Source organism: Dipodomys merriami, unplaced genomic scaffold (assembly GCF_024711535.1).
Source record: "Dipodomys merriami isolate MVZ:Mamm:240054 unplaced genomic scaffold, mDipMer1.0.p SCAF_17, whole genome shotgun sequence".
Classification (NCBI taxonomy): domain Eukaryota; kingdom Metazoa; phylum Chordata; class Mammalia; order Rodentia; family Heteromyidae; genus Dipodomys; species Dipodomys merriami.
The window spans coordinates 18,470,610-18,538,238 of record NW_027203048.1 but is presented as its reverse complement, the minus strand read 5'-3'; the positions used below and the strand labels follow the sequence as shown (position 1 = coordinate 18,538,238).

The 67,629-nt window shown below is 43.7% G+C and overlaps 1 long non-coding RNA gene across 1 annotated transcript; it reads right to left on the bottom strand.

Moving 5' to 3' along the window:
• Positions 1-28,466: 28,466 nt before the first annotated feature.
• Positions 28,467-40,407, bottom strand: LOC138829023 (uncharacterized). The gene is made up of 3 exons (XR_011372469.1): positions 40,267-40,407; positions 39,263-39,370; positions 28,467-31,753 (listed from the first exon to the last, which is right to left on the bottom strand). It is a non-coding gene; the product is annotated as an uncharacterized lncRNA (long non-coding RNA).
• Positions 40,408-67,629: the final 27,222 nt, after the last annotated feature.

The window sequence follows — 67,629 nt, the reverse complement described above, 5'->3', positions numbered from 1 at the left end:
GATAGGATCAGGCCTTCTGCTATTCCCTGTAGTACTAGAGGGCTTCAACTTGCTAGGAAAGTGCTCTATCACATAAGCTACACCCTAGCCCCTATTTGCTTTTTTTTTTTTTTTTTTTTTTTAAGGTAGGGTCTTGCCAGGAGCCTAGTTTCTTTTTTTTTTCCTTTTCTTTTTCTTTCTTTTTTTTTCTTTTTCTTTTTGTTGGTTGTGGGGTCTGAATTCTGGGCTTGGGTGCTGTCCCTGAGCTCTTCAGCTCAAGGCTAGTGCTCTACCATTTGAGCCACAGCACCACTTCCAGCTTTTTCTGCTTATGTGGTACTGAGGAATCGAACCCAGGGCCTCATGAATGCAAGGCAAGCACTCTACCACTGAGTCACCTTCCCAGCCATAGGAACCTAGTTTCTGATAACTAGGTTCTCAGACAAGACTAGGTGCCACAGGACCCCCAGCCTATTAGCTGAGATGCCCAGACTAGTCTCCAACCACTATCTTCTTGATCTCTGCTTCTTAAGTAGTTGGGATTACAAGTATAAGCCATTGTGCTTGGCCTGATTGGCAACTTTCCATTCTGAAATATGTATGAAACCAGATGAAGAGATAGGTGCCTGGTAAGCAGTAGTGGTTCTAACCTAGGAGATTTAAGGAATTGGTCACATTCTATTCAGGTAGGAGTGAAATGGATGGGGCTGGTTGTGGATTGCAACTGTGTTGACATACACATGTCATTGGATTTGGATATCTTTCTTATATGCCTTGTTCTTTAAGCATTGAGGTTGCCATATCCTAATTTAGGCTTGGAAAGAAGAATCACAGTAGTTAGATCCCTTGATTTCTCCTTCAAGTCATGTGGCTTTGAGAAAAATCTAAAGTGAGGACTTACAGTCAAAGAAAATCTCACAGACATCAGCCTTTTAATGGTGAGATGGAATGATCATAGGTACAATCCAACTATGATCATGTGTGCATCCTACAACTCTCAGAGATTGTGGGAAGAAATATTTCTATGCTGTCAGGTGACTGGATATACTTCAAGAGAGTATATTTTAATTAAAGTAGTTTATACATATCCCAAGGGAAGTAAAAAGAACTTATTTAGATTAAATAGCTCATCTTTCATCAAAACCCTAAGATTTCATCTGTCATTTTTAATTGTCCATTTCCTGGGGCTTTTCAGATTTTAACACGTGGCAAGCAGAACATATGTCAGGCCCCACTCCACTTATAGATAAGCATAGTTAGTTCTTTTCTCTAATGGTTACCATATACTTAGAAGAAAAAGTGCTGAGGGAAAGTAAGAACTGGAGTCAGAAGTCCTGGATTCATGTCCCCATCTTGCTCTATATTAGTAATATAAGTTTGAACATGTCAACGTGGTCTGAGCACTCATTTATTAAGCTACAAAATAGGGATATGAATGTCTCCCTTACCTGTATAGTTTATCCCAGTTTTTACATTTTTATTTGTTATTGTTATAAAGGTGATGTACAGAAGGGTTACAGTTTCCTAATAGTTTATCCTATTTAAACCCAAATTGAGTAAGGCATAAAGTAGACTTTGGGTATCATTTTACTTTTCTTTTTTGTTTTGCCAGTCCTGGGTCTTGAACTTTGGGCTTGGGTGCTGTCCCTAAGTTCCTTTTGCTCAAGGCTAGCACTGTACCACTTGAGCTATGCCACCACCTCTGTCTTTTTCTGTGATTAATTGGAGATAAGACTCTCATGGACTTCCTTGCCTGGACTGACTTTGAACCATTATCCGTAGATCTCAGCCTCCCGAGTAGCTTGGATTACAGGTGTGAGCCACTTGTGCATGGCACCAATTTCTTTAAACAATTTAATTTGTGAAAATGACTATAAACTTTCATCAGATCAAGAAATTTCATATTTTTTTCTCTTTTCTCATAGCACCTTATCTATATGTCAGACTTTTCTAAATAAAGTTATTTTCACAATGGAAGACTGTGTACATAGATACCACAGCCACAATTTGAGTGTCCTTAACTTTGCTTATAAGCAAACATGATTATCAAGAGGAAGATACTACAAATCTAAAGGAAGTCATAATACTGAAGACCACAGAATTAAGATTAAAAACTATCTTGATATACTTCAGTCATGGCTCGGAAATAGTAAGATGAAACCTAAGATAAAAGGTTCCTCATATAATTAAAAAATGTTATTGTTATTGTAAAGGTGATGTACACATTTAATTTAATCCTAGCTTTGTCTTGTTTCCGTATCTTCTGTGAATATTGACATATATGACAAAGATCTATTGGTTTATGTTTATATTAGTCATCTTTGTCATCATAAAACAATTGACTCTAAAGAGAAAATATTATATTTGGATCATATTTTGAGAAATTGATTTTTGATCTGTTGGCCTATTTAAAAAATTTTTTTTTGTTTTTGCGGCCTGTGGCGAGTTGGCATGCCATTGTGGGGAGGTTTTGCAGAGCAAAGAAGCTCTCCTCATAGTGGAAAGTGAGGAGATGAAGGAGAAGGACTTGGGGTCCTCATAATTTCCTTCAGTAATGTCTTGACATCAGAGACATTTTAATAGTCTAAACAAATCACTAAAAAAACTTCATGCTTCCAAATGAAATAATAGCAATATTTATCAACTGCCAATTGTGAGCCAGGTAGATTCTAAGCGTTTTACTTAATCTTAAAGGCAACCTTTTAAAGTAGATACTGTAATTACATTTTCTTTTTCTTTCTTTTTTTTTTTTTTTTTTTTTTGGTCTGTCGTGGGGCTTGAACTCTAGGCCTGGGCGCTGTCCCTGCACTCTTCAGCTCAAGGCCAGTGCTCTACCTTGAACCACAGCACTACATCTGGTTTTCTAGTGGTTTATTGTCAATCAGAGTCTCCTGGACTTTTCTGCCTGGGCTGGCTTTGAACCGTGTTCCTCAGGTCTCAACCTCCTGAGTAGCTAGGATTACAGGCGTGAGCCATCGGCGCCTGGCTACATTTTCTTTTAGAGATGAGGAAACAGGATCAAGGACAACAGGTCTTGCTGGAGGTTGAACTAAGGGTGGGGGTTTCTGGGACTTACATCCAGGCAATTTGGTTCCCAAGGTCATACTCTCAAGTTCATACTCAAAGTCATATTCTAAGTTGCTTCTAAATGAATAAAATGAAAATGACTTCCTTTTTGGGGGGTGGGAGCTCAGAGGGGGCAGAGTGTTGCTTGCTCTGGAACTCACCATCATTTTGCCTCAACCTCAAGAATGTTGGAGAGTTGTAGGCAAAGATGACCACATCCAGCTTGATTCCTTGATTTCTCTGAGATGTGTACTACAAATGATACAGTCAAGATAAACATTATAAATAAAAGGAAAATGATCTTTTGTCCATTATCCTTTTTCATAACTGTTTAGTCTTGAGGTACTAGGGATAAAACCCAGAGCCTTAACATATGCCAGGCCAGTCCTTCTACCATTGAGCTGCATTCCCACCCCTCCTTTGACATTGCTATGGAGCATCCCATTGTGAGATGGAATGGTAACGTAATCCATCCTGGTGTGGTTTGCTTATTGCTTCTCACATACACATACATAGTATGTGTTCATGGGACTCTGAACTGGAATTTCTCAGTCACAAAATATTCACATGTCACAAAATATTTCAAATGTCCACAGAATTGCCAGATAAATTTTATTTCTCATCCAACATATGTTAGAAGGTAAGATTTGGCAGGACACTGTTAGCTCACACCTGTAATCCTTAGCTATTCAGGAGGCTGAGATCTGAGGATCATGAATCAAAACCAACTCAGGCCGGAAAGTCCATGAGATTCCTATCTCCAATTACTCACCCAAATAGCTGGAAGTAGAGCAGTAGGCTCAAGTGGTAGAGTGCTAGCCTTGAGTCAGAGTGCTCAGGGACAGCACCCAACCCCTGAGTTCAAGCCCCAGGATGGGCACCAAAAGAATAAAAGAAAAAAAAAAAGGTAAGATCAGTTTGGCAGCATGATTATTACTACCCTAACAAGGGAAGACAATTTTCTGCTCTTCCCTTTGCTGGTGGAAACTAATGTGTCTACAGCGGCTGGATGCTCCCTCCATTCCAAGATAGAAAAACAAAACAAAAACGTCCAGAGTGAACAATGGTAACTCTATCCTTATTTATACTTCTTTTAGGGACTGATTTTATCTTTGTTCCATTTTTTTGTACTTCCAGTTTTTTTTTGAACATTATCTTACCTTATTTATTTTAAAAGTCAAGATGAACCATTTAATACAAAATATCTGAATAGGAGCTATCCAGAAAACCTGGGGGCTTCTGGTTGCTGTATACCTCTTAGCAACCTCTGAACACCTCTACCCATGTATAGGAGAGGGATCAAAAATGGTACTACATTAAGTTTATTCAGCTTTACTCCATTTGTCCAGAGCAATTTTACTCTAAAGCAAAAGGAAATTACCCTTCATGAACCCCATCTTATAAGAGGCCTATATCTTCCTGAAATAAGCGACAATCAGTGTATATGTATTCTTTTACATAAATAGCAAAAATAGGTCATGAAAACCTTAGAGGTCTTAGGATGTACAAATCTGGGTCTACTTCTGAAAGGGCTTCCTGTCTGGCTACTATTTTTTTTTTTAACTTTTGGTGCCAGAACTAGGGGTTTGAACTCACGGCCTTGTGTTCTAACTTGGCTTTTCCTGCTCAAGGTTGGTGGTCTACCACTGGAGCCATATACCTCTACTTCTGGCTTTTTGCTAGTTAACTGAACATAAGAGCTTTGTAGACTTGTCTATTTGGTCTAGCTTCAAACTGTAATCCTTAGATCTCAGCCTCTTGAATAGTAGGGTTACAGATGAGAACCACCAGTGCCACTTATATATAACCAGATAGTCAGCATCCTCTACTCCAAGCCAGGCCCAAACTTGTGTGGGATTCAAGGAAATCCTTTGACAACTCAGTGGGAGGATGCAAAGAAAACTGAAAATGGGAGCATGAGAAATCCTCTGGGTAAATCAATGAATAGATTTGGGCTCTGGTGAGTTCTTTCTTCAGATTGGTGAGTGGCAAAAGCACCTATCAGCTACTCATTGGTCCAGGCTCCTCTGGTAAGTAGCCATGTGACTTTGGACAAGTTATTAATTCCTCTGAAACTCACTTTATTCACTTTAAGATTAAGCAGCCTTGCTCTGAAATTTAAATAATTATATACTACAGAAATAGAATGTTAATTATTTCTGTAGTGATTCCAGGGTATTGCTGTGGGAAAATATGATGTTCCTGTTGGGAGGGAAATTGACATATGGACTAAAAATTGGACCATATGGGATTAGGAAATTAAAAAAAATATCCTTCTGCTCAGTAAATGTGCCAAATATGATCCTCTCATCCTAAGAACTCTCTTCCTCTTAGCAAATGAAAAAACATTATGAGCATTTCCAAAATTAAAATGAAATGTATGACATGAGTAGGCAGTGATGTTAGGCTGTAGAAAGGAAATTCCTGTTTAAGACATGGCCTTTGTTATATAAGGGATTGTGACTAAAACAGAGGTAGTCCAGGTGAATCAATCAGCAAAACAGCAGATAAGATATAGCCGTAACTCATGATTAATTAGTGATCAGTTGGTTTAATAAAGCACATCTATGGAATACTTTTCAGCCATCAAATAGAACAGCCATATGAATAGGTATTCATTTGGATAGGTATAGACAATATATTATTAAATGAAAATAGGCAATAATGTGGAGTATGGTAATTTTTTGTGGTATATTCATTCTTGTTCAACATAGTTTCATAGAAACTGTGATACCCCAGAGTTGACAAAGCAGACAAGACTATGACTTGACAAGAGCCATGATCACAGAGGACCACAATCTCAACCAAGGAAGTAAACTACAAAAATGACTTCCCAAAGCTCCCCATTATGGATAAAAGGAGAGCCTACTGCTTCTTTTCCAGTGATAGCTAGTGGCTTGCTTTCTTGTGCCTTCTAGATGAAAATTAAGGTGCCAGCCAGGTGTGTGGTGGTGGGAGGTGGAGATAGAAGCATATAGTAACATGGAGGTTTGAGACCAGCCTGGGAAAAGCACAACACCCTATTTCAAAAGAAATTAAAGAAGCAAAAGGATTGGGGTATGGCTCAAGTGGTAGAGTATATGCCCTGAGCTCAATCCCCAGTACCACCAAAAAATAATTTAAAAACTTTGAAGGTACTTATCAGGACCATCCTACCTTCCTGACAACATCCAATCCAGTGCAAAGCCTCTTCTAACACAAGTTCCATGGTTATATCTTTCTCAACACCTCGTTGCAAGAGGTTAGTTGGTAAACTCCGCTTCATTGCCTTTCTGGAGTGTTTCTTGTGGGGTTGAGATGGAGTGCACTGACAAGAAGCAGGCACTGAGGGCAGGTGGATGGAGTGTGGTTGTTGTGAGAAATTCACTTACATATTTGTACCTTTTGAAATTGATGGTAAATAAGGATTTCTTCATGGGATGAATGAGCATGATATGCAGAGACTTTTCTAAGAATGATCAGACTGTGGCAGGGTATTTTTTTTTTGTTGAAAGTTTTGGAGAGTGAGGGCATGTTGGGGCGATGGGGACAAATGAGGAAGAAATAGTTGGATTCCAGAATGCTGTACAAATCTGTTTTCTTCCCTATACACAATTGGTGTGAGGGGAAATGTGAGCTTTGGAATCAGCCCTCATTCTTCTGCTCACCAGAAGCAAGTTTTGTAACCTCCGTGGACTGTAGAGGCTGCAGCTGAAAAGTAAAGATAGCATTACTTCACAGGCTTTACTAGAGTACATAAAACCAACAAGCCACCACCTGGCTCCTAGGGGAATTGATACCAAACAATTGTGTGGTCTTTTTCTTTCCTGGTAAGCAGTGAATAACCACAACAGATTCCCGAGAGAAGCAATCCATGGAGAGTGGGCATTTAGGGAGGACAGACTTGCTGGTGGTGTGCAGGAGGTCTTAAGGGGGAGGATGGGTGGACCTTGGAGGTGCATGGACCAACATTGTTGTATATCCTCACATGCAATCCAGTTGTTCTGGATGGATGTGGACAAAGAATTGATGTTGGAAGTATACCACTGCAGAGCATCCTTTGTGGCAAGCCTTAATGGACAGTGTAGAAAGAAGAAATATTAGAGTTTCCTTCTGGAAAGGCAACCAAATTCTGGGCTAGGTTACAGACACCTTCATAGTGTAACACTCAGCAAGAAGATATTTCTTTGGTTTTGGGGTTTTTTTTGAGGGTGTGGGGTGGGGATTTTTCTTTTTCATGGTATGGGGTTTGAACTCGGTCTTATGCTTTAACGCTTGAGCTATGCCTTCAGCCTGTTTTGCTCATTAGGTGTTTGCCCATTTCTAACAAATCCATGTGCCATAACATTCTCCACCTGTGGACTGTTGCCAGGGCTTCACAGCCACCCAGAAGAGGAAGGGTGATACTGAATCCTTCTACCTATCACTTGAGGAAAGTGAGAAGGGTGGGCATTCTACTCCAGTCAGAGGGCAAATGACTCCAAGGTGGAGAAAACGGGTGAAAATGTTGTCAAGGACTACGTTTTACAAGTGCTACTTTTTATTTTAATTTATTTTTGAATTAGCATACATGTGTAATATAAGAGGTTTTATTGTGAATAACTAGACTGATAACCAGAATACAGAAAGAGCTCAAAGAACTGATGGTCCAATTAATAAATAGACAAATGAAATGATTAGCCAGTATAGAAGAAATACCAAATGGCTAATAAATGCATGAAGAAATGCTCAAAACTCATATTCAGCCATCAAGGAAACACAAATTAAAAATGGAATGAATTTCACCCGAGTCAGAATGGTCATGATCAAGGAAACAATAATACTTGCTGGTAAGGATACGAGTAAAACAAACCCCCACACACAGATGATGGGACTATAAACTAGGGCAACCACTATGGAAATCAATATGGAGATTCCTCACAAAACTAAAAATAAACCTCCCCTATGATCCTACCTTACCACGCTTGGGCAACCGTGCTTGACAGCAGCTCTTCCTACAGCAGTTCCTGAACTCTACATTTAATAGGTACCCCAATGAGTCTTCGTACAGCCTCACTGAGAAAAGATCTTTTGGGTCTAGGATGTTCATATGAAAAATAAGGCAAAGAAGACAACAGATGATTTGTGAGAAATGTAAAAAACAAAAACAAACCCCAATCTAAAACCCAAAACCAAAAACATGTAACTTGACTGAAGACGTAGGAGAGAATAAGGTTATGATAATAAAAAGTTACCTCAGTTGTTTCAATTGTCAAATTAATCAACAAATATTGTGCACCTACCCTCTCTGAGGCTTAGCCTGAGGAATCACAATCTGCATCGGCCAACCTCTGTCTTCAGGAGATCATTATTTAACAGAAGGTTTCTGAGTATATTGAAAACGAGGGTTACAAAGGTCTTGGAAATGTGCCCAAATTGTAGAAATGTGCTGAAATTGTGGGAATGTGGAGGAAGAGGAGAGATGATTACAATGCCCTGGAGGGATCAAAAAAGAAAAAGATTTCCAGTTCTGATGTTTCAGATCATTGCCCAGCACTTGCAGACACAATGGTCACTTCTTTGCTCTTGTCTTGGAAGTGCGCAAGGTCCTGGCCCCTTTATGACCCACTTTCTGAACCTCTGTGTCTTTTAGCCTTTGATCCCATTTGAAGAACTTCAGAGTCAGCTGCTGCTCAGCTATGGGACTCTCATTTCCAAGATGTGGAAGCCGCAGGAAAGAGATCTGCCACAAGAATCCTAACCCAGATATTGGAGAATCATCATCACATGAAGGGGACACTAGCATCAGAAGCAGTATTGTGCAAGATTACTCATTAAGCTGCTAAAAGAAAATGGAGAAAATGAGAAACTGTGTAATAGGCCTAGACTCTGCTTGCAATCACATGATCACATTTTTTCCTGTTTGGAGACTAAGAGGACAACAGATGCCTACGTTATAACAGAACAGCACTAATCGTCACACAATGATGAGAGGCTCCGCCTCGTCTAATGAACTTTAAATGAAAGTGAAATGGTTTTTTTGTGTATGTATATTTCTCTTGAAGCTTAGTTTTTATGTCCTTCATAACAAGTGCCAACAGAGTTGTGAGGATTAAATACTACGCATATTTTTTGGAGAGTGAGTTATTAGAAGCAATATACTGTTAATAGTATACTAAAGAATACCTTACTTTCTACCATATTGCCACTGTCCATCAATCAGGCAGTGTATAGTGACATAGAGGGAGTGTTGGATTTTAAAAATATATAGTTGATAAAAGCTAATGGCATGACTCAAGTGGTAAAGTGCCTGCCTAGCAAGTGTAGGGCCTGAGTTTAAATCCAAGCACCACTAAACACACTCATATAGTTGAATTGAGGACTCTATTTTCCCTTTCTTCTCAAAGGGCTCTTAATATAGTTAGGCTGGTGTGTGTGTGTGTGTGTGTGTGTGTGTGTGTGTGTGTGTGTGTGTGTGTGTGTGTGTGTCTGTGTGTGTGTGTGTATTTTAAGTGAATAACAATATATAATTCCTTAAAGAAAAATAGTTGGTTAAATATGGTTAAAAATTTAGTGTGAAAATTATGACATTGGCACTGTTTTAGGAACACTTCAGTCAGACAAAGAATTATTCTTGAAATATTAGATGTGTCTCTTAAAGCCTTTGAGTATCTGGAGAAATGATTTCCTTCTAAAAATATACTGTGTCTTGCTCTGAGCAAGATATGACTAATTAGGAGATATCTACTTCCCTGTATGCAAGAATTCAACCTATAGTGTCACTGTGGGTGAAAGAGCACCCCCTTCAGAGTCTCACTGGGAGGGAGTCAACAGTTGAAAGTAATTGTCTCTTCAGAGGTGAGAACTGGAAAGAAACTACTGCTCCAAATTTTCATAACTGATTCAATATTCAGTTTTATTTCTTGTGTCAAATGCTGGTATAGACAAGATTTTCAGTGTCAGGAAATCCATGGACTGATGACTAGAACAGATTGTGCATAGAAGCAATGTTAAGTAAACCTTGATTTTTAAAAATATTGTATATTAGTCAATTATTTACAAATGAAACTATGAGATTTGGGATTGGCATTACAAAAATTCAGCTTCTACTAAGAAGGATCTCAGGTTCAAGGCCAGCTCAGACAACATATAGTGAGAGAATAGAATATGAGTTTTAAAAAAAGAGAAAGAAAAACACAGGGCATGGATGAAAGTGAACTATAGAACTGGTGGGTGCAGATAGGAGGGTGAGATTGGGAGAGAGTAAGGGAACAGAAGACACTGTATGAAAGAAAATGTACCCATTACCTGACTCATGTAATTGTAATCCCTCTGTACATCACCTTTATAAAAACAATAAAGTACATTAATTTACAAAAAGAAGAAAAGGCCTTAGGACATAGCTCAAGTGGCAGAATGCTTGCCTAGTGTGCACAAAGCCATGGATCCAATCCTCAGCACTTCAAAAACAAAACAGCAAAGCTAGAGTGGAGGCATGGGGTATAGCGAAAATAGAATTGTCAGGTGTTGATCATTATTACATCTGGGTTATAGGCCAAGGGAATTTCATTACCTTATTTCTCCAAAGTTCTTTTGCAAATGTTTGAAATTTCCATATAAAAAGTTCAAATCTCCAGACCCCAACTGCCTGACTTTCTTTTATATGAATAAAATATTTTTAAAATTAATAACCTATGGAAGTTGCATAATGAAATTTAAAATATAGCTAACGGTGGTGCTTACGATGTACTAGGCATTTACAGTTATATATTATTTTTTTCTTCTTTTTTTGGGGGGTGGGGGCCTGGTCATGGGGCCTGAACTCTGGGCCTGGGCGCTGTCCCTCAGCTCTTCAGCTCAAGGCTAGTGCTCTACCACTTGAGCCACAGCGCCACTTCCGGCTTTTTTTCTTTTTGCTTATGTGGTGCTGAGGAATCGAACCCAGGGCCTCATGCATGCAAGGCAAGCGCTCTACCACTGAGTCACCTTCCCAGCCCCTGATTTTATTATGTAGTACATGCACATACACAGATGCACATATACATATATAATTTTATGTGCATTTATCAAACATACATTTAAAACATACAAAGATATATCATCCTCATTTGTAGATGAGGCAATGGGACTGTATGGAGGTTAAGTAACGCTCACAAGGTCATTAAGCTGGATTTGAACTCAACCATTAGATGCCAGAACTCATGCACCTTTTTATTGTTGTTGCCTGTTTTTGCTTTGTGACAGGCCCTCACTATGAAACCCAGGCTGGCCTCGAACTTGCAATCCTCCTGCTTCAGCCTCCTGAAAGCTGGGGTTACAGGTATGTGCCTGGGTTAGGCTCGTTCTTTAGCAGCTCGCGTTTGTCACCGTTTGTTAATTTTTTAATCGACCTGGGAGTGGCTAGTGAGGTGATAACTTTCTTTTAACAACAACTGTTGAGCAATTTTGTTGGCACTATCTGTGTGCGCTGGCCCGGGCAGGCCTGATTGGCCACGACCGGGCAGGCCTGATTGGCCACGACCGGGCAGGCCTGATAAGCCCATGACTGGCAGACCTGATTGGCCCATGACTGGGCAGACCTGATTGGCCCGCGACCGGGCAGGCCTGATTGGCCCATGACCGGCAGACCTGATTGGCCCATGACTGGGCAGCCCTGATTGGCCCATGACCGGGCAGGCCTGATTGGCCCACTGACGGCCTATAGCGCCACTTAGTGGTCGGGAGCCGCGGGCTCAGATGGCGCGCAGTCGCAGAGCGTTGGACCGGTGGGTACCAGGAGGAGGGGGGCGGGGCGGGAAGGAGGGGGTGGGGGTGGGGGAGCAGCGCGGGACAGGTTGCAAGAACCGGAGTGGCCCTAGGCGGGGTGTCTGGGGGGTCTTCCCCTAGGCTGCGTGCCTGGGGAGGTGGATCAGGCTCCCACAGTTCAGTGTCGAAGGGGTGGTTTTGTCTGATGAGCTCTTTGACACTTCCAAGTGCTTAGATAGTCCCTGCACATGGGCCTCTATGTCTTTCTTCACTTCTTGTCAGAAAGGGTATTAAGGTGAGTTTAAAGAGAGACGTCATATACCGTTGTATTTCCCCACGTAACAGCCACTGTGGGCCTGTGAAGAACACATGGGCTGCCCCTTACAGCCTGGTCCTGTAAAGAATGGCGGTCTGTGGAGAGGTCTTCAGGTAGGGTCTTGCGAACTTTTTTTTTTTTTTGTCGGTCGTGGGGCTTGAACTCTGGGCCTGGGCGCTGTCCCTCAGCTCTTCAGCTCAAGGCTAGCGCTCTAGCGCTTGAGCTACAGCGCCACTTCCGGTTTTCTGGTGGTTTATTGGAGATAGGAGTCTCACGGTCTCTCCTGCCCGGGCTGGCTTTGAACCGCGATCCTCAGATCTCAGCCTCCTGAGTAGCTAGGATTACAGGCGTGAGCCACCAGCGCCCGGCGGGTCTTGCGAACTTTTACACAGACGGAGACACCCTGAAGCTGGCACAAGCCCTATTCCCAGTGCTAGAGGAAGAGGTCATACATTTCGGGAGTGAAGAATAGTTTGGGGCTTTGGCGGAGAACACGGTGTTCATGGTACACTAGGAGAGGGGGCGCCATCACAACAGGAAGTTACCTGTAAATGCTGCCTGTCCTGCAAGAGGCCAACATCAGTAAGGCCTGTGACGTGTTGTACCTATGCGAGGTGGACCCACAGGATCTCTGGCAGTGTTCCGTGTGGTCAGCTTTGCTATGGAGCTCAACACATGTTGAGGGAAGGGCTTTGCTGGGGCCTCTCTAGCATGCTGGACACAGGTGATACGAGACACCAATTGGATGTCATTGAGGAAGGGCAGCTCTTCTAATTGAGCCTTTATCCCTGAAGATACAGTAATGGAACCTTAGATCTGTAGATGCTTTCTTGGCCAAGAACTATGCTGATGGTCTAGTTAGCTTTGCCATTATGGGGTTCCCCCCACCCCCTTTTGGTTGTGGGGCTTGAACTCAGGGCCTGGACACTATCCCTGAGCTCTTTTACTCAAGACTAGCGCTCTATGACTTTGAGCCACAGCTCTACCACCAGATTTTGAGTGGGTAATTGGAGATAAGAACCTCACAGGCAAAGGAGAGGCAACAATGCTTGAGAGAAAATGTACTCATTACCTTGCTTATGCAACTGTAACCCCTTTGCACAGTATTTTCACAATAAAAAACTTATTAAAAAAAAAAAAGAAACTCACAGGGACTTTTCTGCCCAGGGTTGGCTTCAACCACCATCTGAAAATCTCAGCCTTCTGAGTAGTTAGGATGACAGGAATGAGCCACCAGCTCTGGGCTGTTATTGTGTTTAATGACACACCTCACCATGAAAAAAGCTCTCCAAACTGGCTTAACAGGTAAATGCAATATTTTGCTTCCATGGCTTAGCTCTGTCTTCCCCATTTAATCCTCCCAGGTCCCCATGTTTCCCTGTTAGTTTGGTTTGCCCCAGGGGACAGCATGAGCTGAGACCAGGTTTGCCCCTGGTATTTTTGTGAGATGAGCTGTCTCTTGGCAGGGAGGAGCCCTGGAGTCATCAAATGTCTGACAAGGGTGGAGAGCTGGCTATTGCCTTAGAGGCTATAAGTCCTTGAGGGCAAGGAGCAGAGACTCATTACTGTGCACCTCCAGGCAGCTAATACGATAGTTCACCCTGTGGGCATTTGATAGAGATGAACGTTAAGGTCCTGTCATCCAAGGAGCCCAGTGTAGCCCTTCGTTGCTTCTCCTCCAAGCTTGGCATGTATCTTCCCACATTTGGCTCTGTTGGGATCTTAATGAGTTGGTTTGAGTACTTGGGTACCATGGTGATAAGTGTCATAGAAATAGAATGGGGAGATGGAACAGGGAAAGGGCGGGCCCCAAACATCCGCCGCCTGGAAGCCGTGTTTCTGTGAAACCTGTGTTTTCAAGTTGGCAGAAACTGTCCCTTCACTGCCTCTCTCTTCTTGGGAACATAAATACTCACTGCTTCCTTCCTTGCACATTCTTGCTCATGCTGTCTCCAATGCACACAGGTCCGCAGCATCGTCACTACTCCTTACTTGGGTGCCACTTGGCACTGATCAATGGGTGTGCACACATTGCTTCCTTTTTGAAAGCTCAAGACAAGGCAAACAGTATCCATCTCTATTCTCATGATGAATTTGAGGTTTGAAGTGGAAGGGCTGTGTCCAAGGTCTCATAGCATGTGATTGGCCAGAGCTAAATGGACTATCTGTTTCCTTGAGTAGAGCGGTGCAGGTGTGCAGTGTTGGTGCTTTGGGGGAGGGCTCTCAGAGCCGAGAGACAAGTGCCTGGGGAAAGTGCTGCTGCATTTGCATTTAGCCCACAGAAAAAAAATGGAGTGAGTTGTAGAGGAATTTAGCTAATTTTATGTCTCAAGACAAAACACAAGCCATAGCTATTCCTGACTTTCTCAGCTGACTAGCATTCCGCACAGCTTCTTGCCAGCACCAGTGAACTTTAGGGCTCTAGCTCCGCCTGTGCCAACCCAAACCCCAGTCCTGAGAACGGCTGCCCAGCTGTCTTTATCCTCCTTCAAGATCATAGGACAGACTGAGCTCAGGCAGAGCCAAACGCATCCTGGACTAGAACCCTGGATGTTTTGGGGGCATGTTCCCACCTCAGTGCTCTGACTCCCCTGCATGCGTGCCTGATATAGCTGAGCGGAACATCCGGAGACCCTCCCAACTTCCTGTCTCAGGACCTTTGCCTCTGCTTCTCCTACCTTGTCAGCTGATTGTTTATCTTGCCACATTTAATCTATCTTCCCAGGGCCTTCCACTTTCCCAGATCCCTCATTCCTGAAACTTGAAAGCAATTTCTTTCTTCTCTGATGTCTGTGATAGCACTAATTTGAAGAAAGGGGTAAAGGTTTCTTGACTCATTGGGTTATCAATACCCTGGGGGCAGCCAGGCTTTCCTCACCTTATAGAGGGAGCCAGTCCTGGTCCACGACCACCAATCCAAGCTTGGCCATCCCCATCAACATGTATGAGGAGTGACAAGGGAAGGAAATGTGGACTAGTATTGTTTTGTTTTTGTTTTTGGCTGTGGGGCTTGAACTAAGGGCCTGGACACTCTCCCTGAACTCTTTTGCTCAATGCTAGTGCTCTATCACTTTAAGCCCCAGTGCCATTTCTGGTTTTCTGGTGGTTAATTGGAGATAAGAGTCTTAGGACTTTCCTTCCCTGAGCTGGCTTTGATCCATGATCCTCAGATCTCAGTCTCCTGAGCAGCTACGTTTACAGGCATGAGCCACTAGTGCTTGGCTGGACTGATTTTCAAAAAGGGTTAATTCACTCCTTCCTTGAAGCCAAGGAATGGACTAGGCATCTCAAGGAATTACAAGAAGAAAACCAGCGGGGTCTTCAAGGAGGAGACTAGTGCTCTCAAATGGCTGCTTGCTTGGCCCTCAGATCTGTTTATCTGCTCTTGAGGTGGCAGGGACAGGACCATGGGAGGGAGATGATGGGGAAGATGATGGAGAGAGGGCCCAGGCTGCTGCCTTGAGGTCTCAGGGACTCGAAGGGTGGGAAAGATGGATCCATGCAATTCCACATTTCCCTTCCCTGCAGCCCCCAGCAACCGCCCTTCGACTTCCTGTATCCATAAATTTGCCTGGTTGAAGATATTTCATATAAATGGAATTACATCTCATTTTTCCTTTGGTGACTGGCTTGTATCAGTATAATGGCTCCAACGTTCATCTTGTCTTAGCATGTGTCAGAATTTTCTTCAGATGAATAATATTGCACTGTATGGTATATTACATTTTGTTTATCCATTCATATATCCACAGACAACTGTCTCCGCTCCCCTCCGATTTTGTGGCTGTTGTGAAGAGTGCTGCTGTGACTATAAGTGAAAATATCTCTTCAGAATCCTGCTTTCAGCTATATGCTAGTGGCTCACACGTATAATCCTAGCTGCTCAGGAGGCTGAGATCATGATTCAAAGTCAGCTATGGCAGCAAAGTCTGTGAGACCCTTATCTCCAATTAAAACTACCAAACACTGGAAGTGGAGATGTGGCTCAAGTGGTAGAGAATGAGGCTTGAGTGAAAAAGCTGACAGACAATGCCCAGATCCTGAGTTTAAGCCCCTGAATCACACACACACACACACACACACACACACACGCGCGCGCACGCATACACATATGCACGTGCACACACATGCACGCACACATATACACACATGCACACGCACACTGCACACACATGCACGCACACACACGCACACATACACACATGCGTGTACACACATGCACACACATGCATACACACATGCACACACACAAATCCTGCTTTCATTTTTTTGGGATATAGTGGAATTTCTTGATCATATGTCAATTTTTAAGTTTTTAAAATGAGCTCTCATTTTTTTTTTTTTAGCATCTGTAACATTCATTTTATGTCCTCACAAGGTTGTATAAGGTTTTTCTCTATATTTAATAGTAATAACAGTATCATTATTATTATTGCTTTTAGTAGTAGTTATCCTAAGAGTTAAGCATTGATCTCTCCTTGTAGTTTTGATTTGCAGTTCCTAATGAGCGGTGCTTAGCATCTATTCACATGTGTGTTGGATATTTGAATATCCTCTTTGAAGAAATGCCTATTCAAGTCCTTCTTTCTTTGAGTTATTTATTTTTACTTTGTTGTTAATTATACACATTTGTGGCTATTAACTGATTAATATTATAATTATTAAATTATAGAATATCATGGTTATTAAACCTATCAGATGTATGACTTGCAAATATTTTCACCCATTACATAGGTTGCTTTTTTAAATTCAGGATTCATGGGTAGTATAAAGAAGTTTCATGTAAAAATTTCATATATATATATGCAATGTAGTTTGTGCAAGTTCACCTCCTTTATTTATTCCTTTAAACCCCTCCCCATTTGGTTCCTTCCTTCTTCCCTCCCTCCTCCCTTTCTCTCTCTCTTTCTTCCTTTCTTTCCTTCTCTCTCTCTTTCTTCCTTTCTTTCCTTCTCTCTCTCTTTCTTCCTTTCTTTCCTTCTCTCTCTTTCTTTCTCTCTTCCTTCCTTCCTTCCTTCCTTTCTTTCTCTTTCTTTTCTTTCTTTCTTTCTTTCTTTCTTTCTTTCTTTCTTTCTTTCTTTCTTCCTTCCTTTCTTTCTTTCTTTCTCCCTCTCTTTCTCTCTCTCCCTCCCTCCCTCCTCTCCCTTCCTCCCTCCTCTCCCTTCCTCCCTCCTCTCCCTTCCTCCCTCCATCCTCTCCCTTCCTCCCTCCCTCCTCTCCCTTCCTCCCTCCCTTCCTTCCTCCCTTCCTCCATCCCTTCCTTCCTCCCTTCCTTCCTCCCTCCCTTCCTCCCTCCCTTCCTCCCTCCCTTCCTTCCTCCCTTCCTTCCTTCCTTCCTTCCTTCCTTCCTTCCTTCCTTCCTTCTTTCTCTTTCTTTCTTTCTTTCTTTCTTTCTTTCTTTCTTTCTTTCTTTCTTTCTTTCTTTCTTTCTTTCTTTCTTTCTTTCTTTCTTTCTTTCTTTCTTTCTTTCTTTCTTTCTTTCTTTCTTTCTTTCTTTCTTTCTTTCTTTCCTTTTTTTTTTGTTGGTTATGGGGCTTGAACTTGGGGCTTGGGCACTATTCCTTAACTCTTCAGCCCAAGGCTAGCACTCTACCAGTTCAGCCACAGCACCACTTCTGGTTTATTGGAGATAAGAGTCTCATGGACTTTCTTTGCCAGGACTGGCTTTGAACTGTGATCCTCAAATCTCAGCCTCCAGAGTAGCTAGGATTACAGGCGTGAGCCACTGGTGCCTGGCTTCTTTCTTGCTTGTTTTCTTGTTTTCTTCAGTTGTAGAGCTTGAACTCAGGGCTTGGGTGCTTCTCTGAGCTTTTGTGCTCAAGGCTAGAGCTCTAGCACTTTGAGCCATAGCTCCACTTTGGGGGTGGTTAGTTGGAGATAAGAGTCTCACGGACTTTTTTGTCCAGGCTGGCTTTGAGCTGTGATCTTCACTTCTCAGCCTCCTGAGTAGCTAGGATTACAGGTGTGAGCCACCAGCTTGATAAGTTTATGCTATCTCTGAATACACACATATGTAATGTATTTTGATCCTCTTCACTCCCCAATATCCTCTTCATTTCCCTTTCTCCTCCTGTTGACTCATTACAGTGTCATTTTCACACTCAAGTCCTTCAATTTTTTTAAATTATGAAAATACCGTATAGAGGGGTTACAATTACATGGGCAAGATACTGAGTTTCTATAATTTTTATTTTTATCATTTTAGGCCGAGATTCTACATATAAGGGAAAACATTTTCTATTTGTCTTTTTAAGCTTAGCTTACTTCATTCAATATCATGGTCTCCAGTTCCATTTATTTTCCTGCAAAAGACAGAATTTCACTCTTCTTTATGCACAAGTAATACTGCATTGTAAATATATATGCCACACTTTCTTCATCCACTCGTTAGTGTTGGACACCTAGGCTGGTTCCAGAGCCTAACTGTTCTGAATAGATCTGGGATAAGCATGGGTGTGTAGGTATCCTTCTTGCCTGAGTTGATTTCTTCTCCTTTGAATATATGCTCATGAATGGCATGGATTTTTGATGAAGAACTATACTTATTATTAAAATATAATTTTCTTGTTTTTATTAAGGTGTTATACAGAAGGGTTACCATTTTGCTATCTGTATTGATGTTTATAGTTGTTGTGGTAATTTGCATTCCCAACAACAGTGTATGAGGAATTGACATCCTCATCAGTATTTGTTGTTTTTGTTTCCTTGATGATAGTCGTGATTTACATCTCTTTTATGGCTAAGGATGTGGAACATTTCTTCATGAGTTTATTAGCCACTTTCATGTCTCCTGAGGAATGTCTGTTAAATCACTTGCCTATTTGTTAATTGGATTATTCTTTTGATGTTCATTTTTTTAGGTCTTTGTATTTCTGGATATTGATCCTTTATCCATTGAATAGATGGTAAGGATTGTCTTCTATTCTGCGGGTTGTTTCTTGATTCTGGTGATTGTTTCCTTTGATGTTCAGAAACTTTTAAATCTGATGCAATAGATTGTTCTTCATTTTTGTTTTTAAACCTTAATAGGATAAAATAGGGAGAATTGGAAAGAAGAGAGAAATATTTTCTCTTTCCCGCACAGGAAATGGGAATAAAAACTCCACTTAAAAATTTTTCTTTTTGGGGAGCTGGGAAGGTGGCTCAGTGGTAGAGTGCTTGCCTTACATTCATGAGGTCCTGGGTTCGATTCCTCAGCACCACATAAGCAGAAAAAGCTGGAAGTGGTGCTGTGGCTCAAGCGGTAGAGAGCTCTCCTTGAGCTCAAGAGCTGAGGGACAGAGCCCAGGTCCAGAGTTCAGGCCCCACAACCGACAAAAAACAAACACACAACAACAAACCAGAAGTACAACATTCAATAAAATTAACTATAATAATAGTCCATAACCATCATATAAAATAAACGGTGACAACCATAAAACTCCACAAAATCATACTCAAAAATTAATAATAATTTTAAAATATCATCTAATACTAGAGTTCCATTTGTCTGATTATTTCAAAACCCATTATAGTTGCATTTGGTTGTAGGTTTCAAGTATTTTAAATACTGTACAATTTTTTTCTATACTTTGTTAAAGAAACTAGGTCATTTGTCTTGTAGAGCAAATAAGAAGATTGATAAAAATGACTTAAGATTTCTTTCTAGATCTCTTTATCCGTGGGCTCTATCCCTTAGGGAAGTACAGTTGAAAGATGATGGTTTAAAGTCACTTGAAATAATTCTTTTCAAGGTGATCATGGAATCGGCTTCATTTCTCTCAGCTTGGTTTTGATGGAAGGAGCTGCCTTTTCTAGATATGCTTTTGCTTTTCAATACTCTAAAATACTCATGTGGCTGAAAGTCAAAATTACCAAAAATCAACTGTCCTCGTCTTTCTCATCTCTGAGATAATGTTTTTTTGAATTAGTTTTTGCTCTACCCTCTCATTGGTTGTCCCTAATTCATATTTAGGAAGTCCAACAATAAGTCATGGAGTATCTACTGTCCTTGCTAAATTGTGCTATGGGTTGGGGGAAATTAGGAGAAACACACACACACACACACACACACACACACACACACACACACACACACACACACACACACACACACACACACACACACACACACACACACACACACACACACACAGCACAGTCCTCTGGATAGACATCCAAATCAAGTTCCGTAGCCTTGAGAGGTGAGGTCATGGAGAAAGCCCAGTGAGTGGTGCAGACAGGAGGAAGAGCTGAAGGGAGGAAGTGTCTTCCAGTAGTCTTTGAATGATAAATAGAAGCTCAGGGAGAAAAACAGGTGCTTGCAGATGAGGACAGTATGAATGCAACATCCTAGGTGTTTAGGGAGCAGAGAGAGAATGCTGTTCAAAGAGGATATATCTTGAGCAACTGTCCCTGTTCCCTGAACCTGGGGGCAGAGCTGCCCGCTCCTGACAGGCTGTTCTTATTGGCTAGAAGCAGGCATCCACTCAGAGGCCCCAGCTGCACGCAGGGCTCTTGGTGATGAATGGCTCATTGATGCTGGAGCTTGCAGATAGATGCTGAAGTTGGCAGGCCCAAGGGCCTATCAAAATTTGGACTTGATTTTGCTTTTCATCATTTCATTTGTGGCGTGTCCTGTGGACTGAGCCAGCTAGCCCTCCACAATGGGGACACAACAGCTGCCTAATGCTTCTGGTCTGGCAGGGCTGCAGAGAGCAACCACCTGGCTTGGATGAGCTTCTGCCTGGAGGATCTTCCAGGCATAATCTCCACCAAGCAGTCAGCCCAGAAAATGGCATTGGTATGAGGTGCAGAGGGGTGTCTTAGGGAAAGGACAGGCTAATCAAATACCCCAAGACAGACACGGATTGCCTGTTCTACAGGACAGCCTTATTTCTTTGCATGTTAAGTTAAAAGAAAAACCCCTTAATTTCAGTTACTTTACTTTTTGTGTATCCTGCACGTGAGGCCAGCACCCTACCACCGAGCTATACCCCTAGTCCTCTGTTAATCTCTTGATTTCCTGTAATTTCTCTTGATTTGGAGGGGGATGAGTTTTATGGTTTTCTCTCTCTCCCGTGACTCCTTGTAATTTCTCATAGTCAATCCTTTCCCTCTGGGCTGTCCCTGGAGTGCACTCCCCCACTTCAGTTCTGCCCAATCATCTGAAGAGATTGTGTGTGTGTGTGTGTGTGTGTGTGTGTGTGTGTGTGTGTGTGCGCGCACACACATGTGTGTGCACAGAGCTGAGGTCTAAACTCAGGGACTTGTATTTGCCAGGCAAGTGCTCTTCCACTGAGCTAAATCCCCAACCCCCAAAGGATTTTTCTTATTAATGTCTTGGGACAATCTGGTTCTATTTTTTAGCAGCTCCTGTTTGTGGCTCACCTGCAGTTGCAGAGCTAAGGAATGGCCCTCTAATCACAGACCGGTTAGTTTCCCCCCCTTAGTGGGCTGCATGGTGGGATGGGTCAGATATTGCTGGCAGGGTGACTTGAAGGAAAAAGACTTAGCTTGGGCCTATTCTGTATCTTTTCCTGGCTGTAATAACAACACAGGTGAAGCACTTAGGTGGTAGACAGAATGCTACAAAATTCATTTCAAGATTCATGTTCAAGAGCCTGTGCTGGCCCAGGCTCCACCCTCTGTGCTTTGAGTGCCCTTCCGTAGCCATCTCTTGAACTGTGCCTGAGCCCGCTCTGTGCCTGCAGCACTGTCCACGAAGGCACGGAGCTCACCCGAGAGCCACTTTTCAGTTTGCACAATGGAAATATTTCTCTCCAGAAAGGTTTGCTAGTCTCTTAGAAGTAGCTTCTAGGCCCAAAGAGGCTGCTCACCCCGCCCTCCCTAGAAAGTATCCCCCCAGACAGCCGGGAGAACAGTTATGGACAGATGTGTCTCTGTTTATGATCTTGTCCTCCCTCCTCAGCTACCCGACCCCAGTCTCTAGGGGCATTAGAAGGCATACGTGACTTTCAGAGGACATATTTCTTTCTGAAGTGCTGTCTATTTTCTCCCTCCATGGACCTGCACCACATCCTCTCAGAAATAAGCAAGCCAGTGTCCTTGGGAGACAACCTGCACAGAAAGCACATCTTCCTGGGGACAGGAAAAGAACTGGGGCAGTGCATAAGGGAGAGAGGCTCTTGTGAATGAAACAGGGTGCATGTGGCTAGTCAGGAGCCAAGTCATTTGATCTCTGTTGATTTCCTTTCTGAGACAGTCAGGATCTGTTTTTTTTTCTTTCACCTTTGGTCCTCTCTCATGTATCTTGTAGCCCTTTTGATAAGGAAGATGGCAGTATACAAAAGCAGATACTCTACTCCCTCTCATCACCTTCCTGCAATGTCCCTTTGCCTCCTTCCTCCTTGGGAATTCACTGTCCAGACCTAGGCTTCAGGCTACTGCTTCAGCTCTCATTTCCCTGGGGCTGATGTTGGCTATGGTCTTTTCTCTAGCATCTCACTAACTCAGCACCAAAGTGGTGATGAACTAATTTAGTTCATGTTTTCAAGCTACACATAGATGAGAGAAGACCAGGAGGTGCTCCATATTTCCCCTCAAGTTTCCTGTATAGCTCCCTCATTTTGGATTCTGATATTTGAAATTTCTGATAAAAGGGGAGTAGATGGGAATCAATGGGTCATTGAAATGCCCCCATATTATACTGGATACCAAAGTTCTTCAAATGAAAACCCATCATATTCATAAGCAGCAAACGGAAGGCTGTGGTCTAGAGATTAGAACCAGTGCCATGGTTTGAGTTCAATACTCTTTTATGCAGCATAGAAGCTCAAGAGAACCAAGGATCTTGAACTTGAATCTGTGGAAAAGGATCTTCTGGAGAAGGCTCTAGATTATTAGTGTCTCCTAAGTGAATGGTGAAAGCAAGGTTTTCACTTAAGGTGAAGACAGGTTGAACAAGAGACTCTCATCTGGATCCAGGCATAGAAGATACTGGTCTAGACAAGGTCTGGCTCCTATAGGTGTCCTGGGGCACAGAGATCTCCTGAATCATAGTTCTTAGTAGGAGTTAATTTAATTTTGAGGTATACTGGGTGACCTGAGCTAAACAAAATTGGATCCTGAATGTCATCTCTACAAACATAGCTACTTCTCTATGCTTGTTTATAGTTGCAAGGTGGATTCAGAATTGCGTATGGCAGCCAAACACCGGTAACTCACACCCTCTAATCTTAGCTACTCAGGAGGATAATATCAGGAGGATTGTAGTTCAAAGCCAGCTCAGGCAGTGAAGTCTATGAGACTTCATCTCCAAAATAACTAGCAAAACAAACAAACGAAAACCAAGCTGGAGGAGTAGAATGACAGCTGAGTGAGAGGTAAAGAAATGGAATGCCCTAAGTTGAAGCTCAAGTACTACCCGCCCCCCAAAAAACATTGCCTATGTCTTGATTTAGTGTTCATTTTTATTCAGATTTTTGTTTTTAATTTCGTCCATTTGTAAAGGGTGAGTTCCCTTCTAGTGGCCACAGTCTAGGTGACAGCAACTGTTTGTTTGGAGCCAGAGGTCAGGGTTGGCAGGGTTACTATCTCATCAGCCACAATCTAGGGAGAGATTTTTAGTGATGTGTCATCAGTGTACCTAGTGTGAAGTTATGAAAGCTCATTCTTTAATTTATTTTTTATTGTTATTTTAGATGTGCTAGGCAGTGGAGTTATCTTCACATGTGTCAGGTAAATAAGTACAGTTCCTTTCACACAGTGTCTTCTGCTCCCTCATTCTCTCCCATTCCCTCCCTCCCTTCTCTACCCTTGTATTGCATAGTTTATTTTCATCAGTGTCCAGTGAGCTCCATTGCTGCTCTTTTTTTACCCATTTTTCCCTCAGATTCTGTGCCCTCCCTTCCAACCTCCCACAGATGTGCACAAGGTTTATAAGGCAAAGAATATGGAGTCATCAGAACAAGAAAAAAGCAAATTAAGGAAAAAAATCCTTTGTTTCCATATGTTTGGAGTTCATTTGATTATGTGTATTACTTTATATACATATAAACAGGCGCTTGGGTATTGCACCTTTGTGATTCTCTCCTAAGACTATCCTCTTTTGGTCTCATGGTGTGTATTTAGAATCCTGTGTACTTTGTCATATCCCAGCGTGTTTTAGATCCAACTTCCACATCAGGGAGAACACTTGCTGTTTTTCTCTCTGATCTTTGTTTACCTCACTTAATGTGATTTATTCCCTTAAATGACATTATTTTATTCTGAGAGCTCATTTTTGCAGTAGTGAGATGATTAATAAGACAATTTAGCAATGATTACTAAAATTAGGAAGCACCAGACACATAATACCAGATTGTAACATCTATCACTTGTCCACAGCTGTACATTACTAGCAGGCACACTCTGACGGGGCTCTCTATGTCTTTTCACCCATGTTGTCTACTTATAGAGTTAGGAATTTAGAAATGATATGTTGCACTAAACAATTGAATACACTAATGAATGACAGAAATCAGTTAACTTTAAAATATTATCTTGGGGCTGGGAAGGTGACTGAGTGGTAGAGCACTTGCCTTGCATGCATGAGACCCTGGGTTCGATTCCTCAGCACCACATAAGCAGAAAAAAAAAAGCCAAAAGTGGTGCTGTGGCTCAAGTGGTAGAGCGCTAGCCTTGAGCGGAAGAGCTGAGGGACAGCGCCCAGGCCCAGAGTTCAGGGCCACAACTGGACCCCCCCTCCCAAAAATATTATCTTTGAAGATGGATGTAGTAATGCATGCTGTAATTCCAGCTACTTGAGAGGCTGAGGTGGGAGGATTGTGAGTTTGAGGCCAGTCTGATCCACTTGGCAAGACTCTAGCTCAAAATACAAACAAAAAGCAAAACTCATAAAACAAAACATTGCTAAATAAATTGGTTTCATCTTAAAATCCATTTTTTAACAAAATGAGGATGGTATGTTAATGAATGAGTAAATAAACCCCATCAACCAGGAAGTGGAAGCATGTTTTGAGGAGGTGGGTAAAGAAGAGCAAGGCAGGAGCTGGGAAGGTGGCTCAGTGGTAGAGCGCTTGCCTTGCATGCACGAGGCCCTGGGTTTGATTCCTCAGCACCACATAAGCAGATAAAGCCGGAAGTGGCACTGTGGCTCAAGTGGAAGAGCACTCAGCTCTTCAGCTGAAGGACCATACCCAGGCCCAGAGTTCAAGCCCTGCGACCGAACCAAAAAAAAAAAAAAATAGAAGAGCAAGACACATAAATGGAGGTGAGAAAATGTAGTTATTATATTCCATGTACACTATGTAAAAAATGAACTATGTAACTTGCAAGTAGAGACAAAAGGGGGAAAATGGAGGGGCTGGGAAGGTGGCTCAGTGGTAGAGTACTTACCTTGTATGCATGAGGCCCTGGGTTCGATTCCTCAGCTCCACATAAGCAAAAAGAAAAAAGCCGGAAGTGGTGCTGTGGCTCAAGTGGTAGAGTGCTAGCCTTGAGCTGAAGAGCTGAGGGACAGCGCCCAGGCCCAGAGTTCAGGCCCCAAAACTGGACCCCCCCCAAAAAAGGGGGAAAATGAAGATTAATGAGGGAAGGGGTAACATTGACCAAGAAGCATTTGTACTCATAACTTGACTTCTGGAATATTAACCCCTTTGCACAACTCCAAAATAATAATAATATAATAATAATAACAATAAACCTGATTAAAACAGTAAGTAAAACAGGGTAACGTCTTGGCCTGCCATGGTAGAAGGAGGCTCATGGGACTCCTCTGCTCCAAAGAGCCCTTGGATTCCTCACATCAGCCCAAGCTTGATGGAAGAGACCAAAGTCATTTGGCTGAGACTAAAGTCATGCACTTGACACACACAGGCATCGTTCTCTGTCAGCTTGCAGGCGAGGCTGCAGTCTGGGACCAGGTTGCAAATCAAAGCAGTCTGGACAGAATGATAATGGGACCAGCTTATTTTCTCAGCTATGTAGAGTTTTCTTTCTTTGGGCAAGAGACCAGCCATGCTTCCTGGCCATGCGAATAGTACCCTCTGAGTCTTTCACAGGTCCTGTGGGTCAGCTTTGCCTTTGAATTTCTTCTTCAAAGCTCTCTTTCCATTGAAACTTGTGCCTCCCTATGGACAGTGGGTAGGACTGGTTAATTTCACTGACAATCATGGACCTCAAGGAGCAGAGACTCTCTGTACATCAGAAGAAAGTACATTTCTGTCTGGGGAGATGAGCCACAAGTTCCTTCTTCCTAAGGGTCAGTCATTGCTATGCCAACTGCTGGGCCAGCTGTGGCAGAAGATGAAACATGGACACACACTGTACAGACATAGTACACACTACATCCTACACAATACACGGACACACATACTGCATGGGCCTAGATACAGTGCAAAGCTTTCAAACCAGGGGAGGGGGCAAGGCAAATGCAGACATAGCTCTAATAAACATAGTATGTAACAGAGCAACCATTTTCCATTTAAATAGTGATGTGCTAGCTTGCTCTGAATGCTTCTTTTCTTCCTTAACCTTTGTTTCCTCTCTACCACTCTCTGAATGCACTTGCACACATAGACATTCTATAGAGTGGCAGGCTTTCTGAAAAGCTGGAACACTCAAAACACTAGCTTTGTGGTCAATTCTTGTGAGCAGGGAAACACCAGAGATGGGAAGGATTGTGGGAGTCAGAACTGTTGCTCCTGACAATTGAAATGATTGATTTATTCTCTCTTAAAACAAGGATAAGGATTGCCCAGGAGCCAGGCTAAAAGCTGTGGGGTTTCTTAATGCTTGTGACTAGCTTTCAGGACAAGAGAAGAGTAATGAGCTGTGGGGTGTGGGGGTGGGGGGTCCAAATCACCAGAGGCTCTCAGAAAGGACCCCACAGCTTCTTGGCTTTTTGTCTGTTTTCCCTATCTCTGGCTGGTGCTGGTTACTAGGGCATGAACTCAATTTAGGCCCAGGTGCTGTCTCTTAGCTTTTTCTCTCTATTGCTCCAGCCACACTTCCACTTCTGGCTTTTTGCTAGCTCATTGGAGATAAGAGTCTCAGGGACTTTCCTCCCTGGGCTAGCCTCAAGCCTCAGTCCTCAGATCTCAGCCTCCTGAGTAGCTAGGACTATAGGTATGAGCTACCGATGGCGACTGGTGATTCTATATCCAGAGATCACAGTGAGTCTCTGAACTTTAGTTTCTTCACTTGGCGCAGAGCCATGATGTCTATTGGATCCAGCTCCCAGGGTTGTCCCAAGTCAAAATGAGTTAACATATGGACATAAGTTCTACCCCCTGCTCCTTCAGTGGCTGCCTCTCACTCCAGGGACACTCACATTTCTTGGTTCACTGGAAAAGAAGTGAGATTGGCACGTAGCCAACACTTCACTAAACAAGAGGAATGACTCAGTGATTTCCACACTACCTTGCCGAGGACCCTCCTCAGCTTTATCAGGCAGCCACTATGGCGTGATGCAAGTAACTTAGTATTAATCCGATCAGCTCAACAATTCCACTGAGGAGTTTCTTTTTTTCTCCCTTAGAGAAAAAGACAGCCAAACAAAAAGCAAAAGCCCTGAAAAGTTATGTAAGTACACATGGGGATTTGAACTCAGATCTATCCGATTCAAGGCATTGATGTTCAGCTTTGACAGATGCAGAAATAAAACCTAGGTCTTCATATCAAACCATCAGAGCCCCATATGCTCTGGGGAGACTAAGAAGCTACTCAGCAGCGGCTGGGTGGACACTTAGGTGGAATGCTGGCTGGGGATCAGCTCGGGAACCCAGCTGGAGGGTTAGGCGAGTGAAGGACAGGCTACCCTCCTTTCTCCATGCATTGTTGCTCCTCTTTCTGGCCTGCTTTCTCAGGTGCCTGTGGCCTTTTCAAGTAAGGGAAGTAGAAGGGCAGAGTGGCTAATCATCAGCTAATCAGGTCATCCAGGCAGCCCCTGGTCTAACCCAGCTGGCTCTGAGCCTTTTGCCTGGAGATCATTCTGTTTTGCAGCAGCAAAGCTGACCTCAAGCTAGGCTGAACAGTGTGGATCTTTGATCTAAACAAACACAGCGGCCGTCACCCAGGACAGCTCTGTCTTGCTGGCGGGTCTCCAGAAGGGGGCGTTGCTGTCCTGTGTGTCAATTGGATAGGCAGAGGTTTTTGGAACAAGCTTGCCAGGAGGTTAGCAAATTGCATCACTAGTACTTAACTGCTTCGGTGAACAAGGGAACTTACTCGCTGATAGATTTTCCTTTGATACAGAATCATCAGAAGTTTCTACAGAAATGGTAAGAAGAACCTCAAAAAATTCATAAGAGAATGCAATAAGGTTATTAGAAGATCAGATTGATATGTTTTTCGAACAACAAATGAAAACAAATGAAAAATAACATAACTATCAGGCACAAGAAATCAATGTAGTGTAATTTATATAACCATAAACAAGATTGATAAGAAAATTAAAATAAATAAAAATTAGGCAAAAGATACAAACAGGTGATTTCATGAAATATGACATCTAAAAGGCCAACATATACAGAAAAAGTCGTGCAATCTTACTAGTAATCAAAACAAAGGAAAGTAAGATGCCATTCTATATCTGGTAAGATTGGTAACAACAACAAACCCCCAAGAACATTTGTCAAAGAATTGGGAAATCTAAAAAAAAAAAAAAAGTTGGGAAATCTAATGGGCAGCAAGAACACACATTCTGTAGGTAGAAGTGTAAATAAGATAAACCATTCTGGATAGTAATATAGTAATTGTGTACTTACCAAAGATTGGGAAGTACCAATCAATTTTACTTCAGAAAGTCTTATGCATGTACAGAAGGTTAGTCAGGAGAATATATTTTAGTGTTATTTGTTTGAAAGAACCCCTCTCAAAACATCCTAAATGTCCACTAAGAGAAAAACAAATGAATAAATTGTGGGATAAACAACACAATACCATAAAGCCATGAAAAGAAACAAACCAAGGCAAAAGTTACCACATATGGAGGTAGAAAGAAAATGGAATTTTTGCTGTGACAAGTCCATTAATATTTATTTTTAAGAAGTAATGGAGGAAGGAAGGGTGAGCAAATGTAGTCATTATATTATGCACATTATATGAAAAATGAATTATGTAATGAGGGAAGGGATGGAAGGGGGAGAATGGAGAAGAATGAAGGAAGGGGTGACATTAACCATTTCATTCATAACCTGACTTACGGACTTGTAGCCCCTTTGTACAACTACTTGATGATGATGATGAGGATGAGGATGATAATAATAAAATAGGAGAGAGAGAAGGAGAAAGAGGCACTATTCATTTTCTGGGCTATAAGAACTATTGGCTGCATTAACTGTTGGAGACAAACTATGCTTTTGTAAATTCTTCATCTATGAAAGCCAGATGGAAAAGAGTCATTTGTTAACATTTTTTCCCCCAACAGTCCTAACATTTGTTGAGCAGGTTAAAGTTTGGTGGTACTCTCTCTCACGCTGCCTTGAGTGAGGCTGGCATTTGGAGGTACATGTGAGGGGTGGGCGTGGGGAGGTCTGCTCTGGGAGTGGGCCTTACTTACACTCCGCAGCTGGTACCTGCTACGCCAGCCCTGCCTCCTTCCTATAGCATTGGGATGATTGATGTCCAGCTGCGGTTTCCTGTGACGGTCTTGGAATTCTCATTACATCTCAGGAGTCTGGTTCTGGCTAGCAAGGACATTACAGATAGCAGGTGCAGTCTCGCCCATGTGACCTGAGCAGGGAAACCTCTCTTTCTGGATCCCCACTTTGGACAACCTCCCAGGCCTCTCTTCTCTCTCTCTCTCTCTCTGCCAAGGCCTTGTCCCCAGTTGCCTTCCTGATCTGGGACCAAGCAACGAACACGAAGGGGTGTGCTTTCCCTTCCCTTTCTATAGGCAAATGTCCACTGCTTTGTTAACACATCTGCCAATCAAGCCAATAACAGGTAATAAGCAAGGGAGAAAAAGTAGGTCATGGGATAAGGCTGGGAAAAAAAAAAAACCAAAAGCCTCCATTAGGTTTGCATTCCAGTTTCAGTAAAACGAGTGTTAATTTATTATTTACTTTTGTTTTCTGTCTTGGGGCTTGAACTCAGGGCCTAGGCACTGTCCCTGAGTTCTTTTGCTCAAGGCTAGCACTCTACCACTTTGAGATACAACCCCACTTCTAGTTTTCTTGTGGTTAATTGGAGATAAGTCTCTCTCAGACTTTCCTGCCCAGGCTGGCTTTGAACTGTGATCCTCAGATCTCAGCCTCCTGAGTAGCTAGGATTACAGGTGTGAGCCACTGGTGCCCGGCTCTTAGCAGGATTTTTAAAAATAAATTAACATCTGGGTGTTGGTGACTCACACCTGTAATCCTGGCTACTCAGGAGGCTGAGATCTGAGGGTAGAGGTTTGAAACCACACCTGGCAGGAAAGTCCATGAGACTCTTGTCTCCAATTAACCACCAGAAACTAGAAGTACTGTGGAGCTGTGGCTTAAAGTAATACAGTGTTAGTCTTGAGCAAAAGAGCTCTGGGACAGTGACTAGGACCCAAGTTCAAACTCCACAACTGACCAAAAAAAAAAAAAAAAAAAAAATCAGAGCTGGGTGCCAGTGGCTCACGCCTGTAATCCTAGCTACTCAGGAGGCTGAGATCTGAGAATCACAGTTCAAAGCCAGACCGGGCAGGAAAAGTCTGTGAGACACTTATCTCCAATAAACCACTCACAAAACTGGAAGTCGTTCAAGTGGTAGAGCATTAGCCTTGAGCTGAAGAGCTGAGGGACAGTGCCCAGGCCCAGAGTTCAAGCCCCATGACTGATAATAAAAAAAAATCTAGATCCTGTGAAGGAAGTATTTTTGAATATTAAAGTGTAGCTGGAGAACAATGAGGAAGATTTGGATCTCACTGTCAATCTTACAGCTCTGAGGGAAAGCAGAATGGAGATCTGACAACTCTGAAAAGATGAGATAAGGGCATAGACAGATAAGGGCAGAGTGTGAGGGAGCTACGGAGGTACTACATACCTAAACTCCAAAGCCCGAGGAGGCTTCCTGGGGACATAACATCTCAACTGACCTCTGAAGGTCAAGTGCATTGTGCAATGTCAGGGAAGAGTGGAGGGAACTCTTAGAAGTAGAGAATATTCCAGACAGATAAAATAGCAAGCGCAAAGGTTCAGTGCCCAAGGACAAGGAAATAGCCAGGTTAAGAATGGTATGGAGGGGGCAGTAGCGATGGGAAACAATGAGAGACAGCAACTGATGGTACCCTTTTCCTCAGGAAGTCTATGGGGAAGGTCTTCTCTCCCTTTCCTCTTCTCTTTCTTCTCTTATTCCCCCTTCTTGTATACTTTGTGATTCTTCTGTGCTATTGGAAATGTACTGATGACTCTAAATAAGAAATGTTGGAGGCGGGTGCTGGCATCAGGTATAGAGCTGGGTAGAACATTGATCCTTCAGAGGGGCCTGCTTCAGAATCCCTAGAACCTGTAAATGTGCTACCTTGTAAGGCAAAAAGGGACTTTGCATCTGCGATGAAAGATCTTGACCTGGGGACAGTGTCCTCCTTGATCTGAGTAAGCCCAGGAAGACAGGAAGTCAGAGTCCAGGAGACTTGAAGGCGCTGTGATGCTGACTTTGCAGATGGAGGAAGGTGAGAGAAGAATGCGAGTAGAGCTGGAAGTGGCAGGAACTCGTCTCCTCTGAAGGAATACACCGTGTGGCCCCCTTGAGTTTTAGGGCTTCTGACCTTTAGGACTGAAAAGATAATGAATATGTATTGTTTTCAGATACTAATGGTGGGCATTTGTTTTTTTAGCAGCAATAACAAACAAATACAAGATGAATAGGTTAGAGACAGTTGATTAGCTGATTTGGAGACAATTAGAAAAAGAAGACATTTGATCAAGATGCATTGCATTTTAAAAAACAATAACAACAAAAGGAGAGAGAGAAGGTGAGAGAGAAGTCTTCACTGGATTTCTGGTCAAGGTGAGGTGAGGACCATTCCCTGAGCTAGGATGCATTGAGGGGGGCTAGGGAACAGGTTTAGTGTGAGACATGCTAACTTTTGAGGTGCCATATGGTTCAAGGTGAAGGTGTTAATTGAGCATTTGTTCAGGAGGAGGGACAATGGTCTGGAGATCAAGGTGGTATGTGTCACTGATGTCCTGGCCCAGGTGAGGGAGTGAGGAAAGATGACGTTGAGAAGAAAGAACCCAGCTGGGTGTGGGTAGCTCATGCCTGTGGCTCACGCCTGTAATCCTAGCTACACAGGAGGCTGAGATCTGAGGATCACGGTTCAAAGCCAGCCCGAGCAGGAAAGTCTGTAAGACTCTTATCTCCAATAAAGTACTCAGAAAAAGCTGAAAGTGGTGTTGGGGCTCAAGTGGTAGAATGCTAGCCTTGAGCATAGAGAGAAAGCCTGGGTTGAGTTCAAGCCCCAAGACTGGAAAAAAATATATACAGAAAGATAGAACCCAGTACTTGAGTGAACATTATTACGTTGTTGGTTGAGACATAGTGAGGAAAAGAACCAAGCACACCTGCAGTGAATTCTTTTCTGCTTTGTAAGTTTTCTGCCCTGTGTCCTCTGTGTTCCTTAGGGCTCTTTCTTCTTGTATATATGCAATGGGTTCAGTTCTCCACTCCTGGACTCTCCCTCTCTTCTGGGATGGTACCTCCTCCAGGTGACACAGAGGGCTACCATCTCTGAGGCCTTTATGGTGGTCAGCTCCCACTCTTTCTTCAAGTGGAGCAGGCCCATTCTTTCTGCATGCAACTGTGTTGCACGTGCTGCCATCTGAGCTGGGCCACACCGAGAGGCACGGGCTGGCTCACCAAGGCAAGCCTCCACGCTGCTAGCAGACGGCCTGGGTGATCTCTCAGACATCCCACCCTCTCCCTGGCTTAGACCCTTGGTCCAGCCCTCTTCCTTTGGTTCTCAGATTTCCAGCCTTCTTGCTGGCCCCATTGGCAAGAAACTGTCTTTTTGACTCTGCTTCTGCCACTGGAATCTGAGCTTAATCTTACCATGTCAGGATTGGAGAATTCTGGCCCCCAAGTTCTTAGCTTTTGTACACACTGTTCTCTGCCTGGAAGAACACTGTTCTGGAAGGAATGGCTGGGTCTGTCTGACAACTTTCAAACGTCGTACCCTGGAGATCATTTAAGTTTTGAGCATCACACAATTGCTTACGTGCTCCCTGTCCCCTGACTTGACCATGAAGACCTGGTATGCAGGGACCCTGGTTGATTCATCTTCATCTCCCCACGACCAAACTCACCAGATGGTGCACTCAATTTTCCTTTTGGATGGAACCTTTACTGCCTGTATCAGAGCTTGCGTCAGCAGACAGATTTTTTTACCCCCCTTCCTTGGTTCCTGACAGGCAAGGGTACTAATTAGCAACAGGTGAATAGCATCAATCAAACCCAGATGCTTCACTTACATAATCTAGCCTTCCCCTGCTGCATGAGCTCTCTCCCCTCCCCTTCTTCCTGTGCTGGCAACACGTGTGTGTGGGGGGAGGGGGGAGGGTTAGGAGGGGAGCATACCTTTCTTGGTCTTCCTAACAAATACTAGGGCTAGGCCTCATATATCTTGCTTGACAACTTGAGCCAGGCGACTGCTGGAAGGGCCTGCATCTGTCCTGGAATGGGAATGTGTTGGCAGGCCTGGAGCTCAGACAGCGAGGGCCAGTTGGAATGTGTGTCTGGGGAGAGGTAGGTAGAAGGCATTAAAGGGTCATGAGGGAGCTGTGCTCCGGGCTGAGAAGAGCACATTTGCCCTGCGGATTGTGGGGAGACTCAGTGGTGAGAAATGCTGCCGGAACTGAGTTTGAAGAGGATACAGGGGTCCTTCTGAACATTCTGAATTGCTGCTGGCCCCCTCTTTTTTTTTTTGTCAGGCACAGGGCTTGAATGGCCCCCCCTTTTAGTTTGGGCTTCCAAAGGCAAGAAGCAGCTGTTGCAAATCTCGGAGACTCTCCTCAGGTCCTCCTCTCCGAGAGAGCCAAATGCAGCTAGAACCCCAACTCAGGTCCTCCTCTCCGAGAGAGCCAAATGCAGCTAGAACCCCAACTCCCCACTTCTGTGTACTTTCTGTTTGTTTGTTTGTTTGCACTTCCTTCAACCTAGAAAAAAAAAGGGCAGATGGAGTGGATCAAATTACTACACTCTGGCCCAGTGGTGCCGCTTCCTCCTCTCAAGGTTACACTTGATTTAATAATGTGTCTTAATGACCCTGGAAGCATTGAGCGGCATAACATACAAATCTTGTCTGTTTCTGCAAAGGAAGCTACATTATAAAAGCCAAGAATAGACCAATAAATAGAGAAAGGGTGAAATATGTAGGACCTTAAATCACCTTCTTCTAGAAGCATCCCAGGTTGTGGAGAAATGACTTTTCCACAAGGGGGTGTCCTGGGACTATCCTGGTTCGAGCCCCCTTTAGCTACTTGGATACCCCTTCCTCATGGTTTTTACCATATGCAATCGGTTGGTCCCCAGCTAAGCGAAGACTAGCCCAAAGACTGTGCATTCAGAGTGGAGAAGGCTCAGCCTACGTCAGCCAACACTATTATTACAGACGTAGTTCCAAGTGTTTCTAATGTCCTGCTCCCCTGGAGGCCCCCTACTCTTGAGTCTACTGTTTTCTAAGGTAGATCTTAAAAGCCAGTATTTCTCCTAGAGCGCCCCTCCCCCCCTTTCCCAGGAATGCACACATTGAGTTTTTGTTCTTGATTTCTTGAAGGAATCAAGTGACTTTTCTGTGTGAGCTCCATGTGTGCCCTTTGATTTCATTCCAGCGTTACTCTCTCTCCACAGGCTGCAAGAGCCTCAGATTCCTTTCCCACTGAGACTTAGCCACCTTTGAGATTGCAGTGCTGCTTGGTTCCTCTAGAGAATTCTCAGCCTCCCCCAACCGGCAGCCATGGCCTACTTTAGACCACTTTGCAGTGTAAGAAAGTCTCTCTCCTTTGGGGCTGGAGCCCTCACTTTCTAGCCAATGTTCTGCCATCTGCCACTGATGTGCCACCCCTCCCCCAACTCTCCCCTGATAGAGAAGTGATAATAAGAGGATAGGAAGTTGAGAGGGGTGGAGATAATTTACTATTGAAATATTCACAACGAGGAAAATCAGGTCCTTGGTTTCCTTCCTTGATGCCTTTAAATGAATGCACCTTGGTGTATTTTTGTTCGTTTGTTTTGTAGTGGGACAGGGATTTGAACTCAATGCGTTCTACTTGCTAGGCAGGTGGCTGATCATTTAAGCGACACTGCCAGCTTCACCATGGTGTTTTTATGTGAGGTGAGGTTCCATGACCAGTTCTGTGTTCTCTAAAGGTCGTAATTAGGCTCTGCTCACCACAGCCAAGTGTGACTATTGGCTGTTTTAGTGAGAACACTTTGTGAGTTGCTTAGCAGGTGGTTTCAGTTTTATGCTATTCTCTGTTGGTGGAAGGAAAGAGTGAATTAGGCTCAAATGATCCCTGGGCCTTGGTTAGCCGTGTAGCAGGAGTCACAGCAACAGTCTCTTACACAAACCTCACCTCAAAAAGCTATTTTAAAAAAATTTCTTTTCTGTACTGTACTGAGATTGAGCCCGGGCCTGCTGGGGTGTCAGGTTTTGCTAGGCATGACATGCCTCCAGCTGCAGCAAGCATCTTAAATTAAAAAAAAATTTATTTTTGTGTTTAGAAAAGGTAAAATCTGAAGAACAGTTTTGATTGCTGCAGAGAAGAGCTCATTCCCTGCCTTCCCAGGTCAAGTACAAAGAGTAATTCTCTCCTTGAGAAATATGACTGACATCGTGTGACAGGGCCTGTGTGATCGTTTGGTGTCCAGTGCTCTGTCAGCCCTTTCCTCACTCCAAGCATTTCTTGGTTTGTCTATTGGTGTCCTTGGTTAAGCTTGAGAATTGACTATACTAGTTCTCACTTTAGGACTTCCTTGTGGAATAACTGTGAAAGCTGGGGTGACAGAGTCCAAGGGTTTGGCTTGGGATGTGACTCAAGGACAAAGGCCTCGGTGCCATCTGAGCAAATACCAGGGATGGGTCATCAGTGCTGTCTGCCATTCATAGCTCACATCTGGTCTTAGCAAATCTACACACGAAGCCAAGGATGGCACGCTGGCTGGACACGAGTGTGTCATTGACAAGATGTTTTGGTCAAGGGTGAAAACCTAGCCAGCAGCTACGACTACACACAGAAGAGTTACTCAGAATCAGGGACTGGATTCATGCTCAGTTTTCTTGTTTTGGTTCTAGAGACCATCCATAAGATTATTGCCAGACCAATTTGAACTAGAACTACTGCAGAAGTCACTGAGTTGGCAAATGGCTACAACCAACTTCCACTCCCCGCTCATTATCAAGATGACTGATCAGCCCAGGGCAGGCCCTCGGGGACTGGGGCTTGTTTGTTTGGGTGGCTTCCTTTGCTATATCAAGAGTGAGATCACCACAGGCTGAATGCAGGCCCTTCCTACGTGTCAAAGACAATTATATTTTCTATACTCTATGTACTATCATAAGCACTCTACATACATTAACTGAACTGAATAAAGTAGGTACGACTAGTACCACATTACAGGCAAGAAATGGGAGGAATAGAGAGGGGTGGTAATTTGTGGAAAGTCATCCTTGAAGGAATTGGGAGAGCCATGATCATCTGAATCCAATCAAACCCAGAGCCAGGGCTCTTTTCTTCATTTCTACATTCTCCGGTTTCACACCTGGTATTGTGTGCCTGAGTTTTAAGGACAGAGTATTTATCTAAATACACCATTTACTCCTATCTTCACATACATGATTCCATTTGATCTCTTTGGAATGTAGGTAGGTAGTAGGATGTAGGTGAGTGAATTACATTGTCCCCAGGACAGAGATCACGCTTCCTTCTCAAGGTCACTACTCTGGGCTGGGCTGTGGATGTTCAAGAACTGTTTATACTATAGAATTAGTTCTATGGGTGGGATTAGGAACAAGCAGTCATAGCCAACACTCAGTTTATATAACCTGGATGATTTAAGACCCCGGCTTTACCCATCACAACCTGCTTACAGGATAGAATGGAACAATGGCTTTTCAGTGCTTCTGGGTTGTAAGGATAAGACAGATCTGTCTCTCTTCACTTGCAACACATGAGAAAATGAGGGCCAGGCTGGCCCAGGTGTGCTGGGTCCCACTGCTCCTGAAGCTGGCCTGTGCGAGTGCCCCATGGAAGAGGAGCAATAACAGGCCTTGCTTGCTTAGGGGTTTTGTTTTCCCAGATTGTTCTGGAATGTTCTCTGTGAGAACGTCATATTCGTTCTCCTGCTATAAGAGGACGCAGGGTCTAGTTGTCATCAATAAGAAGGCCCTCTTTAATCAGAGTGGCTAACAGCTACCATCCTAGTGCTTAACCTCCCTTGATCGATATGGGTTGCTTTTTGCCCAGGAGGTTTCTCTATTTCTGAAGGTCCTGGAGAGAGCTACCGAAGATATGATTCAACAGACAGGGCCTTCACCAGGGCAATTTTACTTAAAGAGTCTCCTGGGCCCCTTTGCTGAATAGCGGGCAGCACGCTTGCCAGGCAATTATCATCAGTAGGCTTTTGAACAAAGAGGTACAACTAGAAGCTACCTTAGAGGCCATCTTTTTCTTTTAAATGGGCCAAGTGTAGAAGTTCAAGGCAATCTGCTCAGTCAGTGGCCATGAGGTATTGTTAGAAGCAGAGCTTGGTCCCAGACTCCAGCCCCAGCATACTTCCACTGCCCTCAGGAGGTGTTGAGATGTCTGGGGGATATGGTCTTAATTCTCTAGTGAAACAAACTCCTTAGGCTAAGTGAAAATAATGAGACCTGTGTTGCTGGATGCATGCTTAGTATTTACTAGCATTTTCTTTTCTTTCTCTTTTTCTCCTTTTGTTTGTTTTTCTGTCTTTCACAAAGAGCAAGTTTTTCCTATCAATATTTTCATGTCTTCTCTCCTCCCCGCTTCCCTCATGCAGACTCAGTAAAGAAAGGCTAAGAAGCATGAGGAAACCCCAAATAACCAAGCCAGGAATCTGTCTGCAAGAGCGAACCATGCAAGAATCATAGGCAGGTGGGCAGGTATTAGACACCACGTGTCTGCTGCTACTCAAGGCCAGCTCTGTTTCCTGGCTCTATTTGCTGGCTCGGCAGAGGCAGGATTCAGCCAGAGGGCATCCCAGAACTTGTGAGGCATGGGACACCGAGTAAACAGCCCTGAAGAATGTCTCTTTGACTTGAATTTCAGCTCATTTACTTGGAAGCCTCTGTCCTCCTCTCTTGCTGGGGGGGTGGTGGTGGTGGTGGGAGAGAGGAAGTTTTAAGATTAAAATGTCCTTCTGTTTAAAGGAAGCAATGTGGTCAGGGCAGGGATTATTGAGATGTTTAATGAAGAGACAGAAGAGACTGAGGGGACCCCTGCACCCTCACATCCCCTTGATTTTAGCCACCCAGCTTCTTTCTATATTTGGTTTCAAGCAAAGATTCTGTGGCTAAAAAATGCAAGAAAGCATCGATCTAGAGAGAGGAACAAGCAAGGTTTTAGGCTCAGATCTGCCCCTAGTTTCTGGATGACCTTCAGCCAAGCCACTCATCCTGAGAATCAGGTCTTGGTCATTTTCACTCTGATGAAGTGTCACTAGGGCCGTGTCCTACCTTCTCTCATGGGAAGGGGACAGGGCATCCATCTGGCCAGACTACCTTTCCTCAGAAAGGTTCTTGGCCTTATAGCTCTCAGGCTAGCTTCACAGCTTGCTTCCCTCCAGTGTCCATCTACGCCACCATTCCAGCCTGAAAGTTCTTTCCCACCGAAAACACAAAAAGGCTGATTAAAAAAAATGATGCCGTTATCATCACATACACTGAGAAGGGAGGGCAAAGCTGGGGTCAGGGGGAGAGGACTCAGAGGAGGGAGAATTCAGAGCCTGTCAACATGTGAAGAGCTACTTTTAGCAATTAGCATTTTACTGTCTAGTCAAACCGTTCAGGAGGGAGGGATGCAAAGAAGCAGTTCCTGTTGGCACTGGTTAGGCAAAGTAGGTTAATCAGAATGGGGTGGGAAGCCAGAAAAGACATAATTACTCATCTGATGCCAAATGCAGCTTAGTGAACCAATGGGACGCTTGCCATTGCAACACGCCCTGCCGGAAAGGTCAACAGCACCACGCAAAGCTGCGGGCAGCTCAGGAGTGTACTCTGATACTTCAACCCCGGACTGACAGGTCGGCTCCAAAAAAAGGTCCTAGCACCTTTGCTGACTGCTGAATTCCCAAACACAAGCTCGCTGTCCAAGTTCCATGACGAGCTTAATACTCCATCTCCTCCCAAAGTGCCTCCTTGCTGTTCTGCGCAGGTATCTATTAAAGGAAAGATGACTTTTAAAAACCACATCCCCTGGGTAGTAGGTGTGCGGATGGGGGTGGGGAAAATACTGAAGGGATCTGGGGAATAATGAGGATGACGGAGATGATCAAACTAAAGAGAGAAAAATAACAAGATTATTAGGCAGGCTGGCAAATTGGGAATGGTTGAAGAATAGATTTTGGAGCTTTCTGATTCTCCAGGAACAGAGGTTATGGAAGGAAAAAGTAGGCCTAACTTTTCCACTAAGATTCTTTAGAGGGGGCTGGGAATGTGGCTTAGTGGTAGAGTGCTTGCTTAGCATGGAGCCCTGGGTTTGATTTCTCAGTACCGAATACACAGAAAAGGCCAGAAGTGGTGCTGTGGCTCAAGTGATAGAGTGCTTGCCTTGAGACTCAAGGACAATGCTCAGGCCATAAGCCCAGGACCGGCAAAAAAAAAAAAAAAGAAAAAAAAAGAAAAGATTCTTTAGTGCAATGGATTTCAGCCCAAGGGGATGATAGCACAGTAATTCAACGCTCTTGTCCCCACAACTAAAAATAACGATGATTGAAGAATGGAATCTTAGCTCTCTGACAGCTCAGAGAGTAAGCCTCGTTCCTGGACTTGTACTTTGAGCGAGATAAGCACACAAGATCAAAAGAATTGCTTTTTATCAATATTTTGACTCTCTTCTATCCATTCTTAAGACACTAGGGTTGAGGCCCCCAGGACTCTATTAGGTTCCCATGGACTCCTCCCAGGGCTGCTTCCTGGTAGGGGTGGGGCTTATGCTGGTCCTGACTCCTACCCACCCCTCCTCAGGCTACCATTAGCTCTTGTGGTTGGCAGCCATCTTCACGTTCTCCAGAATCTCCCCAGGCTGGACCTCCATCTGGAATGTCATTCTCACCTCAGAGCCTCTTGTCTCCAAGGAGGGACATCTGCCGTGGTGCTGGACTGCATTGACGTTAGGTGCTCACATAGTCACGGCTGCATGAACACACAGGGCCAGAGACACAGGAAGTTGCCACCTCAACAGCTTCTTACGAATGACAAAACATTCCCGCCAACAACAGAACCCAAAGAGCGGCTCTGTCATGGAGCCAGCCAGTGGGACATAGGTGTCCTTAGGGGCAAGGTTCAAAGGTTTCTCAGTGAGGTTGTGGTCAGTGCTATGGCCAACTAGGGCAGTGAGAAACTGCTTAAGACTGGGGAGAAAGAATAGTAAAAGGGGCTGGGAAGGTGGCTCAGTGGTAGAGCGCTTGCCTTGCATGCATGAGGCCCTGGGTTCGATTCCTCAGCACCACATAAGCAAAAAGAAAAAAGCTAGAAGTGGCGTTGTGGCTTAGGTGGTAGAGCACTAGCCTTGAGCTGAAGAGCTGAGGGACAGCGCCCAGGCCCAGAGTTCAGGCCCTATGACCGGACCCCCCCCCCAAAAAAAAAAAAAAAAAGAATAGTAAAAGATCTAACTATGTTTCAAAATATCCTGAACCAGGCGGAGAAAGGCAGATGATTCTTATTATTATTTTGTAACCCCATCGCGTGATGTGTTACTTTTGAGAGTGGGACTTTGAAAGCACAGCAATTATGAGGTACATATTGTCCTCTCTTTGAGGTATATAGTTTATGATTGTCATTGACTCACTGTTTTGAGAGAATTCTCTCAAAGGCTGGGGGCAATGTTGAACTTTTCTACTGGGTTTTTTCCAACTGGAACCTCACATAAAGATTTCTTTCTGTCTCTCTTCCCCCTCTGCCCCACCCCCCACCCCACCCCATCCTCAGCTCCCTAACCCCTACCATATCACCAAGGACAGGATTTTACTATTCTTTGCATTGATCTACATTTTCTGTTGTCCTGGAAAAAGGAGAAGAGATGCGCACCGCAGCTGTACTTACTTGAGTAAATATAGATTATTTGTTTTCAGCGTTTGTATCTGGCATTAGAAACTGGGAACTCAAACTTGGAAAAAAAGAGTTTTAGGCCTTTTGAGACATCTTAGGTAATAACTTGTGTTATTGGTCTTCTCAAGGTGGTTCCTCCTTCTTTTCTTCCTCCTTACTTTTCAGTACTGGATTTTAACTCCAGGCCTTGTGCTTCTGGGCAGGTGGACTACTGCTTGAGCTATGCCTCCAGCCCTTTCTGCTCTGGTTATTTCTGAGATAACGTTTTACTTTTTCTTTTTTTTTTTTTTTTTTTTTTTTTTGCTCAGATTGGCCTGGATTGTGATATATTTATTTATGCTTCCTGCTGTAGCTGGGATGGCAGAGGTGTGCCACCACACCTAGCTTTTTCTGTTGAGATGGAGTCTCATGATTGGTTTTTCCTGGGATTGGTCTTGAACTATGAGCCTCCCAATCTCAGCCTTTCACATAGCTAGAACAACAGATGTGCACCGTCGTACCTAGCGATGGGTTGAGATGAATTTTGTGAACGTTTTTTGTTTCTGGGCTGGCCTTGAGCCATGATCTTCTCAATCTTCTCCTCCCAAGTAGCTGGGATTTATAGGCATGAGACATTAGTACCCAAGTTAAAGGCTTCTTCTTGATTCCAGTCATTCTCTAAGTCCACCTCTGATCTCTTGGAAAATATTATCGGCAGGCAGTACAAAGGTGGACTGGGGGAGTGGCTGGGGGAATAGTTTTCAGGGAGTGAAGGCCATGAGGGTGAAGTGAAGGTGAAGGGCAGGGTCTTTCACAGAAAGATGCATAGGATTCTGGGGAGCATTATATAACAGGGAGGGAGGCATTTGAGCGAGGAAGAGATAGGAAAAGGAAAACCAAAGGATACTCAGCAGATGGCATTGTCATGCCTTCCCTTCCTTCTAGGGGACAGAGGTCCCTAGGGGTCAGAGGTCTCTGGGGAAAGGTCTATGTGGTTAGTTATGAGGGGTCTTTGCTCCCTGGATGATAGATTCTTGAATTCTTTTCCTGGCTTGGCTAAACTCTCTACTTACCCAACCCACCTGCCCATACCTGTTCCTGCTGGACTTCCCCCTCTGTTAAGAATAGGAAAAATGCCAATAATTATTATTACTTTGAAACCTTATGCCATTTATCTAAAAAACGAATCAGTTCTCAAGAAGGGTGTCAACTAGTGAATGTGGTTTGTCTTGTGTCACAAGTCTATCTCTAATCAAGATAGTGTGTGTATTTTTTTAACTTGCTAGGCAAGTAAGAAGCACGAGGAAGATGTGTCAGGTAGGGAGCAGCATTTGCTGAGAAAAGGCCCCATGGCTTACATGTGCGTAGACATCTCTCACAAGGAGGCTGCAAGCTATTAGTGTTGCATTCTGCAGTACAGGAAACTAGCTCTTGGGTTAAACAAGGGACTCTCTGACATTGGAGCCTGTAGTCTGCCTCCAGTTGCATTCCTGGGATGGGCAGGGGTCAGCAGTTCTGGGTGTGACTCCCAAAGGGACACACACTCTACAGTGAGCTACGGGATGCTGTCCCTGGAGAGAATCCCAGTATGCTTGAACTCAAATGAGTGAGCTCTTTCGCCCAATATGAGATTGAGATAGGATAATGTGCATAAGAAGGGCAGCACCGTTTCTACCTGGCAGTAAAAAAGTAAGCAGGCAGCTCCTGAGAGTACCAGGTACTCCTTTGACCCATATTCAAATATCAGCTTCTTTACTATCAACACAGTGATAGTTTCTGATCACAAGGATTGTGTTTACATAGATGCCAAAATCCAGGAGGTCACAGGCTGTATCCAACCTGCAGACATGTACTATCAGGCCTAGAAGGTAGCTTTTCCTTCCTTCCAATAAATAGTATTTTAAATGTTCAGAAAAGTTACACCTTTGTGTTCTTCTCCTAAGGGTATCTTCCTTTAGTCTGTTTGTGTGTGAATGCCTATGGGTTATCATATCCAGTTACATTTTAGATCTAGCTTCCACATATGGGAGAAAGCATGCTCTGTTTGTCTTTCTGAACTTGACTTGCCTCAGTTAACATGATTTGTTCTAGGTCCATTTATTTTCCTACAAGTGAGATATCTTATTCTCTCTCATGGCTGTAAAATTCCATTGTGTATAGGTACCACATTTTTGGTATCCACTCATCTGCTGTAGAGCAACAGGGCTGTTTCCACAACTTGGCTATTGTTAGAAGTGCAGCAATGAACATCGATGTACAGGTGTCTTTATGGTTTCCTGATTTATGATGTTCTGGGTAGATGCCCAGGAGTGATATGGCTAGGTTGTAGGGAAGACCTATGTTTAGTTTTTAGAAGAACCTCCAGACTACTTCTTTTCCTTCTTTTAAAATTGAGATAGTTTCCAACCATGACATAGATATGAAGGATTTCACCTTCAGGTGTTTCTTAAAATTCAGAAGTTCCGGGCCTGGGCCTGGTACAGTGCTGGCTTAATATGTACAAGGTTCTGGGTTCTATTCTTAGCACTGCGTCCTCATTTCCTCCTCCTCTCCCTCCTCACCCTTACCCCCAATTCAGAAGCATTGACTGCATATGGCAACCAATAGTGAAGCCTTCTGACAGTAGGGAACTGCTGTCTCTCCCTGGGGCTTATTTCATTCATCCAGGTTTCCCTTGTGCCCCTAATAGGCTCCAAGTTCCTGCAACCTGCATAATGCAAATCAGGCTCCTGTTTAATGACTCATGTTGAATTGAGTTCCCCCTTTGAGAAGCTGTGTCTCTGAAGAAGTGCCTACTTCAAGACCTGTGGCTATGTGTGGGGTGGTGTGTGTATGTGTGTGTGTGGGGGGCATGGTATGCAAATGAGGACAGGGTGTGGACACGTGGAACAGGCAGGCTCTTGACTCTTCATACTCTGCAGCCAGCCCAGCAGGCTGAGTCCTGCCAGATGAGAGCATTTTCCCACTTCTGAGGCCCCTGCTCCCAGTTCCCCAAGCCCAGATACAGCCTTTTCCAGGCTCAGCCTTTTTCTCTGCTCCAAACGTGTCTGTTCAAGGCCTGCCCCACCTGATAGGTCTTCAGCTGCCACAAGAAATAACCACAGATCTGGGAGATTGCATCTGTCTGCGGCTAATCTGGATTGCTCTTAGAAATTCTGCTGGTGACAACTAAGCACTGGCTCTGTGTGCTCAGAAGAAAGTCCAAATGGAAACCACCACTGAGAAAGTCATGTTTTATCCTTCCTTCCCTCCTTCCTTCCTTCCTCCCTCCCCCTCTTTCTCTCTCTCTTTCTCCCTCCCTCCCTCCCTCCCTTCTTTCTTTCCTTCCTTCCTTCCTTCCTTCCTTCCTCTCTCTCTCTCTCTCTCTCTCTCTCTCTCTCTCTCTCTCTGTTTCTTTCTTTCTTTCTTTTTCTTGCTGTTGTCTTCAAATTTATACAGTTCTTTGAATTGGGCCTGGCATAAACCATTATGGTAAACATCATCTCTTTTGTTTAGTGCAGGTCCTAGGGCTTGCACTTAGGGTCTGGGTTCTTTTCCTGAGCTTTTGTGCTCAAGGCTATATCATTCTACCACTTGAGCCACAGCTCCATGTACAGCTGTTTTGGTAGTTTAGTGGAGGTGAGAGTCTCATGGATTTACCTGCCCAGGCTGTGGATCCTCAGATCTCAGCCAGGATTCCAAGTGTGAGCCATCAGCACCTAGCTCCATTTTTCTTTTAAAGAGAGCTTTATTGAGATATAATACACATATAATACAATTTACTCTTTAAAGTAGAATTCTTTTTGATATATGACAATATATAAAAATAAAGTAAAATGCATATAGAATTTGCCATTGAGACCATTTTGGGGGGAAGATACTGGGGATTGAACTCAGGACCATTCACTCTTATTACCTTTTCTTGTTTTTGCATTCAGAGTTGGTGCTGTACCACTTGAGCCACAGCTCTACTTCCAGCTTTTCTCTGATTAATTGGGAGTAAGAAGAATCTCATAGACTTTTGTGCTCAGGTGGGTTTTGAGCTTGGATCCTCAGATCTCAGTCTGTCAAGCATCTAGGATTACAGATGTGAACCATCAGTGCCTGGCAATTCCTAACCATTTTTAAGTAGATGATTGGTAGCATTAATTACAGCCATAATCTAGTTCTGCCATGTTCAAGATTCATCCACATGCACCAGAACTCCATTTCTCTTTTTCAAGTGGAATCATATTCTGTTGTGTGGTCCACCTTCTGTTTATGTTTTTGTGAGGATGGTCAGTTTTGTCTAGGGTGCTACAATGAGCATGCCTGTGTAAGAACCTCCTCTGGTCTTCATTTTCAATTCTTTGGGGTTTATACTCGGAGTGAAACACCATCTACTTTTAACTACCTCCCCCATCCTGGCTGCTCACACCAAGCCAGAAAATTAACTGATCCTAAAAATAGGCAGAGCTTTAGATGTTCTAGGGCAAGCTGATTTGCAGCATGCCCACTTAGGAGCACCTGTGTGAGTCCTTGTCTCTTCAAAGTAAGAAAAAAATACTGCTCTTCTCCCTCTTTGCCAAGAACCAAACCCACAGAGGGTGGTCAAGTTGGATACCCAGGAGGCAGACTGTCCTGAAGGGATTCCTGCTGCAGTCCCTATGTGGGAAAGCAGAAAAAGGGGACACAATCCTCTTGGTACTTGGAGAGGCAGGAGAGAGGGTCTTAGCATCTTGAGCCTTTTCTGGGGACCAGGCCCCAGGGTAGGTGTTCTGTTCGTTCCGTTGAACCCAGGGAAGATGACTTTTGTGTTGTATGCCTCAGGGAATGGGCTCTGAGCATGTACCTCACTGGCTTAAGGACTCAGTGTCTGAAACTGAAAATGCAAAATGAAGACAAATGCCAGCATACGATACATCCTGAATAAAGGGACACACAGAAGCTGCGGGAAACTCAGGGCAGGGGTTAGAGGATCACAGATTGGGGTTAGAGGGCTTTTGCTTTTTTGGTGGGGACAGTAGACCATGCAGGTGGACTCTGAAGGCTAATTTATTTCCACAGAAGACATCTGGGTGAGAGGGCAGCAGGAACAGATGCTGTTAGCCATGTGGAAATTGGTCTGGATTCCTTTTGTGTTATACCTGGTAAAATCCTGACATCTAGGAACACCTGTTCTTTATAGTCAGCCACAGGGACTCCTGGGAACAGACTCTGCATTGGGAGAGTAAGGTGTGCACCTGGGAGGTTCTTGATGATTAAAGCCAGTGGCTGGGAAAGGGGGAGGGGAAGGGAGCAGGACTCCAGTTCTGGTACCATCAAGACCATGGCCACCCACAGGAACTGTGTGGGCCTTTCTCTTCTCAGTGGGCGGGGCGCGGGGAGGGGGAAGGAAACTGGTCTTTCTATCTTTATTGTTTAGTCACTGGATGCAGGCTGTTTCTCGAAGGAGCTGTAATCTTGGGCGAAGTGGTTATCTTCAGCGGAAATCATCTCCAAAGAGATGAAAAGCTGAGGCAGATTAGTTGACAACCTCCCAACAGTACCTGGGAGAATCAGCTTTCCCATCCCCACAGGGAGATCTAGGCAGTTCATCTTAGAAGTTGGCTGTCCAGGGCACTCCTTGACTTCTTGTCTCTGCCTGACCTAGTAGTAATTCAGAGGCAGATCCCCCCTCCTTCCCCCCTTATGTGTGTGTGTGTGTGTGTGTGTGTGTGTGTGTGTGTGTGTGTGTGTGTGTGTGTGTGTGTGTGTGTGTATTGTTACTGGTGCTTGAACTCAGGTACTCAAGGTACTCTGCTTTGTGCTCAAAGCTGGTGCTCTACCACTTGAACCACACCTCTACTTCTAGATTTTTGCTGGTTAATTGGAGACAAGAGTCTCATGGACTTTTCTGCCTGGGATGGCTTCAAACCCTGATCTTTAGATCTCAACTTCCTGTGTAGCTAGGATTACAGGCATAAGCCACCAGCACCTGGAGCAAATGGAGCAAAACACAGGTTGTAGATGTCTAAGGTGTAAAAGAAGTCCGTTGATGTTGTAACTTAAAGATGGCTAGCCGGTGTGCCTCTGGTTCTGTTAGAAGAAATGACCAAAGTGGATGATCATTCAAGTTAAAAGTTACTGACTCATCGACCTAGAAATCCCAGATGGATTCAGGAATAGTTGATTCCAAGGGTTCAAATGTCCTCAGATCCTAGCTTTGCTCTGCTTCTTGGCTTTGCCACCTCTCAGATGGCCTCATTCTCAGATAGCCTCTTTTCTTACAGTAAATGTACTAGCTCCAGATATTTCACACGTCTGTGTTCAGCTGAAAACAGCAAGCTCTTTTCCAGAAGCCTGAGCTTAAATCCTGAGGTCTGATCAGCTTGAATAGCCCTGTCACATGCCTGCCTGATGTAATTGCTGTAGCCAGGAGAATGAAATACTTTGTTATGGGGTGTACCCCTGGATTTAGGGACCAATCTATCTTCCCCTTTCCTTATTATCCATAAGTAGTTGTGCAAAGGTATTTCAATTCAACATATCAGTTTATAATTACAGTGCATCTTGATCAAAGACACCCCTTCTATCTTTCTTCACCATCTCTCCCAACTTTTCTTAAACATACAAACTGACCCAAGTTGCAGGCAGAAGTTAAGGGCAGGGGAATGTGGTGGACAGAGTTGATTGCTGTGGTGGAGTTGGAACAGTGACCTTCCCCCTTGAAGCGTGCCTTGTGAATTGCAAGGGATTAAGAATTACCAATCCCCTTCTCCAGGCTTCTTTGCATCTGTGATTTCTGCTATGGGTTGTTTCTGCCCATTGGAACTTCTTCCTTTGAGGCTTAGAACATTGGATTGAGATGGGGCCAGGGTTGTTCTGCCAAATTCGGCTGAGGAAGCACTGGAGTTTCCTGCCACAGCCAGAGTGGAAATTTGTGTCTGGTCTCTGGCCTTGTGGGTGCCTAGAGGTAGAGTGGGAGATCTGTTTAGCTGATGTGGACCATGGAAGACAGTGAGTAGTATGGGAGCTGGCAGCATTTCTGGTGGTTTCCTGGCTGTGGTCATGGTAGTGTAGTTCTGGAACCTTTGTTTATTTCTTTTTCTTTCTCTCTTTTTCTCTTCCCTTCCTCCCTCCCTCCCTCCCTCCATTCCTCCCTTCCTCCCTTCCTTCCTTCCTTCCTTCCTTCTTTCCTTCCTTCCTTCCTTCCTTCCTTCCTTCCTTCCTTCCTTCCTTTCTTCCTTCCTTCCTTCCTTCTTTTTTTTGGTTGGTCATGGGGCTTGAACTCTAGGCCTGGGTGCTGTCCCTCAGCTCTTCAGCTCAAGGCTAGGGCTCTACCACTTGAGCCATAGCGCCACTTCAATCTTTCTGACTGGTTTATTAGAGATAAGAATCTCACAGACTTTCCTGCCTGAGCTGGCTTTGAACCTGGATCCTCAGATCTCAGCCTCCTGAGCAGCGTAAGCTACCAGCACCCGACTTTTTCTTTCTTTTCTTTTTTTTTATTATTTGATTTTATTTTATTTACTTATTTTTGGGGGGGTCTGGTCATAGGGCTTGAACTCTGGGCCTGGGCACTGTCCCTCAGCTCTTCAGCTCAAGGCTAGCGCTCTACCACTTGAGCCACAGAGCCACATCTTTTCCTTTTTTAAAATGCAGACTGAGCAGCTGTTTATTTGGTGGCTGATTTCTGCAGGGCGACTTTTGAATTTCCTTACCCTTGCAGTGATTTTATAGGCCTGTTAATACTCTGAAACAAATCCCTTTTGCTTCATTCAGCAAGAATAAATTAGATCCTTGCATCTAAAGTGCTCTCTACCCACAAACCCTCTTGCCAGTCCCACAGCTGTCTCCTCCATGCCATCCTTGCTCCACAGCTGTCTTCCTTGCCAACAGGAGCCAAGCTCTCCAGAGAGGTGGAGGCTCTTCTCCAGCACCTCTTTTGCTGCTGGACTTATGTGGAGGTGTGAGAGGAGGGGAACATTTCTGCATGTTTTCTGCACACACACACACACACACACACACACACACACACACACACACACACACACACACACATACACACACACACACACACACACACACACACACACACACAAAGAAATAATTTAGAAGAAGCTTCCTGGTTTTCCATGTGATTGGGGAGGAATGCAGTCTGTGACACTAAAGTAACCCTCTGGGAGCCTGTGGCAGTAGCCCCGGGGACATCAGCCAGCATGTGGAAAGTGGCAGAAAGGGAATGTGAAGCTAGTCTTCCAGGACAGTGAGGTGTAGCTTAGCTAGCACACTTTGGAACTGGAGCCTGTACAAGAATATGCTATTGTCGCAGCCACTTTCAAGTGAGTTATGTAGCTACCAGAAGTCGAAACCATCCCCATTTCTGTATCTACATAACTGCATCTATAGCTATGTCTATATCCTTATAGAGAATAAACATGGAGGGGGTAAAGAAGGGGGACAAACTCCAATTCCGCTACTTTTCCTTTGTAGAATTAACAGCCACTTTAAGGGTGGTTGGAAATAAATGGGGATCTGTAACTTTTAGTGTTAACAGGGACATTCAAGCACTAATCTTTTGGCCTTCTTAGGGTAAGGACATTGGGCTTGGCAGAGGGGGAGTGACAGAGACTTCTCTCTTCTGGCTGACTTGGAGGGTGTTACCTTGATTTCTCCCATTTGCGTTCCCATTCATGAAATTGTACAGGTCTTTCTTATATGTGTGTTCTCAGGCTTCTTATACTTGTTTTCTCATATGATCTTCATACAAAATCTCCACAGTGGGTAGAGTGAATATTATTCATTCTGTCCTTCTGATGAGAAAACTGGGACATAAATTTAAATTGCTTGGCCAATCTTGCATTGCTAATTAAGAAGGTTCAGGTTGTATGACCCTGATCTAGTTTAATTTTTGCTGTACCACATTGCTGCCTTGAAATGCTGGCAAATTGACTTTAAAAATAATGCCCTACATTGGCAGGTACCAGTCATGTGCACCTGTAATCCCAGCTACTCAGGTGGCTGAGATCTGAGGTTCATGGTTCAAAGACAGCTTAAGCAGGAAAGTCAGTGAGACTCTTTATTTCCAATAAACTATACCTCTTCCTCAAAAAAAAAAAAAAAAAAAAAAAAGAGCCAGAAGTAGAACTGTAACTCAAGTGGTACAGTGCTAGCCTTGAACTATAAAGAAGCTCAGGGACAGTGCCCAGGCCCTGTGTTCAAGTTCCAGGAGTGCTGTGTACACACACACACACACTCTCTCTCTCTCTCTCTCTCTCTCTCTCTCTCTCTCTCTCTCTCTCACTCTCTCTCTCTCTCTCTCTCTCTCTCTCTCTCTCTCTCTCTCTCTCTCTCTCTCTCTCTCTCACACACACACACACACACACACACACACACACACAAATCTCTGCAGGGAAACAGCCATGGGTTTGCCCTGTGTTCTTTGAAAAGGACAAAGGGCTCATGAAAGTAGAATCCTTCTGTTCCTCACTGGGTACATTCATGGCCACCATGCCTATGGCTTTTATGCTCAGCAGAGGCAGAGACCTTTTGCAGGACTGCCCTTTGGCTTATTTCCTTGCAAAATGGAAAATTTCAAACATGATCAAGTAAGTGGGCTTAAAAGAACAGTTGTTTAATGATTCTTACAGAACAATATAGAGCATCCCACGGAGAAGAGGGCCTGTCTTGTTCTGGTGACCCTCAATCTTAGGCTATTTCTTGGCCTTAATGGTACCTGTGTCTGTCCTTCCTATCCTGCCATCTTCCCTGGTTTCCTCATGGTTCCTTACCTTAGGACAGTCAGCTAGCAGGGTTTGAAAAGCGATGGCTGACAAATGACATCATATCAAGGTAATAATCAAGCAAGAGCCGCTTCACTACTTGACCCCATCGCTAAATAGGAGAGGTGGAGTTGCTTACCCTTTCTGTCACACAGTGTCCAGGGCTACTAATTGGGCACACACCCTTAATCAACTTCCCTTTTAATTCATTTCCAAACCCTTTCATCCCTCAGTAGCTCCAGGTTCCATTTTTCCCCCTTCCTGGTCCCTGAAACTCTTAAGTTCCTGAGCTCTGTTTCAGTTGAAGAGCCAGAGTGTGGTTCAATGTAAAAACACTGGAAGAGACCCTCTTCCCTTTCAGGCCTGCCCTAATGAGGTCAAAGGAGGTTACAGACAAAATGTGAACTTAAATGAACATGAAACCTAATAGGGTTTGGCCACTGGGTGGAATGAGACTATTTTTAGATGAACTATTTTAGCATTATCCCCACCTGCTTTGGATGCACATTTTTAATGCTTCCCTGAAGCTTCTATTTGTCAATATTCTGTTTCATTTAATTACCAACTGATGCTCAATATGATGTAGGTTATTGTAGGACCAACTGTTAACTCCAAGCCAACTGTCTTGAGGGTTGGATTGCAGTTGTAGATGCTAACCAATTCTGCCAAATATCCTGTGTTAGATATCTATGCTTTATGTTAAGCTGGAAGTAGATTTAAGGTGGATATATTCGTGATTGGCAAATGCTCTTTGGCTGTATAAATAAATGAATAAGAAAATGGGGAACTAGCTGCAGTTTACACCCTTTCTGGGCTCTCTTCTTTCCATTGTGGCCTTGACCTTTGGATAGTTCCAGACTCTTCCTGGTGCCAAACAGTCCAGGCCTTCCCTCCATGATCCTATGTTCAAATGGGATTCTGGGAGAATGGAATTTTTAACCCAAAAGGAAAGAGGAAGGAACTTTGTAATAGTAGACTACCAGATCATCAACAAATTGGTCAAAGTACAATATTTGGCGAGGAGGGAAGGGCAAAGAGACCTCTGTGGAAATTCTAACTCTTTGTGGCTCTGGAGATCTGAAACCCAAATCTCAGCCAATGAAAGCAACAACCCTGTTCTTACCCAGTTCTTTATCCTGGTGTTTTAAACAAAGGCAGGAATACATTTACAGATGGGAGAAATCAAAGGCTGTCTTTTCATTAGTGGACTCTACAAAAGGCAAGTCTGATCATCTCATTCCTCTGTGGTGAGCATGAAAATTTGTGACTTTATGATGTGCTTCTCTCTACTCTATAGAGCCTCTCCACATGGGATCACCCCACCTCACTCTGCTTTATTGCCTGCAACTAGGAAAAACTTCAATAGCAGCATCTCTATTTCTACTCTCTCCCTCCCTCCCTCCTTCTTTCCTCCCTCCTTCCCTCCCTCCCTTCCTCTTAGACTTCCTCTTATTGATGGGATGACAGGTGGTTATCATCTAGTCTAGCTACTGCCTGTTGAGATGAAGTCTCACTATCTTTTCTATCCTGGCTGACCTAGAACTATGATCCTCTTAGTGTCAGCCTCCCATATAATTTAGAATGACAAGTGTATGCTATTTTTTCCAGCTATGGGTTGGGAAGAGGTTTCACAACTCTTCTAACTTTGAACCATGGATTTTCCCATTCTCAGGCTCTCAAGTAGCTAGTAGGATTGTAGGCATGAAATGCCAGTATCCAGCTCTGTCTTCATTCCTTGACACTTAACCTTCCAGTCAAACAAAGCACTATGATTACCCTGAATGCATCTCCCTCTCTCCTGTCTCTGTGTCTTCCTGCCTGGTCTTTGCTCTGCTTGAAATTCCACCTTTTCCTATTCCAGGAAGACTTGCATGTCGTCATTAGCAACATGCAATATTAGCAACATTCTTCCCACAATCATATCCCTAATGAGCTTTGTATCACTCAACTATTTCCCCTGAGTAACTTGGAGTGGGGGGGTGTTGACCTATAGTCATTGATCTTGAGGGCAGGAATCTGTGTCTTTTATCACAGAGCACCTGGCATTTGATAGAGTTAGTTGCAGATGGAATGAACCAGTGCAATTTGTTACATCTCTAAATGTCCATCTAATAATCTCTAGGACTGTATCATTGGTGAGGAGAACTTAGTAAGTCAGAAGTAACTAGAACTTGATGGAAGATATTTGTAGTCCAGCACATGTTGTTCACTTGTTGCTTTGTTTCTCTGCCAGGGACTCTCTGCTCCAAGACAATGACATACTTTACTCCCTCACTTCCTTTATCTCTCCTGATTAGCAAATGCTTCTGCTAGCCATTCTATGTGAAGCAGTAACCACCCATTTCAGCCATTCTTATTGTCCTCTGGTCTGCTTTCCCCAGTCCTTTGGCTGTGTTGTCATTCTGACATTCTTTGTACTTACCTTTTCTACGGGTTTGCTGCTAGAATGTAAGCTATGCATGAGCAGGGCTTGATCTGATTTGATTCCCACGGTCTACCTAGTGCCTGACACATATTAGGTGCTCAGATCTTTGTGCTGAATAAATGAATGTGTGCAGAGAATGGCATGTGTCACTGAAGGACGGTGTCATGACTTTGAATTCCCTAGGGTTTACTGTCAGTGTGATAGAACTCATTAAATAATAGTTGATAGGCGGGGTTCATCGCAAACTGGATGATAGGGATGGCTTAGGGAGCTCCAAGTATGAACACAGCAATATAAAAAAATATATTAAAAGAAGATTCTTACCCTGTGGCTGGAATACCAATACTGTGTGTGAAGAAAAAGATCAAAGGAAACAAAGAAAAATGAATTCTAATAAATCAGAGAGAGAGAGAGACAGACTGACACATGGGATCACCTCAAGCTTTTGTTGCTTCCCAAAGATCTTTGATGTTTACTCTAAATTCTATAAACCCAACTGCACAGCTCTGCCATGACAAAAGACACATGGTTCCAGATAAGACCAAAAACCACGCTTTTATTTTTAGTTTACGCCCCCCAGAGATTCTGCCTAGTCACATAGGAGATTGGTGATCTGTGAGTCTGCATCTTGGCTTGCACCCCAAGCTGGTCCCAGGGCCCATGGCAGGGCACTTCTTCCCTCTAGGCTGAAGCTTTGGCCTGTGAGATGATACGGCTGCTGGAATGACTCCCCAGAGTCTCTTTCCCTTCTTCCACGCACAATGTTCTGCCACCATTTCTCTTGGTGAGTGTTTTCAGTATGTCCTCATTAATGAAGAGATTTGATTAACCAGGACATTCAATCCCCTGGATATTCTGGATAATTGGTTTTTTACTAAAATAGTTGCCAAACTTTATTTATTACATTGTAAAGTGGGGTTTTTTTTGCAATAATTTATCCTTGCAAGGGATATAAAAAACATTTAAGTGTAATAGCTAGAAGGTGGGCTAAAAGCTATTCCTTCAAGTTCCTTCAAGTTCTAAAACACATTTTTAACAGTGTCTCCTAGTTAATTTCTTTAAACTTTTAACATCACACACTTGTACACACAGAGGGGAAGACTTGGTGAAATGATAGGAAACTTTTTCCATATGATGCCTTGAACTTGATATCTTTGCCTATCCTCCCAAGTTGCTAGAATTACAGGCACTAGCCACTGGGTCCAGCTTTGTACTGTATTGTTGAAAATGGGTAAGAGAAGATTTTAAGTATTCTCAGCCCACACATAAAAACATGAGGATCAGAGGCAATGCATATGTTAATTAATTTATTTGAGCTATTCTACAAGGTATGTGTATTTCAAACCAATAGGTTTTACATGATAAGTTCACACACTCTTTTTAACCAATTAAAATAAACTTCGTTAAGAAGAAATAGAAAACAAAAATGTGAATTATTTAATGAGACATACAGTTATATCTTTCAACGGAATGATGAATTAATAGATACTCTAGAAAGATGAAATTTTAAGATAAAAAGATTAGTGCGATAAATTATGACTAGTGATATCTGACTTGAACCTCGTATACTGACATACAACTAGGGCTACGTATTGATCCCTCCTCTACGTCTGCTAAAATTCACATTAGACAATAATGAAGGGAACTCAGAAAACATAAAAAATAGGAGTTCAATGCTAAAGCTGGTCTGACTTTCTGACTTTCCATTTCTCTCTTTCTCTCTCTCTCTCTCTCTCTCTCTCTCTCTCTCTCTCTCTCTCTCTCTCTCTCTCTCCCTTCCCCCCCCCCTTTCTCCCTCAATCTGTGCCAGTACTGGGGCTTGAACTCAGGGCCTTGTGCTTCACCTACCTTTTTCATTCAAGGCTGGTACTCTACCACCTGAGCCACACCTCCACTTCCAGCTTTTTGCTGATTAATTAGAGTTTTGTCTGCCTGAGATTGATTTTGAACCTTGATCCTCAGCTCTTGGACTCCTGAGTAGCCAGGATTACAGGTTTGAACCACTGGCACCCAGCTTTTGACTTTCCATTTTTGAGTAGAAAGCTGAGATTCAGGGAGCTTGAATAATTTATCGAAGGTCTGTTCATTTGTTACAAAGCTGGGACTAGACCCTGTGTTTCCTGTATGGCTGTGTCCCATTTACTGAGCTAAGCATGACAGCCACCTTCATGCAGGTTTTGTACACATGAAGTAGCCCAAGGGTGCTTTGCCAGCAGTGGAGAAATATCAGCCTAGTCTTGAACCCAGGTCTTCTGACCCTAAATCCATCTCCCTTTCCACTAAAACATAATTTTTCTTTTCTTTTTTTCTTTTTTTTTTGGGTCCGGTCGTGGGGCCTGAACTCTGGGCCTGGGTGCTGTCCCTCAGCTCTTCAGCTCAAGGCTAGCGCTCTACCATTTGAGCCACAGTGCCACTTCCGGCTTTTTTCTTATGTGGTGCTGAGGAATAGAACCCAGGGCCTCAGGCATGCAAGGCAAGCGCTCTACCACTGAGCCACCTTCCCAGCCCAAAACGTAATTTTTCTTAACATATTTAATAGTGTTCTCAGCTGGAGTTTGAGGTAGGGAGTAAGGAAATGGGCATTCTTCTTCAACTCCTCCCCCCTCTTCCCTCCTTCTGCTACAAAACACATGCTTTTAGATATATGCTTTCTTGTTTTTGTTGAGAGGAAGGGGAAAAAAGGAAGGAGAGGAGAAAGGAAGGAAAGCTGGGCATCCGGTGGCTCATGCTTGTAATTCTAGCTACTCAGGAGGTTGAAATATGGGGATTGAGGTTCAAAACCAGTCTGGGCAGGAAAGTGAAATGCTTATTTATCTCCAGTTACCAAAACCTGGAGATGGTGCTGTGGCTCAAAGTGGTAGAGCACTACTCTTAAACACAGAAGTTCAGGGACAGTGCCCAGGCCCTGAATTCCCTTCGTTCAAGCCCCAGGATCAGCACAAGGTGGGGAAAAAGGAAAATATTGTGGTACTCTGTTGGGAGCTGGCAATGAAAACTCTCAAGAGAAACCCAGTTCTATACCATTCAGTTCCACCAGATTATGGGTCCTATGTTTAGTGTGTATATCAGGTTCTGTAGCCACAGGATTACTTGAGAACTGGAACATGAAAAAATTCAGAAAGGGGAAAACAGCAAGATGGAGAATTTCCCTATTCTGCGAGCACTAGGAATGGCCTTTGGTGATCTTAGAGTCAGAACTGGAATTCTCCCAGTCTGCGCCCCTGGTCTACTTCTGGGCGATGAGTTCAGGCAGGGAGATAAAGGAGGAAAAATAATGACAAATGTGCCTGCAGTGTGATGGTGATTTGAATTCCATTCTTTCCCCAAACTCCCTGATATTCTTTACTTTTCAGGGTCTTTGGATACTGGCTTCAGGATTCAGTGGGAGAAACGGTTGTCCTAGCCTATACAAGAGACCCACCTTCCCATTGATTGATTAGGCGCCAAGACGTATGGACTGGGATTGTACTGTTAGCTCTTTTAGTTTTGTACAAAGTGAGATTGTCAATAAAAACCTGAAGAATTGTTCTTCAAAATATCCACAGGAAACAAGCTTTGTTCTGGGTATAATTCAAGCACTCATGAGTTTGAGGCCAACTTGGGCTATATAGCAAGACTCTGCCTTAAAAAAAAAAAAAAAACAGGCTGGCTCATTCCTACAACCCTATCAGGAGGCTGAGATGTAGGGATTTCAGTTCCAAGTGAGTTAGGGCAGAAAAGTAAGACTCCTACCATCAATAAACCACCAAATAAGCTGGAAGTGGCACTGTGGCTCAAGTGGTTGAGCACTAGCCTTGAGCAAAAAGAAGCTCAGGGACAGGATCCAAACCTTGAGTTCAAGCCCCATGACTAGCAACAAACAAACTAACCAAAAAACCCAAACCCAAAACCCAAACCAGTCAACTAGCCAACCAACCAACCAACCAGCTAGCCAGCCCAAACTCAATTGAAACAAACACGAGTCCTCCCCTTCCTCAGTTTTGTATTCCTAATGGCAACCTGGATTCCAGCCTTTAGGACTAAAGTGCACTGGCTTTGTTCTCCTTGTAGTCATGGAGCATAATAGATGAAGCTGAAAAACCCACTGTGTGAAGAGCAAGATGCAGTCCAGCCCAACAACCCCGGAATCAGGCCTGAGGTACTGCAAGTTCTTGCTCCCACTCATCTTTCTGCTCTTTTATTTTTGTCTCCCCACAACCCCCAACCTCACTTCATCCTGTCGCCACTGCTGGCTTCCTCCCAAGGTGCTAAGGAGGGTTGTGACAGAAGTGGCAGTGACATGGTAGCTTATACACTGGAGAGATGACGAACATTGGATAACTCATCCTCATCCCCTAGACAAGCTGGTTAGAGACATGGGGTTCACAGGATAGCATGGCAGCTTTGGGCTAGATGGATGGGTGGGGAAGGGTGGGCCCAGTCATTCATTTACACTTGTTTCCTGTGTGGTGTGGGGGATGGAATCCAGGATCTAGTGCATGCTAGCCATGTCCTTTACAGTTGAGCTATATTACTAGTCCATTCAATACATGGTCTTGTTTTTGTTTTTAAATTGAGCTGAGTGAGTGAAGGCCAAGGTCTGCTGATGAAGGAAGAGATGACCCCGAGGTTGGTCAATTGACGGCAAAGGAAAGGAAGAGTGTGCGCTGTGCTCCGCAAGGCACGATGGCGGGAAGGACGTAGGAGCTGGTGACAAAACGTAAATCCACTATTCCTTTGAAAGGGAGTCCTGCTGGGAAAAAAGGCCAGTTAAATACACCATGTATTTAATAAGGTGACTGCTGTTTAGTGTGGCTCAAGCTCCTTATTTTGTTGGTAACTGGCCATAGTTTGAGTCTCAGCAGTTGTTCTGCAGGCATGGAACTCTGCCCTGAAAAGGAATTCTTGGCACTTTCTATGTAAGAGACAAACACAAGAATGTTCACGAAAGTTTGCTCAGAATAAAAGGGGGAATTTTTGCACATTTTATGTAAGAGACAAATACAAGAATGTTCACAATGGTTTGCTCATAATAAAAAGAAAGACGAGAGGTCTATAAATAATAGCACAGAGAAGTGATCGTGGTAAAATTATCTGATAGAATTCTTTATAGAGGAGAAAGAGAAAAAAGCGCGGCTATACTTAACAGCATGAACAGATTTCAAAACACCATTGTGAAGCATCAGGCACGGTGGTGTACTCCTGTAATCTCAGCACTTAAAAGGTGAAGGCAGGGGGATCATAAATTCAGTCTAATCTGGGCTGCACAGCAAGAGCCTTGTCTCAAATCAAATGAGAGAAAATAATTCCCAACTGAGCAAAGAAAACTGTAGAACAAAGACAAGCAAAGAGAGAGGACTACAATGAATATATCCATCATTTAAAGTTCAAAACCAGGCAACATCAAATGACATATTGGTTAGGAATCCAAAACAAATGGGTTAAAGCTGTAAAGGGAGTCAAGGGAATGAATAACGTCAGTGGCAGATTGATGGCTGACCCTGGAGTAGGAAGGAAAGAGAGAGCAAGGCAGCTGGGGCCTGGCACAGAGGGACCATCCAAGGACCATAGCATTTCATTCCCAGCATAAGCTAGGTAGTATGCACATGGGTGTTTGATTTTTCCTCCTCCTCCTCCTCCTCCTCCTCCTTCTCTCCTCCTCTTCCTCCTCCTCCTCCTCTCCTCCTCTTCCTCCTCCTCCTCTTCTTTTTCCTCCTCCTCCTCCTCCTCTCCTCCTCTTCCTCCTCCTCCTCTTCTTTTTCCTCCTCCTCCTCCTTCTCCTTCTTTTGTGTTTAAACTGGGGCTTGAACTCAGGGCCTCATACTCTTACTTGGCTTTTTGGCTTAAGGCTGGCACTCTACCACTTGAGCCACACCTCCACTTCTGGCTTTTTGCTAGTTGATTGGACACACTCAAGGACTTCTCTGCCTGGTGATGACTTCTAACTACTATCCTCAAATCTCAGCCTCCTGAGTACCTAGAAAGTGTGAACTGTCAACAACTGGCTCATTAATATTATTTAAACTCTTCATGCTATGCTATGGTCTTTTGTAGGGTTTATTTTGCAATGACAATAATTTAAAAAATACATTTAGCCAAAGCTGAAGCTCTTCCAGAATCCCCCATCCCTCCTCAAAGAAAAGGGAGAGAATTTAGTATGGTTGAAAAGTCTGAGCTTCAAAGGAATTAGGCCTCTTCCACATGTAATGCTCTAATGGACCAGAATGGCATCAGGAAGAAAGGAAGATGGCACTGACTGCCCCCTGCACTGGGCACTGGCAACTAGGCTATGGTGTGTGGGTCTCCTGCTCATAAGATCCTGCCCAGTCCAAGCCTGTCCTTCCCTTGTCATAGCCTTTAGGATTTAGCAGCCTCCTCTGAGTCACCATCCCCCCACCCCCAATCCTCTAGCTCCATTCCCTCCAGCTTTCCCAAGGCTGCCTGGTGGGAAGGATTTAGTGAACTTTTCAAGATTTCTGACTCCTCATACATGTGCTCCAGTCCATGTAGAGTTAAAAATTGTGCAAACATTTTGAATGGTGTAGACATTTTTATTAACACCACTCTGAAGTTTGATCACTCTGCTGTCTGATTACCTTTTTAGGCAAGGTTTATCATTTGCCTACCGAGGTTTACTTTAAATTTCAACTGGCTTGCAAACACATTCTTCATTGACAGTTCTGGTTTGTGATATTTGGGCTCACTTTGCTCTGGATAAACACATTGTCAAGTCATTTTTTTAAACTCTTGTGTTAGATGATTTTTCTTGTCTGAAATTTGTCTCTAATCAGCCTTAGTGTTATAAAGTTTGCTGTTAGTGCTGGGTGCTGGTGGCTCACATCTGAAATCCTAGCTACTCAAGAGGCTGAGATCTGAGGATTGTAGTTCGAAGACAGCCAAGGCAGGGAAGTCTAGGAGACTCTTCTCTCCAATTAACCACCAAAAAGCTGGAAATGGAGCTGTGGCTCAAGTATTAGTCTTGAGCCAAAAAACTCAAGAATATCACCTAGGCTCTATGTTCAAGCCTGTTAGCAAAATGAGCTCTCTTCCCATAGCTTAGCACACTCCTTCCCCTCTCCACAGCTTAGCTCCCTTCCTAGGCAACACTAGGCCCATTTGTTAAAGGCAGTAAATAATCAGCCTTCAATCCCCTTTACCTTGGGATGGCACTTCTCTGGGGCAGCTACCACCATATAAGTCCACAAGAGCCCCTTTGAGTGACCTTCAGGTCTAAGTAGCTGTAGGGCTATTACTTGGGCAACAGCCATAAATCCTAATCTACCATGAGGAAGCCCCGGCCCTCATGTCCACACCAGGGTCTCTGCCTCCTAGCCCTCCTAAACCTCCGAGGTTATATAGGTCACCTCACACAATAGCCGTGGCTTCCTTTCACTAACAAAGCCCTGGGACAACACACACACACACACACACACACACACACACACACACACACACACACACAGTTTGGCATTAGAAAGGAACCCTTGGAAATTCTCCAGTCAATACTTATCCAAGGAAAAAGTTCTTCCTGATGCATCCTTGATTACTAGTCTCTGAGAATTCACTCTTAAGGACATTGCTGGAGAGATCTTGGGTACTGTCTTTACAATTTCCCCATAAACATGTTCATACATTTTAGTTTTGTCTCGCAGAATCAGAAATGAGCATGAGCTGTTCCAAGTTTGCTAACTGAATTAAAATGAGCATGGACTCTTGCAAAACTCACTCTAGAGGTACAGAAGGACATATAGGGCCCCGGATATTTTTCACCTACTTAATACAATCGTTTCTTTGATTAGGAGGGACAGAGAGACAACAGTTTTGACACATCTACATTTGTGGAAGCAGAAACAGAGAAGGCAGGGGACTTGGCTCATTGCTTGGGAGTCCTTTATGCACATTTTCTTCTTCTTTTTTTAGATTATATTTTTATTACCTTTAAGAAGTTGTACAAGGGGCTACCATTCAACATGTCAGTTTATGAGTAAAATGTGTCTTCATCCATGTTTCCCCTTTCATCATTCTCCTTATCCCTCCTGACCCCACCCATCCCTTCAATTCCCCTAGTTTCATAGGCTGTGCATTGAATATTATGACTGCATCTCTTCCTTTCTTCATTTGTTTAACCCCCTACCCGTATCTTTTTGCTTTTGCTTTCTTGTCTCCTTGAAAATCCCAGAAATGAGGACCACACACGTTGCCCTGGGGGATGGAACAGGATTGGTCTATCATCCTCATTTGCCCCTCTGTTTTTTTCTACCAGATGGTTATTCATGGCCTGTCTTTTTCCATGAGGCTGGGTGCACCCCGCTTTCTGAGTCCACCCAGAGATAGTACATGATGTGTGTAAATAGTTGCCCTTCCCACTTATCCCCCTCCTTGGGTTTTTCTCTAGTAAGCTTGGAAGCAGGCCATGACTCTAAGTTGCCACTATAGTTAAGTAGGTTTGGGCTGTGAGCCATGTTGGCACCTTGGTGGCCCAGGTCGTTCAGGGTGAAGGGAGGAAGCCAGCCAGGAAAAAGCCCATTGGAGCAGCAAAATTGTTCTACACTTACTCCCCCTCTCCCGCCCCACCCATGCAAACTGGGGAGAAATTGTGGAGTAAGGAAGATAGCAGATTTTTTAAAAAATTAAATTATTTGGGGATAGGAAGCTCAAGCATGAATGGAGAAGAAATAATGAAAAGTGCTAACAGTTTGGCCACAGAGTTAAGGTTCAGTGTGCACGTGACGGTGAAGAAGCATGGCCAGTGTGATAGGTGATGCATAACATTTATGGAATTGAACCCTTTACAGCAACCAGAGCCTATACAGCTACAGCCAGCCAGGACAATGGGACTCAATCTAAGGCTCAGGGAAGACCATTGTACCTGCAAGCGAAAGAAGGAATGCACCCTTGGCTGTTTACTGGGCAGGAATTGTGGTAAGATGCAGAGAAGGGGATGAGTGAGCAATTGGGAGGTAGATGAGGAAATGACATGAAGCATAGTAGATTATTAATGTCAAAGCATGTGGCTTCTCTATGGATGCATTCAAACACATTTGTATGAGTCATTTTCATGAGGGAAGGAGAGAAAACAAGGATGGGGGAGAGGAAGAAGGTGAAGAGTTTTACATAGAGAGAAGGTGGTGATGCTCCTTGACCTGGTTTCCCAGTCCAGTGAAAGGTGGTGGCAGGGAGAGAGATGGTGGTAGGGAGACTGAACATGTAGTTTTTCACAGGGCATCTGGGTGACAGAGGCAGTTGTCTGCTTTGGTTCCAATGTAACTTCCAGGGACACAGAAGTCAGTGGAGATGCAAAGCATTGCAGGGAACAGACTCCATGTTGGCTTCTAGGCCGTTGGCAAGCATGCTGGTGCGTTCCAAAGGGCAGCCTGAGAGATGGAGCCTCCTTCCCAGGCGCTGAGTGCCCGTGGGCCTGGAGTGGGCCCAGAGGGAAGGAGCCAGTGAAGCTGTAGACACCTGTTATTTTCACCTGGTTAGTTCTCAGAGCCCAGTGAGGACCGGGAGCACTCCAGCTGGGGAAGTTAACCATGTATGCTTTTTGAGGATCACAGCCTGGAAGCAGGCTCCTGCCTCTTCCTGAATCCCTCAGCCTTGAAAAACTCCAGCCCTACCTCTTCAATTTTGTAGAACATTCCCGAGTCTATAATTATCTTGTTTTTCTTACTTTAGCCCAAGAGTCTGAAAAAAATTATATGTGTGTAAATAGCCAGACAGTAAATATTTTTTAATTTATGGACAATACAGTCTCTGGGAGAGCTGTTCAATCCTGCCATTGAAGCATGAAGATAGTTATGGGGGATACAGAAACTGATGAAGGTGACTGTGATCCAATACAATTTTATTTATGAACATTGAAATCAGAATTTTAGATAGCTTTTCACAAGTGATAAAAATATTCTTCATTTTGGTTTTCTTTCATGAATTAAAAAATGAACATTTTTAACTTGTAGGGTATGAAGAGTCTGTAGGCTATAGTTACCAATTTCAGGAATGTTTCATCACTTGTCCCTAGAACTTTAAACATGGCCTTTTCTTTTTCTTTCTTTCTTTCTTTTCTTTGCAGTTGTGAGGCTTGAACTCAGGGCCTGAGTGCTGTACCTGAGCTCTTTTTGCTCAAGGCTAGCACTCTACCACTTTAAGCCACAGTTCCATTTCTGGCTTTCTGGTGGTTAGTTGGAGATAATAGTCTCAGACTTTCCTGCTCAGGCTGGCTTTGAACCATAATACTCAGGTCTCAGCATCCTGAGTACCTAGAATTACAGGTGTGAGCCACCAGTGCCCAGTGCCTGACTTTTAATTTATTTATGTGACAGTACTTGAACTCAAGGTTTCATGTTTTCCTGTAGCTTTTTTGCTCAAGGCTAGCACTCTACCACTTGAGCCACATTCTCACTTCTAAATAAAGGTCTCGTGCATTTGTCTGCCTGGGATGGCTTTGAACTGCTATCCTCAGATCTCAGTCTCCTGAGTAGATAGGATCACAGGTGTGAGCCCCTGTTGAGTTTATTGAGTAGGAGCTCAATAGGCATTTGGTGGAGGAGTAAATTTCACTTTCCATAAAGGACTTCATCACTCTGAAGGTAAACCAACTCTCTCAGGTGTAGGGCTAGAACCTAAACTTGTATAGTAGTTGGATATTTAGAGAGCTCTGCTTCTTCCTCCAAACCATAGCTTCAGCCATTTGCCATATAGAATATGGTTGCTATGTGGCAATCACAGTTTGACATTGAAAACCTCTGTGTTGTGTCACCTTTGGGCAAGATTAATGACAGAAAGTTGACTTTAATGCCTCTTCCTCCTCCTCCTTCTATCAGTTGTGTGAGTCTGGGCCTAGGGCTGTCCTTCATCTCTTCAGCTCAAGACTAGCACTCTACCACTTGAGCCACAATACCACCTCTGGTTTTCTGATGGTTAATTAGAGACAAGAGTCTAACAGACTTTCCTGCCCAGGGTTTGTTTTGAACCTGGCTCCTCATATCTCAGCCTCCTGAGTAGCTAGGGTTACAAGTGTGAGCCACCAGTGCCCAGCCCCCTGGTGTTTTCTTAATCTGCCAAACGGGAGGCATCTGTTGCTAGTCTATGTTGGAAGTTGGCTGTGAAGAATCAATTTACAAACTTTTCAGACATTTAAAAGTTATAATATATGTATGGGGGAGCTGGATGGAGGCTAAATTATATGTATATACTTCATATTGGCCATTTGTTGTTGTTGTTGCTACTTTGTTTTATCTACATAGAGTTTTGCTATGTAGTCTAGACTGGCTTGGAACTCTTGATGCTCCTGCCTCACCCTCCCAAGTCAGAGATTACAGTTGTGTGCTTGTCACAACCAGCACTGGAAACATCCTTATAATCAAAAGTTTCTTTGTTTTTGTGCCAGTTATGGCTTGGACTTATGGCCTGGGTGCTGTCCCTGAGCTTTTGTGATTAAGGCACCCCTGAGCCACAGCTCCTTTTCTGGCTTTTGGGTAGTTAATTGGAGATAATAGTCTCATGGACTTTCTTGCCTGGGCTGGCTTCTAGTCTTGATCCTCAGATCTCACCTTCTTGAGGATTATAGGCATGAGCCACTAGTACCAGGTATTATTGATTGTTGTTGTTTTTCTTTAGCTCTGTGCTCTGGGCTACCTGAAAGCATTTCTTTGATTAAAAACACTGGTTCTACTTTAAAGACCTAACCCATGACAGTCTGTAATGAAGGTGACTGTGTTCCACTGTAAATCCTGTCTCTGTCAGCACTTATACTTGAATTTGGCTTACGTCTCTGCCTTGATTGCTACACTTTTTTCCCCCAACTCCCACGATTCCACTCGCTCAGTTATTGTAGTCTCACTTAGCCTCAGCCTTGCTCATTCCTCAGGCAGTGTGGTTAACCACAAACCACCCAGCGTTCCAGGAAGTCAATATGTGATCTCTTCCTCTTGGAGTCTGCACCTAAACTTCTCCTTCACCCCTGTGTTGGTGTGAAAGCTTATGTGGAAGGCTCCCAGAGGGCCTAGCTGGGGTCATGGCTATGGGCTGGGCACTGCCAGAGTTCCTTTTCACAGGCCCCTCCGTCCTGTCCTGATAAGCAAGCTGGAGACGGAACTGAGTAGCTCTTGTTCCCACACTCCTCACAGCTGCCCAAAACTTACCCAGCCCAAGGGTGTGAAGGGGGTGGGCCCTGAAGACTTCCTTCAGAAGGCTGATAGCTGTTTCACCTTCTGACACAGGACACATACTTAAGATCAATAGTCTTCTTTCAATATATGTTCAGTGTTAAAAGTTTGAAAATATTGATGAATAAAATGAAAATAAAATATTCTGTGAGCATTCTACCCAGAGATTAACATTAGTAAACACTGTAAGACATATTCTTTCCTTCCTTCCTTCCTTCCTTCCTTCCTTCCTTCCTTCCTTCCTTCCTTCCTTCCTTCCTTCCTTCCTTTCTTTCTTTCTTTCTTTCTTTCTTTCTTTCTTTCTTTCTTTCTTTCTTTCTTTCTTTCTTTCTCTCTCTTTCTTTTCTTCTTTCTTTTTCTCCCCTCTCTCTTTCTTTTCTTTTTATGCCAGTCTTGGGGCTTGAACTTTGGGTCTAGGCACTGTCTCTGAGCTTTTTTGCTCAAGACTAGCACTCTACCACTTGAGCCAAAAGCTCCACTTCTGCCTTTTTGTGATTAATAGCTAAAAAATCACATGGACTTTCCTGCCCAGGCTGGTTTTGAACTGTGATCCTCAGATCTCATCCTCCAGAGTAGCTAGGATTATAGGCACGAGCCAACAGTGCCTGGCTTTTTCATGCCAGGATGAACATTCTTGGCTTTTATGCATATCTTGATTTTTTTAGAATACATTTTTAGAAGTAGAATTAGTTATATCAACAACTTTGCACATTTTTAAAGGTCAAATTACCTTTCTTTCCCTTTATATTTTGTGCCAGTTGAGGGCTTGAACTCCAGGCCTGGGTTCTGTTCCTTAGCTATTTTGCTCAAAGCTAGTGCTCTACTATTTGAGCCACAGTTCCACTTTTGGCTTCTTGGTGATTAATTGGAGATAAGAGTCTCATAGACTTTCCTGCCCAGATTGCCTTTGAACTGTGACTCTCAGATCTCAGCCTCCTGAGTAGCTAGGATTACAGGCCTGAGCACCAACACCTAGCCAAACTGCCTTTTAAAGATAATTCAGGGTCTGGGATGTAGCTTAGTGGCAAAGTGCTTGCCTAGCATGTACAATATCCTGGATTTGATCCCCAGTACAAAAGAAAAAAAATATAAACACCATCCAATTTTTTTTTTTTTGTTGGTCGTGGGACTTGAACTCTGGGCCTGGGCACAGTCCTTCAACTCTTCAGCTCAAGGCAGGCACTCTACCACTTGAGCCACAGCACTACTTCTAGTTTTCTGGTGGTTAATTGGAGATAAGAGTCTCAAGGACTACCCTTGCCCGAGCTGGCTTTGAACCTTGATCCTCAGATTTCAGCATCCTGAGTAGCTAGGATTACAGGGATGAGCCACCAGCAACCAGCTCTAATTTTTGTTTCTATCAATATTGCTAAAAAAAAAAAAAGTCCTGTTTCCCAGCTCTTGCCAACATATTATTCAATGTATAATAACTTTTAATTTGGTTGGTTAGAACATTACTGTGGCTGGATTTAGTGGCTCATGCTATAATCTTAACAACTCAAGAAAGAAAGATTGAAATAATCAAAATTTGAGGCCAATCTGGGGGGAAAAATAGCGAGACTTCATCTCAACGAGTTGCTGGGTTTGGTGGCACATACCTGTCATCCCACAAATAAGCGAGACATGAATAGGATGAATTGGGTTCTGGTTGGTCAGGGCATAATGAAGAGACCCTATCCTAAAATTAACCAAAGCAAATAGGGTTAGAGGTAGTTCAGTATAGTAAGTGTGAGGCTCTGAGTTCAATTTCTCAATATCACAACACAAAATAAGTTTTGAAAGCTGGTGTGGCTGATTTTTTTCAGTCTGTTTAGCCATTTGCATTTCTTTTGTGAATTCGCTCTCTTGGGAACATAAATAATTCTGTCCTCTTTCCTTCCTGAAATGTATTTATTAAGCATCTCTCTCTCTCTCTCTCTCTCTCTCTCTCTCTCTCTCTCTCTCTCTCTCTCTCTCTTGCCAGTCCTGGAGCTCGAACTCAGGGTCTGGACAATGTCCTTGAGCTGCTTTTTTCTCAAGGCTAGCACTCTACCACAGCACCACTTCTGGCTTTTTCTGTTTATGTAGTACTGAGGAATCGAACCCAGAGCTTCATGCAT